Source organism: Marmota marmota, unplaced genomic scaffold, assembly GCF_001458135.2.
Source record: "Marmota marmota marmota unplaced genomic scaffold, marMar, whole genome shotgun sequence".
Taxonomy (NCBI): domain Eukaryota; kingdom Metazoa; phylum Chordata; class Mammalia; order Rodentia; family Sciuridae; genus Marmota; species Marmota marmota.
In genome coordinates, this window is record NW_025999969.1 from 1,113,529 (window position 1) to 1,185,617 (window position 72,089).

Below are 72,089 nucleotides of genomic sequence, written 5' to 3' on the forward strand. Positions count from 1 at the left end.
TGGTCCTAGGGTCAGGGGACAGGAATTTGAATGCAGTCTCTTCCACTCACATGTGTGGGTGTAGGATCTATCCACATGCCTCCCGGGCCTCCTCTTATTTGACATTTTTGAAGCATTTAACAATTAGATGGCCCCCCTTCCTGACCTCGCTCCTTCCTCCAGTCTCTGTGATCACATCCTCTAGATTAGCACTCCTCCTATATTTCACCTTTTCTTTTTAGTTTCCAGGACTGGAACCTTTTCTTGCAGCACTTGGATGTTGGTATTCATTCCCCAGGGCTCTCTCCTTGGCGCCTCCTTTCCTGTCTTTCCACCTCTTCACGCTCCGTTTGTTCCCTTTGGATGACCCCTCTAGCTCCATACATCTGATGGCCAAACTCTCTCTGGCCCACCTTTCTTTCCTGAAATCTAGAGCCACAAGTTCAATAGCCCAAAGAGCGTCTGCATCAGAAACTCAGTGTTTCCACATCTGAGCTCATTTTCCCTTCCCCTGACTGTAATCCACAATTCCTCCTGGGGTCGCTGTCTCTGTGGCTGGTACCAATCATTCAACCAGCAACTGGAAGTCATGTGGAGTCTCCTTTCCCTCCCCCACCCCAAATCCAATCCCTGAAAGAGCTTCTTTTTGGATTATCCCAGCGCTTTCCTCCAGCCCCTTCTCCCTCCATGCCCACCCAGCCTCCCTTCAACCTTGGGCTCTTCTTCCTAGATCCTGCCTTTCGCCTTTGCAATGTTTCTACCTTTTTCTCACACAATCTGCCCACCACAATACTTCCGTAAAAATTTAGGTATAATTTGCATACAATAAAATGCACATATTTTAAATGTACAATTTGATGAATTTTAATAAATACACTATATCTACATGACCACCACTCCCGAGAAGATACAGAAAATTTCCATCATGCTTAGCATTCTCCATGACCCTTTTCGATCAGGACCCCTTTCCCATGGGCAATCTTTCCTCCAGTTTTTTCCATACGTTAGTTTTTGCCTTTTCTATAGAACTTTTCATAAACAAAATCGTACAGTTTGCATTCTTTTGCTCGGCAAAATGTTCTTGAGATTCCTCGATGTTGTCAGCAGAATTATTTAAAAGTGAGTATGTATTTAAGCCAGTCTCCTGCGAAAACTTTTCATTGCACCCCCTCCGCCCACCCAATCATCGAAATTCCAGGCCTCTGAGTGATTTGGCCTCATTTCAAATACTGTCTGTGTTAGTTAGTTTTCTGTCCCTGTGACAAAATACCTGAGAAAATTTCAACTTAAGGGAGAAAAGGTTTATTTTGGCTCATCGTTTCAGAGGTTTCAGACCATGGTCAGCTGGCTCCCTCGCTTTGGGCCCAAGGAGGAAAGGTATGGCAGGGGGAAGCTGCTTATCTCATGGCATCGAGGAAGCAGAGGTGGGGGTGGGGGCAGGTGAAAGGGCCAGGGACAAGATATAGTCCCCAAGGACATGTCCCCAAGGACTTATTCTCTTCAACTAGGTCCCACCTCCTGCATTTTCTACTTCCTCCCAATAGTCCATTCAAATTATGAACTTATCAATGGATGAATCCATTGATGAGGTCAGAGTCCTCTTGACCCAACCATGAGTGACCACACCTTCTACTCATGAGCCTTTGGGGGACATTCCAGATCCAAACCATAACACCGCCCACATGTCAGCTTTAACCTTTAGGAATACTGAAGCGTTTGTTCACCTGTGCAAACAGAGCCTCTCATAGGTTGAGTCCTGTGGCTGCACCCTCTCCTCTCCAGGTGGGTTTGCCTGGTGAACTCCTACTCATCTGGCAATACTCTACTCAGACACAGATTCTGTGAGTCTGCCTCTGACCTCTTCCCACCCCCAGGACAAAGAGTCTATCAGCTTTACTATAAAAGACTGTATCCACAATTCTAGTCACCCCTGAATCCTGCCCTTTATAGATGGCATGGGTTCCTTTCTCAGGATGCCTCCCACATCTTGCACATTAGTTATCATTGCAGCCTATGTGCTACGTACTGCTGTAACCCCTTAGCTATGCTCAGAGGGAGCCAAACATTTGTTCTGTTTCCAGAAATTCTTCCTGGGGAAGCCATTCCTTGTCATCTTCTTTGTTCAAGCAGCCGTGTGCTTGCAGATATCTTTGCTAGTGATTGGTTGAGGAGTGGTCTAGTACTGCCTAAGAAGACAGAAGGAGAGCATTTGAAAGGAGCTTCTTTTATCCCTGAAAAGAAGAAATGAATGGCAAGTGCTTCCTCTCATGTCTTCCCCTTTCCTCTTGTTTGGGACACTGTTGTGTGAGGATGTAATGTTTGAAGTTGTAGCAGCCACTTGTAACTGTGAGACAAAGGCAAAGAAAAGTACAGAGATTGCGATCCAGTGTGCTGATACTAGTGAGAATACCACCTTCCAACTTCCTCTTATACGAGGCAATTAAATGACTTTGCTTAAGGAACAATTGGTTGGATTTTCTGACATTGGCTGCTGAAGTTTTTTTTTGGAACTGGGGATTGAACCCAGAGGGGCTTAACCATTGAGCCACATCCCCAGCCCCCCTTTTATTTTTTTAGAGATAGGGTCTTGCTGAGTTGCTTAGGGGCCTCCCTAAGTTGCTGAGGCTGGCTTTGAACTTGCAATCCTCCTGCATCAGCCTCCAGAGCTGCTGGGATTACAGGTGTGCACCTGTAATTGCCGTGCCTAGCCCTAAGGCATTCTTAACTGATAAATTTTGTGAGTAAGCTTTTTATTTTGAGGTAATTATGTAATCTGTGCATTTTTATGAGATTGCAAGTCACAGAATATCCAGACGATGGTGCGCAGAGCAATCTGCAGTTTTCCTTCTAGAGACCTTACCATGCCCATCTCCAGTGGGCCTCAGGGAGCTTCCCCTTCCATCCTTACCCCTCAGTCCTCTGACCTCTTGACCTTCTCTTATCAAAGAGGGAAGGTCTTCCTCCTCCGTGCTTCTGCTTCAGGCTCTTGGTCCTCAGGTCCATCTGCTGTCTCACTCATTGGAGCTAGGGAGAGGAAGATTCAGATCCTAGACTATCTTCTTAGCAACCCACAGAAAAGGTATTGTAGAAAAATTTTGTAGAAAAATTGAAAGTCGGTTTAGTAACAACCCTGGTCAAGACCACACAGTTAATAACAGAAGAGCCCTTAGCCAGGTCTTCCCAAATTCACCATCTTTACACTTCAACACCTGGCCTCCCTGGGGCTTTAATAATGCCATTTGAAGCAGGTGGCAGTGCCCTATTGCTTTGGGTGGCAGCTGTGAACATGCACTCTTGGGTCTCCTCCTGCGGGGAGTAACCAATGAGGTCCAGCTGCTGTGGCCTCGCTTCCTACGGCTGCATCTCACCACGCATTGAGCACAGCAGGGACACTGAGGCAGGACCCTGCTGGTGAGATCAGTCTCCTCCTCCTGCAACTGTAGCTGCAGGACTCCCTATTGGCTGAGTCTGAGGCTCTGACCACCCAACACTTCTTCCTTCCCTCTTCCTCCCAGCGGTCAGACTCACACTGAGGTCCAACAGTTCCCTCCTCCTCTGGCTCCCTTCCCTTTTCCCTTCACAGATGTTTTCCCCAATAAATCTCTTGCAAATCTAATCCTGTCTTGGGGGCTGGCTTCTTAGAGGACCTGAACTAATGTGCTTTGGTTTTTTAAATCCCCAAGTCAACCTGGTAACCTGTATATAAAGCACCTGGCATGGACTGGGTGGTTTCTCCTCTACCTCTGGTGTGGGAGTAACAATGTCCATGCTTTGAGACTGTTCCTATCACCAGTGGGAGCCAGACAGACCACCCTCTGACTGAGGGAATATGTGCACACCTGGAAACCTATATATCCTGAGGTTCAGAGAGGCTGAGGAACATACCTGTGGGCACAGCGCTCAGGCCCAAGTGCCGACAAACATGGATGCACCGAATGGGGAGACAGAGGCAGGGTGGAGAGACACAGGGTCAGGATGCGGTATGGGGCAGGCAAAGGGCATAGGAAAGCAGCCCCTTCCTGCCCCTTCCTGTTGACTTCCCACAGTTGGTCTGTGTGTTTTGGTGTCTTGGCAACCGGCTGCAAGGGCTGGAAAGTGAAGCTAAACCTTAGGATACTGTGGGCAGCTAGGCAGGCCTAGACAATCCCAGGTTCATGACCTCTCAGCCTCCTAGCCTCACTCCAGCCTGCAAGACAGCAGTCAATCCAGCCAAGCCCTCAGCCATTGGGAAATGCCTTTCTTGGCTCCATCTCACCGTCTGTGAAGCCCATTGGGCTCACCCTTGCCCATATTAGCGCTGATTCTGGAATGCTCTCTTCTCTGCTTCTATTTGTCTCAATTCTCTCCAACTCTCAGGCCAAATTCCAGTCTCACCTACTCATGGAAGTCTTCCCTGATCTCTCCAGTCCACAGAGGCCCTTTCTTCCTTTGGACTCGTCTAGCAATCACTGCATTGTCTGGAGCATTTGGACTTAGGCCCCACTCAGTGCAACAAGCTTCTAATACGTGTTAGACACTGTGCTCAGAGCCACATGCTTATCCAGGTACTTGGGCTGAGGCTCCGTAGACTCAGGGGAGCAGTGGATGGTTCAGCAGCTGGGGCTTCTTCATCGGGAGAGATTCTCATCCACTTCCACGCTAGGCAGGATGGAGGTTGTGAGTGGCAGCTTCTGGGAGACTTGGACCGAGTCCAGGCAGGTCACTGGGTCTCATTTTTCTCAGCTATAAAATGAAGATGATGATAGTGTCTACCTCACAGGCTTGTTCTGAGGACAAGCACATGTAAGGTAATGCATGTGAGGTAACTAACACAGTGACTGGTGGGGTAGTTCCTGACCTTTCTCCCCGCACCTACCCTTGAGTCTCTCTATAAAAGCACTATGTTCCCACACTGCTCAAAGCACTCACTGTCTTGAATCTACAGTTAAAGGAGGTCTTCTGGAAGCTCACTCTCCGGTGCTTTCTGCACTTGTTCCATTTCATCTGATATCAGAGATGATGGCGCCAAGGTTCAGAGAAGTCGAGGCCCACCCAGGTCCCAGAGCTAGTGAGTACTGGAGCTGGCTCAGCTTTAAGCTGAGATGTAAGTCAGACCCGAGTGTTCAGGGAGCTCTTGAGTGAGAGCCCCTGAGACTGTGAAGAGTCAGTTTTGTCCAACGAATCCTACAAACAGTGTAACGCGAACCCAGTCACAACATGGGCTTGTTTTGGGGTGAAATTTAATAAGCCACTTCTAAAACTAATCAGGAAAAATAAACTGTCAGCTGGGCGCAGTGGTGCACGCCTGTAATCCCAGAGGCGCAGGAGGTTGAGACAGGAGGATGGCGAGTTCAAAGCCAGCCTCAGCAATGACAAGGTGCTAAGCAGCTCAGTGAGACCCTGTCTCTAAATAAAATACAAAATAGGGCTGGGGATGTGGCTCAGTGGCTGAGTGCCCCTGGGTTCAATCCTTGGTACTGCCCTCCCCCCCCAAAAAAAAATAAAATAAAAAAGGAAAAACAACTGTCAGAATAGCCAAGAAATATTTAAAAAGTACAATCAGGACAGATGTGCCCTATCAGACATCAAAACAGTACCAGGCAGTATTAATAGAAATTAGTACTAATGAAAATCAGTGCTGGAGAATGAATGGCACAGACTTGAATGTTATAAAAAGGGCTCTCTCCTGGGCACCACAGAGCACACCTGCAATCCCAGCTATTGGGGAGGGAACACCCAAGACAGGAGGATGGCAAGTTTGAGACTAACCGGGGAAACAAAGTGAGATGCTGACTCAAAATAAGAGATAAAAAGGGCTGGGATGTAACTCAGCGGCTCAGTGCTAGAGTTTCTGGGTCCAATCCCCAGTACTGGGGAACAAGAAGTTTTCTTGTATATAAAGGAATTCAGTATATGATAAACTAGCATCTAAAGGTAATAGGACAAAATTTCAATTATAAGATGAATAGATTCTGGAGATTTACAGCGTGGTGGCTATAATTAACAATACTGGATATATATTTGCCATTTGCTAACAGAGTAGAATTTTTTTTCTGGTACTGGGGATTGAATGCACGGGTGCTTTACAACTGAGCTACATCCCACAGTTCTTTATTTTTTTTTTTTTATTATGAGATAGGATCTTACTAAGTTGATTAGGGCCTCACTAAGTAGCTGAGGCTGGTCTTTAATTTGCGATCCTCATGCCTCAGCCTCCCCAGTCACTGGGATTACAAGTGTGTGCCTCTGCACCCAGTGAGAGAGTGGACTTTAGGTGTTCTCAACACACACACACACACACACACAGAGGTAACTATGTGAGATGATGAATGTACTAATTAACTTGATTGTAGTAATCATTTTACAATGTAATGTATATCAAATCATCACATTGTGTACCTTAAATATATAGAATTTTAATTTGTCAATTATACCTCAATAAAGCTGGGGGGAAAGCAGTAGGGAAAGATGACCTTTCAATAAATACTGTAGCCACAATTGGCTATCTTTGTGGAAAAAGACATAAAGTTAGATTCCTGCTTCACACCATTCACTAAAATAAATTCCAGATGGATTAGAGAGCAAAATGTAAAAAACAAAGCTATAAAACTATTAAAAGAAAATATAGGAGAATTTGTTTGTAACCTTGGGGTAGGAAAGACTTTCTTTAGCAAGACATAAAACACAGAAACCATACAGGAAAAGATTTGATTATGTCTAAATTTAATACTGCTATATGACAAAAGACACCATAAATACTATTAAAAGACGAGTGACAGACTGAAATAAGGTCTCTACAACGTAGGCAACAGAAAAGGATTAATGTTCAGGATCTATAATGAATTCCTACAAATAACAAATAAGATATAAAAAATCTAAAAGAAAAAAATGAGGGATAGGAACTGATGGTTCACCTAGGAGGAATAGCAAATAACCAATAAGCACATGAAAACATGCCCAGCCTCACTAGTAATCAAAGAAATGAAGCCAGGCATGGTGGTGCACACCTCTAATCCCAAAAGCTCAAGAGGCTGAGGCAGGAGGATCCTGAGTTGAAAGTCAGCCTCAGCAACTTAAGGAGGCCCTGAGCAACTCATTGAGATCCTGCTCTAAATAAAACAAAAAAAGGGCTGGGAATGTTGCTCAGTGGTTAAGCACCCCTGGGTTCAATCCCCAGATCCCCAAAAAATAAAAAGTAAATTCAAACAACACTGAGTTAACATTTTATACCTATCAGATGTGCAAAATTTAAAAAAAAAGATTTATTATAGCCAGTGTTGGGAAGAATCTAAGGATAATGAACACCTTCATTGCTGGTGGTAAGACTGGAAATCCTTGCGGTATTTGTAGAGCACAATCTGGCAATGCTTATTAAAATATAAAATGCCCAAACCCTTCACGGGAGCAATTCCAAGTCCCTGCCTGGAGAAATGCTCCAAATGTATGGGGGTGGGGGCAGGGGGGCATGCTGGTGGTGGAAATGGGAACAATTAGAAACAGTGAAAATGCTCATTGGTAGAGAAAGGGCTAAAACATCTTTGAGTGTGTATCCTGGTAATGGTTTTCTGGGATCTAAACAAATGAGGCAGCCCTCTACATCCTGGAATGAAAAGGTCTCTTTACAAGACAAAAGCAAGTCCTAAAACAATATGGCTCTGTGTATATAAACATGAATGCACGCTTCAGAACTGTGTTTACATAAACATAGATGCACACTTCAAAAATATTCTGGAAGTGTATATACTAAACTGACAATCCCAAGGGAGGGGAGGGGAATCGTGTGGGAGCTGGGGGGTCTTTATCTGAATTATTTAATTTTTTTGCATGAGAATGTATACATGCATTACTTAGGTGAGAATACAATTAAAATTTCTAGAAAAACCAACTGTGACTCATTGTCCAGAGACTTATGGCCCTAGTTTCCAAGCCCTGCTCATTGCCACTGCCCTGGGCCAGTTGTTTAGATTCCATGCCTGTTTCCTGACGGCACATGTCCCTGACCCCCGGCCATCTCCACTATATTAAGCTCTTAGTCTGAGTTCTTGACCTGTGCCATTTACCATCTTGAATTCTGGTGCTTATCATGGGCCAGGAAAAAATGGGAACCAAGCATGGTCATAGCCCCAGGAGAACACATGATTCAGTAAAATACGAGCTTCACAAAAGATTTGGTTGGAAAAAGCAAGGAGGTCTTCCTAGAGGTGGTGGCATTTAATCTGGAGTTGAAAGATGGATCATTATTATTCTAACTCATCTTCCTGTTTATGTTAAAAACCACCATTTTTGAATAACAAAGAAAATAACATCATCCATAATTCCATTAGCCTAACCCAACAATTTCTGTGAATTTCCTTCAATTCTTTGTCTACAATGCCCATGTCATTTAAGTATGTAATGCAAATAATGCGTTTGAACATTTAAAAAAAAATAATGTTATATCATGATCCTTTTTGACATTACTAAGTGTCATAATGGCTGATTTTCATGTTGAACGCAGTGGTGCATGCCTGTAATCATAGCTTCTCGGGAGGCTGAGGCAGGAGGATCTTGAGTTTGAGGCCAGCCTGGGTGACTTAGTATGACTTGGTTTCAAAATAAATACTACAAAGGGCTGGGGATGTAGCTCACTGGTAGAGACCCTGGGCTCAATCTCTGGTACTGAAAAATACTACTACTAATAATGATAGTCAACTTTTAATGGTTGTGCATTATGTCATCCAGTGAATGGAAGACTATATGACCTATGACATAAGCAACCATTTCCCTGTTGTTTGTTGTTTGGGTTGTTTCTTATTACTAATGCTGCAACGAACATCTTTGAGCCTGTAGGGGTTTTTTTAATTAATTTATTTTTTCATCCTCCTTTTGGGTTATTTCCTTGGAACAAATAAATTCTCAGAAGTGGAAATACTGGGTTAAAATTTATTTACACTTTTATGGCCCTTGAATCATGTTGCCAAATTGCTTCTTAAAGTGTAGTTCTAGAATACACTGAGGGCTTTGTTAGACAAATATGAGAGGCTAGGAATTGGATGGGGGGTCCCAAGTCCAGGAAAAAGCGTGCATAAAGGTGCATTGACCAGGACAGATTTCTGCAGTTTATCCCATCAATGCCGTGATGTGACCAGGATGTAGAATTGTATGGCAGTTTCTATTGGTTGACAAACTAAGAATCTCAATTTCCTTTGTTGTTATTCTCCCACTGCAGAAGGTAAAAGACAGATAATCTCTTTCTCAGCTTCTTTTGCATCTAAAAGAATCAATGTGATTCCATTCTGGGATCTAGAAGGAATTCCCTTCCTTCCATCCATTCCTCCTTCCTTCCTTCCTTCCTTTTTAACAAATTTATTAAATTTTTCACCTGGGAAGTTGAAGGTTTTTGGTTTCTTGATTAAAGGGGAAAATGTCTTCTCTCCTTCCTGCCCTGAATATAGATATAATGCCTGGAGCTGCAGCAGCCACATTAAGTCTATAAAGTTGGATGAATAGAAGGATAAAAAGCCAACACACACATAAGGAGGACAGGAAGAAAAGACAGAAGGAAACTGAGTCCTTGATGGCATCCCTGGAGTAGCTGAATCAACACCACTAACCACATACCTCTATCTTCTTATATGGGAAAAATAAACCCTTATTTGATTAAACCATTGTTATATTTTTCTATTATTTCCTGTCAAAAGTGTCCTAACAGATACAGGACTCACCACCATACCTGGTCTCTCTCATGTAGCACCCGGTATTCAGAATCCTGTTCTGTTAAACATGAGTTCAATCCTGTCTCTTGGGCCTGGAGACATGGACCTCTGCAGCCGGGGCTTTCAGTCACTGGCTCACTTACCCTCTGGGTAGAATCCTCTTCCTGGCTCTGCATGCTCCCAACAGATCTCAAAGTCTGAGATTTGCTCCTGTAGTCCCTGAGCCCCATCTGTTTTCTCAAGAGCAGCCACCAGGCCATGACCTTGTGGTCAGGATACGCAGGTCACTGGCTGTCTTTGCGCGTAAGAGAATCTTGAGCCAAAAGTTCCAGATTCATTTCTGGCTCGTTCCTTTACCAGTTATTAACCGTGGTCAAATCATGTCACCTCTCTGAGCAATAGTTGCCTCATTTGTAAAATAGGGACAATTGGGGTTGTTTGCAACTCTGGTAACATGGTAAGTGTCTGTTATGGTTTGGATGTGAGGAGTCCCCCAAAAGCTCACGTGTGAGACAATGCAAGAAGGTTCAGAGGAGAAAAGATGGGCTACAGCCTTAACCTAATCAGCAAATTAATCCCTGGTGGGATTAACTGAGTGGTAACTGGAGGCAGGTGAGGTGTGGCTGGAGGAAGTGACTCACTGGGGGCGTGGCTTTGGGGTATATATTCTGTATCTGAGGGGTGGAGACTCTCTGTTTCCTGATCACTATGTGAGCTGCTTCCCTCCACCACACTCTCCTACCATGATGTTCAGCCTCACCTTGAGCCCAGAGGAATGGAGCCAGCCTTCTATAGACTAAGATCCCTGAAACTGTGAGCCCTTCAATAAACTTTCCTCTTCTACAGTTGTTTTGGTCGGGTCCTTCAGTCGCAGCAGCGAAAAGCTGACTGAAACAGTGTCCCACAAATGTCTTCCATCTGAAGACTCAGAGAGGGGCATCATGGAGCCGATCTGGGGGGCGCTATAGTATGTTGAGTCTCCTTCAAGGTGCATTCCAGCAGCCACATGGCCTCTGTGGAGACCTGAAGCCAGGAGTGACAAGGTTCTTCTCCAGTCACTTGGAATAGAAATGACAGCCAAGGATTGTCCTGGGGCAGGTGACTCTCTGGGTCTGGGATTGGTCTGTTTACCACAGTCTGCTCTATAGGTCCCAGTGGAAAGAAGGAACCTCTGTTTCTTGGCCATGGGGCCTGCAGGGCCTGCTGAGACCTCTGGAGCTGGCAGTGCTGTCCCCATGCTCCCAGGGTAGAAATGGAGCTCCCTTGCTACCCCTTTGACGGACCAGAGTAAAGGTCAGCCTGCTCACTTTCCTCCCACGCAGTGTGCAGTTCAGGAAGGGAGCAGGCCCCAGGTCTCTCCTGCACATTCCCTGCTGAGAATTTGAGGACCAAATTCATAAGGCCAAAATGAGAGTGTGGCTCAGTCAGAGGAGTTTTTCTTTGGCTGGCCACGCTTCTTTGAAAGCCCTTATCAAGGAATAAAGATGAAATCCACCAGAGGCTTAATGAATCATCTTACTTGGAAGGAACACAAACGTGAGCAACAGGGCCACCCTGGACACACGGAACAGAGCCAGGAGAGCTTTCCCAACAGCTGAGAGGTGGCCACTGTCTTGGGCCCTAGGGCAGAAATGGAGAGGGGAAAGGAGTGGCCACGGGCGAAGTTACCTGCCTTGAACAAATTCTCCCAAGCCAGCAACCCTTCAACCATTTTAAAATTGAGTATAGCTGCACGCCAATTAGTGAAATCAGAAAGAAAAGATGGAAACAGATGCAGGGTGAAAATAAATCCGGGACCTCTGAGAACAGTGATCAGAGGGCAGCTTGCTATGTTACTCACCATCCCCTGCCCACAGTCCACCAGCAGCACAGGCCCTTCTCCCCCCCCCCCCACACACACCATTTCCCCAGATTTCCTCATGTCATCACCCACCCCTTGCAGAACTCCCTTTAATAGTCGCCTGTGGCTTACGGGAGTATGGGGGGTCACAACTCACTCCCCCCAACCTTCCCCATTCGACACCCGCTGAGAGAGCCCTGTGCTTCTTTGCATGCTAGTGCTCACTTTGCTCCTGTGTCCCTATCAAGGAGGGCCCCATCAGGGGCCACTTTGTCACTTGAGGCCGGCAGAAGACAAGGGGGTTAGTTCAAACCCTTGTTCTGCCCATCTTACTCTGTGATCTCAGTCAAGGTATTTAATCCCCCTGAGCACATATTTCCTCACCTATAATATGAGTCTAGTGCTCTCTACCTCTTAGGCCTGATCAGAGATGCAGAACACCTATTTCCTTGTCTGGCACACAGTAGGCCATTGATAAATAGTGTCTATTAGCATATAAAAACCATTAAGACACATAAAAGCATAAGGGACAACAATATTAACAATGATTGGAGTAATTACCCCCCTCCTCCTTCCCCCAGGCAGAAGGAAGCCAGGGAGTGAGGACCATGAGATCCCTCCAGCCCCAGGACCTGACTTCTGGTAGAGCCTTTCCTGTTGCTCTCTGGCAGATGGTCTCTGGCTCATTTCCACAAGGCGATTCAAACCCCTGGAGATGGCTCAGCCCTGTTTTCAGATAGGGAGCTACTCTTGCTTACCCCATAATAATCAGGGCTATAAGACCACTTCTTGGGGCTGCCACAGGAGCTACTCCCAGACACCTCAACCCTAGCAGCCCCATGAGTGACCCCTCCTCTGCTCTGCTTGGCTAAAGGAGAACTGAGCTTCTGTGGCTCCAGGGATGGTGCCTGTAGGCACTGCACCTCAGCAACCATGGCCACACCATGCACGCGTACAGAAAGCCCCTTTTCTTTCTGCTCAGTGTCTGCCCTGTCTCCATGGGCCCCAGGCTGGGCAGGCTTAGCCTCTCAGCTGGATCTCCTTTTCCTCCCCCACCTCCTCCAGACTGTTGGGCATGGGGGACCACAGGGGACCTTAATTTCTCCAGCTTCTAATCAGCACAGCTGGGAGAACCAGCAGGCAAGGGCAGGAAGAGGTGAAAGGCCACGGGCCTAATCTACAAGCCACCCAGTCACCAGAGCCTGGCTTCCCTTCTAACAAGCCATGGAGCAAACAAATTATCTTTGTTGTTCCTGGGAAATCTGCAAGTACTTACCCGTGTAATTAGCATCTGTGCCTCGTGCCGGCAGTTCAGGTGAACAGGCCATGGCTGCACAGTGCCAGGCCGGCTGTAATCAAAACCAAAGCGGCGGCCAGGGTGCTCTCTGGTGAGGACGATGTCAAACTCAATTGGGGCCTCACCTGGGAAGGCTTCCCTGGGAGCTCTGCGCACACGGAGGCGGCTTCGTAGCCAGAGGAAGAGGATGGGAGGAGGGGTAGCCCAGTCTTTTCTACAAACTGCCCTGGCTGTCCAAATCTGGGGCAGATGGAGGGCCTGAGGTGGGCCCCAGGGTCTGCATTTTAGGAAGCATTTTAAGTGACCCATGCACATCCAGAGTTTGGAAAACCCTGACACTCTAGGATCATCCCTAAGAGGGGTAATGTTGGTAAGGGCCTTGGACTGGTTGCCTATTAGGTCCTGCATCTACTAATGTTATTCTATTTAATGTTCACCATGTGTCTTTGAGAAAGGTGTTGACTATAGACCCTTTGATGGGTGAGGAGACTCAGACTCAAAGACAGTAAACGCCTTGGCCAAAGTCACATGAGTCAAACCATCTCCAAATCCTGTACTGGACCCTTCTCCAGTTATGTCCCACTTGAAGCCATTTGTCCCATGCAATGTTAAGTGGAGTCTCTCTGACATTGAACACGGAGTGGCAGTTCTCTCTGTCACAAGGGAGCAGGAGGGGTGTCTTCTTCCTGCTCAAGCTGTTCTCAGCTTCCTGCTGAAAACGCAGAATCATACACTGCTCCCTTTATTCCACTGAGCAGAACGCGGCACCCTACATGGAACAGGAAGAACAGGCTAGAAATGGGCAAACCATGCCCTAGGCCCTAGGACTGAGAGCAGAGGCTCAGCATGGGACCCAGGGAGGGAGGCACTCCTTGGTGACAGCAGGCGGCTGGCTGGCATTTGAAGAGAGAACAACTGGCTGAAGCAACCCTCCTTCATATAAGCAGCAGAGGTTGTTCTTAAATGAACCCTGAGCCAGTGCACACTTGGCGGCCAAGGGTCAAGGGAAAACTCTGGAGCAGCCAGCGTGGAGGGGGTGGGGTGCGGGAGGGAGAGGCAGCAGTTTGGACAGGCAATGTAAGATGCTGATTCTAGCCCGGACAGCACCAAGAGACTGGGTTTTCATCAGTTCCTCAGCAAAGAGGAAATTGGAAATTAATATCAAAATCCCACTGAGTAGCGTCCATAGTTTCCATATGTAATCATGCTTGGCTTAGCTAGGTAGTAAAATGTTTATGATTTTCTTTCCAAGGTTGAGTTTAGTCATTCTCAATGAACCATTTAGTTGGCTTCATAAAGTCCTGAATTAAAGAAGCCCTATAGGTGATGCTAGAGATGGATGGGTACCTGGGCTGGGGCCTCACTGGCTGTTGAAGTCAAGGCCATGGCCCAGGGAACAAGCCATCCTTCCAGACAGCTGCTCTGACAAGACAAGGGTGCTGCACACCCCCATGGACCACTGGCTAGACAAAGAATCCTTGCAGGTATCTTATAAGGACCCCTCTTGTCGTTTGGAACCGCATACAGAAACCCAAGTCGTCTGCTCCTCCCCAAATACACTTTTAGCACACTGAGGTTCACTGCACCTCCAGCCAATGACTGGAGCCAGGGTGGGTTCACTGTGACTTGCTGTTCCTGAGCCATACAAGAAGGGGCAATAATGCTGCAGCCTCTTGCTCTCTGCCCCAAACTTTAGCTTACTCTACACTGGAAACTTAGAGTCAGGTTTAAAGACCAACCTGCAGGGGGCTGGGGAGCGCGCTCGCCTGGCATGTGTGCGGCCCGGGTTCGATCCTCAGCACCACATACAAACAAAGATGTTGTGTCTGCCGAAAACTAAAAATAACATATTAAAAAAAAAGACCAACCTGTAATCCTCTCCCCATCTGCTGGAGCCAGGGGCCAGTGAGGCAGTGGGCAGGCTGAGGGCCCTGAGGGTCCCCACACGTGTCACACTCCTACACACATAGTCACTTGCACATAGTGATATCCTACACATACACATAAACAGATGCACATATGCATACACACCTTCATATAGATATACATTCATAATCACATACATAATCTCACATACATGTGGATTACACAGTAGTATATACACAAACAGGTTCTCAGCAGCAGACCATGCACATATACACACTCAGAAACAGACATGTGAACCAAGAGACACAGGGTCTAACATACTTGTAACACACAGTTACAGAGACACACACTCATATAAAACATGCCCAGATATGTAACACACACAAACACACACACACACACTTGTTCTCAGACTCCACATCCTTAGGTACACCCATATGCACATCCTTCCTCCCTCAGCACACAAGAGAAGGCAGCACTTGAGTGCTCTCTGCCTCTCCCTGCACTGCCATGCACAGAGGGAGGCCTCATAGACCCCCACCAGAGTCAGGCGTACCTCTGTCACTCACAAATGTGGCCCTGATGACCACACATTTGACCCCAGTGGTGCCCACCTGTGCTTGTCTGACCTATGGGGGCATCTCTCCCAGTGGCATGGCCCTGCATCCCCGCCAAGCCACTGACACCCCACCCAGCTCACACACACTCAAGCATGTGGCCTGCCCTCTCTCCCTCACCAGCTCAATGTCACACAGGGGCTGCTCCATCTCCAGCCTCTCCCAGTTGCAACCACATCACTGGCCTGTCACCTCGCACCCACCCCCAGCTTGGGTCTTCATCTCATGCAGAGACACGCGGTCCCACACAGACACCTTGTATCTGTCTGTCTGTCTCCTGCACACACAGAACAACTTGAGCCATGGCAAGTGGAAGAGGGTGTGAGGCCTGATGGAAACTGTTATTCTTAGCCCTGTCACTGAGCACTTCCCCCCCGCCCAGCTCAGTCCCTGCCCTGCCCATCACCCTCCCTTCGAGACACAGTGAACCTGAGGCCAGTCTAATCCCCCATCTGTGGGGTGGGGGGGGGGAGGCAGTGGGAGTTTGCAGCCCAGCACTGAAAAGGAGCAGAAAATGGGATTTATTTTTTCTCCACCCCCGCCGCCCCCCCTACCCCACTCTGCCTCCAGCTGCTCAGAAAGCAGTTGTGTGGGGACTGGGTTAGGGTGGAAGGGAAAGAATTAGCATTTGAAAATACTTGTTGGTTGGTCTGAGGCATTTGATACCACTGCGTGCGTGTGTGTGTGTGTGTGTGTGTGTGTGTGTGTGTGTGTGTAGGATGTGGAGCATGTCAGGGTGTGATAAGAGGACACCACACCAAGGAAACACTCGGGGCACCAGGCAGTGTCTTTCCTAAACCATTTCTTACCCTCTTCTTGCTTGGAAGCTGGAACCAACCGTAAATAGATGACACTCAAGCTCAGTTTCCGCCTGTCTCAGGAAATGCCAGCTCCCAGACCTCTCTGTCCCCTTGGGCTTTCCTAAGACCTCCTTCCAGGGGAAGGGAGGGAGCTCTGCGCCAGCAAGCCCGACAGATGCCCCAATCCCGATGTGATTGGGCTAGAAGCTTCGGACACCCCCAACTTCTTCCTTGCCCCAGATTTCTGGTTGAGTGTTAACTCTTCTTTCTCAGAAGATGTCCTCCAAATGTCCTCTAGTCCCCAATCCCACAAGCACTGCCCTGGCCTGCTCCTGTTGGGTTCTCATCAGGAGCAGTGTGGTAGCTGTTGGCTGGTCTCCTCACCCTGTTTTCCTTCCTGCCAGTCCCTCCTCCAAACAGCTGGCAGTGTGTCCAGACCCTATAGCGGTGGCCCACCATTGCTGTCTCCACCTCTCCCTCCCTTCCCGAGCACCTCTGTGCCTCTCTGCAGTGGCTCATGCTGCTTCCACAGCCTGAAATGTCTCCTCCCTCTCCTTTACCTTGTGTGAGTTCAGGTTCAACTCAGATGTCATCCTCACTTGTGAAAACTTCCACCTTCCCCCACCTACCACCCTGTGGATCTCTTTTAATCTTGGTGCACTCAAGTGCTTGCACAAACTCTATTCCTGCCCTGAGACTGCTGCCCCACAGGGGTCCCTCATGATTCTCCCAGTCATGCTTTGGCCAGCTCAGTCCCTCCCATCTGAATGCCTGCTCTTGTCTTCGCCACTTGATATCGTCCAGTCTGGCTTGAGCTGAACCTCTCTGCCATGCACTCTGGTGCCCTTCCTTTGGGATTCTCAGTCTAGGCCACTCTGGGCCCCAGATTCTTTTGCCCTGTGCCACCCACACCATGTTCTAAGGAAGGGTGAGCTCCCAAGAATGTTGGAGGTGGACTTCCTGCTGCAGTGTTCCTTGGAGCTCTGAGCTCACAGCCAGGGCTCAGGACTTGGTGGGGTGAGGTGGAGCCCTGAGTTTAAGTCTGAGAAGAGGATGGGAGGGAAGAAAAGAGCCCCAGCAGGTGCTGAGTGATGCCTGCCTGTATCCCTCTAGGTCTGTGGCTCTGGAGCAGGAGGGCTAGAGGACACAGGGCCTGCCCTCACCTGGCAGCTGTTTGGAAGGCCAGTCCCCACAGTGATGCCAGAGGTGGGGGCCACTGGGGGCATGGCCTGGTGTCTGGGCAGACTCTGACTGTCATTGGTCTGTTGAGTATCTGGAGGAATGAGAGAGACTCAGAGAGAACCAGGGACAGAGGCTGAGAAGCAAGACAGGACAAAGCAGAGACACAGTGCCCCAGTGACACAGACAGAGAGATCAGGAAATTCCATCCCCAAATGTGCCACATTGGTATGCTGATGGTTGCAAACTGAGGGCCCTAGGGGAACAGCAGATTCAGGGGGGCTGTCTCTGAGCTCTCTTCGTGGTCTCATGGCCCATCTTCCCAAAGGAACTCCCAGCCATGAATCCCTCTCAGGATCTCCTCAACCGGAAAAGATTAAATTCACATCACAGGAGAAGAGCCCAGGTCGATGCCATGCCCAGAAAGACGGTCACAGGCTGTCCTCTAGTCCTCAGAGGGCCTGTTGCTTTTTCCCAGGAATCATTTACTGTCCCACAAGTTGCCTGCTCCCCTCCCCGTCCCCATGAGGAGGGCCCAGGCCTCCACCCAGGCACTCTGTTCTTCCAGGCAGTGCCCTGGGCATGAAGAAAGGAGGTTACCTTGTCTCCTTCTAATCTGTCCAATGTCCCTTTATTCCATAGAGGCAACGTTTGAACGCTCTGAGGGTAGACTCAATGACTTCCCTCCCTACATCACCAAGAGAGAGACTGGCAGGCTCAGAGACAGGCTGAGACAGAGACACTGAGCTACACAGACAAAGATAGAAACAGGGTCACAGGAACAGAAAGTCAGAGACACGTGGAGAAGGAGGCAAGAAGAAGGCGGGAGAGAGGACAGAAAGAGGCAGAGTGAAGAGCGAGGCAGATGTCAGGAGAGAGACAGAGGGAGCGAGGCACAGACAGACGTGTGGGCCGGACCTGAGAGCGGGTCGAGAGGCACATGCGCGCACACGCATGGAGGAACGCAGGCAACCGCCCAGCGAGATGGGTGGGGGCGTCAAGGGGAGCAGGAGCTGCAGCCTGGTGCTGGGGCGGGTGGCAGGAGGCCAGAGCCTGCCAGCGAGGATCCTCTTCTTGGCCGGGAGCTAGGGGCAGGCTTGAAAGTGGGGCTGGAGGGAGGGCTCTGGGGGGCTCAGTGAGGGGCTGGGTCCAGACTTGACCCCCTCCAGGCTCCCAGGATGCCCCAACAGGAGCCCCAGGAGAGGAAGCTTGAACCAGAGAATGGCACACAGCAAGAAGCCCAGGCCAAGTCTTAAAGCCAGCAGCTACTGGCTTCAGAAAAGGGGCCTGAACATGGAGCCCCTCACTCCAGCAGGGAGGGGAGCTGCTGGGGAACCACAGGGCTGGGCGTTGTAAGTCCCCCCACAGAGACAGCCACCCTGCATCTGAGCCTCAGGCAGACTCCCCAGGGCCTTGCCAACACATTCCATTGTGCTGCCACCCAATGTAGAGAGCCCACTGGAAGTCCTTCCTGCTGTCTAGTTTAAATACCTCCCATTTGTAAGTGTAGCCCACTGAACACTTCAGGAGGTTTAGAACACACATGCGCGCGCGCACACACACATACACCCAACGCAGCTGAATCTGAAATGCCACACAGTGCTCAGACAAAGACCCCTTTCTATAGAGTTCCACCCCCTCCTACACCTCTTTTTCTCCTCCCCACCCCCCTTCCTTACTGCAGGCTAAATTGGCAGTGGTGAGGTTTTGAGTCAACAAATGCAGTAGGTTGGGGAAGGGAGCCCTGAAGGGGATTCCTGTCTGGGAAACATTTGCTGACAGCAGTTACTATGACAAGGCCTACAACAGACCCACAAGCAGCCCCTGCCTCCTGCCCCCGCCCCCTCCCAATCTAACTCTCCTGGACCCACCCTCCCACCCGTTCTCTCACTCCCTCATTCATCCATTCCATCATTGACTCAACCTCTGGATACCCACTAAGTGTCCAGCACCTACCTGGCATTTTTCTATTTACTCTTTCATTCAGTTCTCACAACAACCAGATATGTTATCTTTTATTTTCCCTCTTAACAAAGTAGCCAACTGAAACCAAGTCAACCGGGGCGGGTGGCAGGAGGCCAGAGCCTGTGTGACTTTCCCAAAGTCACACAGAGCTGGGGTTTGCACCCAGGTCCAACTGTCTTTTCAAATCAGTGAGTGGATCTCTGGCTGATGTTAGGAAACCAGGGGCCTGGTGCTGAGTACCTAAAGGCAGAGTCCACTGTCTCAGGCTCTACATGGCTAGAATTGTGCCCAGGGCCTGCACACAGTAGGAGCTTATATACTTTGATGCCTTGAACATTAGAAGGGAGGGCTGGAGTGAGTCAGCAAGGAGGGGAGTCTTGAGAAGACAAGACCTCTCTGTCTGTACCAAGATTCTGCAATTCAGGCACTCAAGGGCATTAATTGAATGCCTACTGTGTGCCAGGCACTTTTTGAAGACCTCTGAATGCAAAGATTTAAAATACGCACTTGGGCTTTGCCCTGAAGGAGGTCTTTGTTTAGTCAAGGAGGCAGGCCATGTAAAGAGATGGGTGGGGTTGGTGGCCCTAGAAGTGGTACCAAGTGCTGCAGGGTTCCAGGTGGGCCATGGACTTACATGTGAGAAGCAAAACAGTAAAGCTATTATAAGACAATGTAGAAAAATATCTCCATGACCTCAGGGTAGGGAAAGATTTCTTAAACCATAAGAACATTAACCATAAAGGAAAAGATTGATAGATTTGAGTACATTAAAATCAAAAAGTTGTGTTCTTTAAAAGACATTAAGAAAGTAAAAGGAGGCAGGCTTGGTGGTGCACTCCTGTAATCCCTGTGGCTGGGGAAGCTGAAGCAGGAGGATCAAGAGTTCAAAGCCAACCTCAGCAACTTAGTGAGGCCCTAAGCAACTTAGAGACCCTGTCTCAAAATATAGAAAGGACTGGGATGTGGCTCATGGTTAAGCACCCCAGGGTTCAATCTCTAGTACCAAAAAAAAAAAAAAAAAAGCAAAAGGGAAGTCACAAGGTGCCGCAGCCCGGCTGGCTGGGCAAAATAACCTGGGGGGTGACGAATAACTTGTGTACGTTGATACAGCAGGAGTGGGAGCCGTTTATTGCAGGACAGGAGCAGTATTTATACATTCCACACAGCTTATCTAATTAGCATAAACTAGATACATCAGTCAACCAATAAGGAATCTCTGCACCTAATGGCTCGGTTTTGTTACTTCTCAAACCACTCCCTCTGACATTTTGCCAGGCACCATCCAGACTTGTTTACGAACTCTAACATTCCCCTGGCAAAATGCCAGGTGTTATTTTGACTTGTTTACAGACTCTAACATTTCCCCCTTTTGTTTAATTTAAATAACGAGCATAGTGGTTTTTACAAAAACACCATAAATAATCTGCTACAAGCAGAAAGGGAGGATACAAAATGCCACAATACCAAGCCAATTGATGGCTCCATGCAAGAAGCCCTTGGAAAAATTAGACCAGCAATGACACCGTTAGCAAAGATATAGATTACAGTTTGTTGTCTCAGTCCAGGTAAAGCAGTGTCTCAATAGATTAACTCACAGTCCAGGTAAATCACAGTCCAGGTAAGTTCTGCAGGCAGCTAGCTTAAATCACAGTCCAGGTAAGTTCTGCAGGCAGCTAGCTTGATNTTGACTTGTTTACAGACTCTAACAACAAGGTGAGAGGGATCCTGTGATATGTCCAACCAACAAAGGGTTCATCTTTGGAATGTGTCAAGACGTTTTATAGCAGGGCACATTGGCACATGCCAGGAATCCCAGCAACTTGGGAGGTAGAGGCAGGAGGATTACAAGTTCCAGGCCAGCCTGGGCAACTCAGTGAGATCCTGTCTCTAAACAAAACATAAAAAGGACTGGGGGATATAGTACGGTGTTGGGGCAACCTGGGTTCCATCTCCAGTGCCACAAAAATAAATAACAAGCAACAACAACAAAACTCCAAATGAGAAGGAGGAAAATGGACAATTCATTGGAAAAACTGGACCAAAACAAAGAATATAGAGAAAGATGTGTGACCTTATAGGAACAAGAAATGCCAATTAAAATTCCAAAGAGATGCTTGTATGTACTATTGCAAAAAGTGACAAGGACTGGAAAAAGAGTACAGTGTGTTGAGAGGGATAAGTGGCTTGGGAACCATTTCTGAGAGAGTTGAGAGGATGCTGTGTTTGGGGGAAGTGAAGAGGGCTGGAAGGAGCTGAGGCTACTCCAGGGTCTCCGCTTGGGGAGCTGGGTAGATTCAACACTGCAAGGACCATGCAGATGGCAGAAGGTGGGAGGAAGAGTTTGGAGGAAGGTGCTAAGAGGCCTACTTGGGGACCTGCTATTTGATGGTGCCTACAGGACAGACAGATAAATATCCAAGACATCAGGACATAGCACTTTAGACATGGAGCCACAGATGTTGGCTACCAGAGTGAGAAGCTATAGGTATAGATTCAAGGTACAGATGCTGGGCAAGACCAGAAGTCATAGATAGAACCCCAACATAGAGGCAGTGGGCAGAGGAAGAAGAGCAGGGATGATCAGAGAGTAAAAAGACCTGCAAGAGCAGGTGTCGCAGTAGTTAGGGGAAGAGCAAGGCCCACCAGAGCTGGGTGGTCTGCAAATAAAAATAGGTAGGGTTGGGCTTGTGCTGAGCACGGAGGAGAAGAGGAGGGAGTGGAGGGAGCCCTGGCATGAGATCTCTATTTTCTCTGCTAATTATAGGGGAGGAAGGGGCAGGCCAGAAGCCTGAAAGGGTGGTAAAGGTTTAGAACAGGAGCTGACCACCAGGGGCTCAGCGGCTTGGAGGCTGGGCTGAATTCAGGGACCATAAATCTGGAGTGGCACCGATTTGCACGGTTGGGCGATTTCCCTATGCCTTCCAGTAGCCTGGGAAGCCTGATGGGGAAAGCAGATGACCGGGAATCCTCCAGGGCTAGGAAAGGCAGGCCAAGGAGGTGTGGGAATCGAGGGTGGCAGGGAGAATGAATGATGTAGCCCATCAGGGGCAGGTCCATAGAGGAGGAAGAAGCAGGAAGGAGCTGACAGTTTGGCACAACGCCCCATCCAAAGCCAGCACTCCTGTTCTAGTCCTCAAAAGTGATTGGGCGGCCTCTGGGTGGAGAGGTGATGTCGGCCAGCTTGGGTGAGGGGCATTATAGCTGGATGGTGAGAACCTGGAGGTCTGATTGAGTGGGAGAGGAAGTATAATGGACTGAGGTGGCTGAGGGAGGCCAAGAATGTGGACACTCCAGCCCAGCCAGGTGCCACCTCCTGCAGACTCTGGTCACTCTTTTCTTGACTTTCATTGTTCCTTATGCCTGAAAGACACCCCTTAGCCCTGGAGTGTACACAGCCCTGACATTTACTTCTTTCTCCTCCAGATCACAGGCAGATTTGACCTCATGGTTGGATCGTGATGCTGAGAAATGGGCCATGGACACAGGACCAAGAGGCCTTGACTTCAGCTTGGGTTGGTGAAAATGTGGGACCATCTGGGCCTCCTCTGCCCTTTCCCCTTCTCCCTGGAACACACAGAGCTCTTCTACCCTCCAACTTGCATATGGAGAATTAAGCCAATACAAAGAGGAGTTGAATGCTAAGACAGGAGCTAAGGGTCATGGTATCAGATACCAGGGCAGCTCGTCTGTCTCAGATGCCTGGTTTCCTTTACTGCTGTCAAACTTCTGCTTGAACTTCGAGGCCCAACCAAGGGACAGCACCTCCTTCCCGTTCTCCCCTTTTCCATACCAATTCCTTTGCTGGCAAGATTCTTGGTCCTTCCATTTGGCATTCATTTCCCCCAGTCTTAGAGGCGATTGCTAAGAGCCTATTTTCTGTAAGACTTCATTCTTGGAGACAGGGCCTTGGAAGGGACCCTGAAGACAAAAAGAGAAGATCCTAGGGAGGAGGAGCTCATATGCTGGTCGCAGGGTCAATGACTCCTGATGGATTTCTGGATTTCCAGGGCTAGGACTTGCAAACTGAAGACCAGTGATCCCAGGTGGGGGCGGGCTGTGGGAGTGAGAATGCCCTGAAGCCCTCTGGGAAACTTTCAAAGATTCCAGAGGCCACACCCAGGGATTCTGATATAATAGGTTGTGGGTGGCAGGAGGGTCAGGACCTCTGAATTTTTAGAAACCTCAGGTGGTTCTGAATCTTACTTCTGACTGAGAACCAGGCTTTGGGGACACATAATGGAGTGCATTGTGAGCTTAACAAAGCAATAAGAGAAAAGCCTGCCATATGATGGTCACATAAATGACCCCAAACGAATCACTGGGAGGCACAGTAACAATTGGGCATGCCATTAAAAGGTGTCAGATCATCTTTTTTTTTTTTTTTGTAGGCAACACTGAATTATTCCCCTAAACTTCTCAGGACTGTCTTGGCCCCTGTTCAAGGCACTGAGTACTGATCATAGGAAACTTGATGTGCTCTGGGTCTCTGTCCATCCCTCTGTCTTTGAATCTTCTGAATTCCAGAGCTAGAAAGAAGAAAACTAATGCATATTGAGCACGTATTATGTGCCAAGAGCTTGCAGTATTTATTTCACTTATTTTCTATAGTTATTCTCTGGTGGGGAGTATGATGGGCCTCTGGGACCCAGGTCCAAGTCCCAGCCCCCAGTTTATTGCTGCAATTTAATCTGCACTAAGGGAAATGCTGTGGGGGCAGTCTAACCTCAGAGTCATGTCTGTAAAATGGAGCTAAGGCAATTTACCTGGTCTGGGCAGGTAAACGTATTGTAGCTCTTTGTGTCCATTTCATAGATGAATAAACTGAAGCCTGGTTGTAAACAGCTGTAGTTATTTGCAGGGTCCATCACTTTCTTCCACCACTCTACCTCTGGGCAGCCTGGCATTGGCCAGGAAGTGTGTGCCATGGGGCCCTGGCAGAGGCTGTGACTATGCCCAGGAAGGTAGCTGTCCCCTGGGGCATAGGGAGTGGGGGAGCACCTGTGGCCATTAGGAAGACTTTTATGAGCCTGTTACACCAATGGGCTCCCTCCCCCAGGTCTGCAGCATGTTGAAGCGCTTCCTGTTTGCTCCCAAGCAGATGGTGCTGGAATCTCTCTGCACCAACTCCCATTCATAAATCACAGCCCATTCCCGGGTGCTGGAGCAACCATTCTAATTACAGTAGGGGAAATGTGTGTGCACGTGTGTGTGTGCGCTCGCGCACACACACACGTGCACACATAGAGGCAGCCTGCTTGTGGGGAGACATGGCGAAGACCTACTAGCCAGGAGCAGCCACCTCTTCTCCATCAGGGAAACCACCTTCTCCTCCCCAGACCTCTGAGCCTGCCCTGCCTTACAGAGAGAAGACTGAGTCCTAGGCCTGAGGAGGGAGGCCCTGGCCAGGGCGTTTCTGGCTTCATCTGGTACCCTCAGCCCTGTCAAGGGGCCCTGGGACTAGGCTGCCCTTCTCAGCCCCACCCTTTCTGGCCCTTGGCTGGCTGCACAGTGGGGCAGCATGGGGTAAATATCACCTGGCGCTTTGGTGAGCGCCAGGGCTCTGATGGGTTCTTGAGGGAATGTCAGGGGCATGGGGATTTGGAGATAGGTTGGGAACCTGCTGGAGTTGAGAGGCCATGGTGGGACAGTGAGGAGAAAGACAAGCTTGGGAGAAGCAGGCTGGGGACCCATGCTGAGCAATTACCTGGGCGCCCAGCTTCTGAGCTCTCTGGTGCTCCCTTAGTTTGGCCCCTGGGCTGAGGGTGTGAACACTGTTCTGTGCATGTTCACACGTCCAGGTGTGCACAGCAGTTTGGATTTGGCTGTGGTCTGCTGACAGTGTGCTTGTAAATCACCTCACACTGTTCACACTTCTGTGCAAGTATGAATGGGCTTGGAAGGAATGAGCCAAGGGATTTGATTGTGTGGGTTTGGGTGTGTATAGGAGGTCTCTGGGGGGCTGTGTCTGCCCGGGGTGGGAGAGCGGAGCTATCACACTGTGTGTGTGTATTTTAGAACCTGGGGGAACAGGGGTAAGACTCCATTGCTCTTGCTGAGATCTGCACACACACGTTGGGGACAGTGTGAAGCTGCATGACTGAGTATAGTTGCATGTGTGGTCCCTGTCCCCTCTGCTCCTCCATTCTGAGCATCTGATTATAGAGGAGTACCTGGGGTGCAGATTTTCTCCCTGGTCTCTGCAGCTTGGCTTAAAATGAAGGATGGAAAAGTGGGAAGGGCAAGGGTTCCTCCCCTCCGGTGGCATGGAGGTGTTCAGTCCCCCAGTGCCCCGTCTCCCCCTCCGGTCAGTGGCTGCCCTCTGGGCTCAGGGCTGACCTCAGTCTCTTTCCTCCCCAATCTCTTCTCCTTCCAATTCTGCAGTCCCTCTCATTTGCTAAGAGGCCCCTGTCAGTGAGATTCTACCTAGAACACTCTTCACCAGGTGAGTCCACCTTCAGTGGTTCCTCTCCTTCCCTGTCCATGCCCCTTCACCTTCCCCAGTACTGGGTGGCATGCTGAGGAAAGTGGGGTGCGCCCACCACAGATGCTGCTGAAAGACATCCCTTTTATTTCCCTTGCTCCTCTCTATTGCTGCTCTCCTTCACCCTCACCAATTCCCCAGGGATTCCAAGCTGGGGCACGTGGCAGCAGAAAGAATATTTGCTACTGGCTGTGTCTTCAGCCATAACTCAGTGCTCTTCTCTGAGACTCAGTTTCTTCAACTGTCCAAGGGGAATTAAGCCCTCTTGCCTACCTTCCAGGATTAGCATAAGGATGGAGGGAGAGAATGCACTTGAGCAAAGCTAAAAAGTGTGAAAAAACTATATCCCTGTGCCTTCTGGTTTTCCTTCTAACTAATCAACACTGTCTCCATTTTACTGCCGGCAAGACTGAGTCCTGGAGACATTCGATCTTGTGTTGCTCCTGGGGCTTCTGGTTCCAACCCTTAGTAAAGGAGAGGGAGGCCCTCCACCCGCCCCACCTAGTCTTCTTTAAAACTCTTAAGCATCCTCCTGGGGGGACCTCGGCGGGGAAGGCACCCCTGACCCCAGCGGTGCTGGAGCCTGCTCCTTGGGTCGGCAGGCTTCCTGAATGCACCTCGCAGTAGCTCTTATCAGCTGCCTGGTAATTGTTTGTTTTCTCAACACTGTTTCACAATTACCCAACAGTTTACAAACACTGGCAGCGAGGTGGCTTGCAGCTCCTCTCTCAGTCGCCTGCCTGGGGCGGTCCCTGCGGGGCAGGGCCGCCCTTCCCAGGAATCCAGCCCCGCCCCCAGCTCTCACCTACCCCTGACCTGGCCAAGGCTTCCTGGCAGGAGGCGCAGGGAGGGGAGACTGGAAGAAGACAGAGGGGAAGAGATGCTTCTCGTTAACATCTCTTCATAAAAGCCTGCGAGTTCCTACATCCATCTGGTGTCTGAATTGGGGCTGATCATAAAACCAGGAGGCCCCTGAGGCTGAGGGCAGCTGGCTGGCCAGTGGGCTTTATAAGGCGGTTTTATGGACTCAGCTGAGATGTGGTGATGAGAAGCCAAACTTTAAACATCCTCTTAAAGTTCACTTTCACTCCCATGGGGCTTCTAGCTGAACAGAATTGAGGAGAAGGTCTGTGGAGGCGCCAGTGGAGGGATGATTAGGATGGCACCATCTCGCATGCACCCAACAGAAGTAGGCCGCAATCACACAGCAAGAGGGGTATAAGTCAGATATGAGGAAGGACTTCCTTCTGGGCTGAGGCATAAGAGTGGGTAATGCGGGGAGGGAAGAGGATGGACTGACTTGCTCTCCTATCGCTCGGCCATCTAAGGGGTTGTGTTTTCTTCCTGAGGTCTCCATGGGTCATTGTTTCAGGGATACATACCCCCTCTGCTCACCAGTTCAGCTTCACTTTTCCCCACTCTGGGCCAGAGAGAAGCTCCAGGAGGAGGAAAAAGAAGTAGAGGATGATTGAAAGTCAGTACCAAAATCTGCCCAGGAGCAAGAAGCCCAAGTGTAAGCAAGGCCTGAGTACAATCTGCCTGGTTTGAGATGTGGACATTTTTCTCCAGCCTCCCACTTCTGCTGTGTGTGATAGAAGGAACTAAGAAAGTGCTGAGAAAAGATATAGCTGGGAAGGAAAAAAAAAGAGAGAGAGAGAGAGACAAAGAAAGAAAAACATCCAATAGAGGAAAAGTAGAGAGAGAAGCAAGCATGGTGGAGCCCAGTCCTGGGCTTGGAAGGAGTGGCTCAGCCATCCTGGGTCCTCCCTGGCTGGAGGGGCTGCCTGGCTTTCTTTGTGCTCCCCAGTGGGGTCTGGACCATCTGATTCAAGGCCAGGGAAGTTCTAGGCCCTGGAGAAATAGCTCTCAGACACAGAGCCTGGCTGAGTCCCATCCCCTGTGAGCCCTACTAGCCCAGGATGCTCCAAGCCCAGGATCCTACTGGTCACCAGTACCTGCTCTCCAAGGCTGGGCTGGTGGCTGGCTTGCCTGCGGGAGGATTCTCAACTATGCTCTCAGGAAACAAGAAAGGCTTTTCCACACCTCACTTGCAGAGAGGGTGCCCTTCACCTTACAGCCTTTAGTTCAAGCAGGATTCATAGCTTCTGCCATGGAGCACAGTCAAGGTCACAGGAGGATTCACTGCTTTGCAGTCCACATCTCCCCCTGTGGCCTGCACCCAGCAGGACTGCCAGCTACAAAGTGGAACCCCATCCACACCCACCTTATGTTCTGGGGGGTGCTGTCCTCTCTGGCTAGGCCTCTGGGGTGAGCATGGTCCAGCCCCTTCTTGGTTCTTGGGAGGGGAAGGGAAAAGAGAAGGACAGAGAAAGAACATCTAGCACCTATCATGAGCCAAGAGCTTGACATACGTAAGCATATTTAATCCTCGGAAGGGGATTATCTTCACTTTCTAAGGGACAGAGATGGAGTTCAGAGAGGTTAACTATCTCACCCAGAGCCAAACAGCCAGTAGACAGTGACTCTGGGATTCAAACTCAGCCCTGCCAATCTCCCAGGCCTGTGCTTGTGCTCTGGGAGATTGGGTTTACCCACTCCCTCCCAGCACTTCCAAGCCTGGGTATTCCTAAGCACACTCCAAGTGTCCATGTGGCCTCTGGGAACCCAGGCCTCCGGACTCCAGTGAATGCCCTTTAGACATTTCCGGACACTTCCCACCCAGCGCCAGGGTCCTTGGGAAAACCGGTTGCCTTTGAAGGCCGCCCCCCCCCCCCAGGCCCATCAGCATCTCTACTATTTCACACTTTCCCTTCAGGATCATCGGATGAGGAACAGCTGGGCCTGCAGATTTATTAGGGTTTTGCAAGTGATTCCATCCGGCTCTTCATTGTCCCAGCTCAGTCCTGCCCTGCCCCCACTAGCAGCCTCTGGAAGGCTAAGGGAGTCCTTTTGTCAATGCCCCAAACCCACTTGGCTGGTGTGACTTTTGCCTCGCCCACTCCTTAGGACAAGGTCAGTCACACGTCACCCCCAAGACAAAGAAAAAAGGCAGTTGGAAGAAAGTTAGCTTTACCTCTTCTTTTCAGAAAACAAAATATAGAAGACCTCTGACGAGGGGGACAGAAGACCTAGATTCTCCCTGGTTCCCTCAGCTGTGTGACCAGAGGAAGGAAGGTCACCCCTGTAGGCCTAGTTCCTCACAGAGAGGGTGTGATGATCAAAGCCAAGTGCTTTGTAATCTCTGGAGGCCTGGGCCGTCCTCCTGCCTCACTGTCCTGCACACAGAAACCTCAGGGAATAACTCATGGGGGTACACCTGGGCGCCCGCCCCCCCCACACTCTGCAAACAGAGCTGTCCCAGCTAAGTCCAGTGTCTGAAACATTGAGCCTTTTTTCTCCTTTGTTCTTTAGGCATCGCCCATTGACCTACACCTGTGTGACGTGCATGTGTGGGAGCCTGCCGTGGTCATGGACATGAAGAGGAGGCACAGGAAATGGAGGGGGCTAGGACACAATATGAACATTCAGTGCCAAACAAGAAACGAAGGGCTCCTGGCCACCCAGGGGCCAGAGTTCCACTGTGTGGCTATTTGTCACAGGTGCCATTTACAAAGTCCACGCAAAGCCGTCAGGGAGTCCAGTGGAGGCACACACTGATGTCAAGTTCATAATGAATCATTATTAATCATTGAGATTATTAAGCAAAATATGTTAATATTTGGTTAACTGTTAAACTACTAATGGTGACACTCAAAACTAAAGGCTCAGGACAGTCTTTTTTGAGGGGGCGGGTACTGGGGGTTGAACTCAGGGACACTCAACCACTGAGCCATATCCCCAGCCCTATTTTGTATTTTATTTAGGGGCAGGGTCTCACTGAGTTGCTTAGCACTTCACTTTTGCTGAGGCTGGCTTTGAACTCGTGATCCTACTGCCTCGGCTTCTGAGCTGCTGGGATTACAGGCATGCACCACTGCACTTGGTAAGATACAGATTTTTTAGAAAACCCAAATGGGTTCATCCCACACATACTAATTTTCCACTTGACCAATAAGCTAAGTATATCTGTGCGGGATGCAGGGCTCCTTATACCCCCCGAGGGTGGCCACAGAGAGGCTGGGGGCAGGAGCTCAGGGGAGTGAGACCAGCAGAACACAAGCCCACAGAGGGTGATGTGATGAGAGATGGGGGCAAGAAGCATGCTGGAAATTGGCAGCAGAAAAGCTCTCACGAGCCGTGTGCCAATCATGCAGCCAAGCATTACAATATAACCACCAGGTAGTGAGAAAATAGAAACAGGGTCTCCAGGTCCCTGGCAACTTGGACAGATGAAGGAAACAGAAACTGACAACATGGAGAGACCGCAGAGGGCCAGGGGCAGCCTGCAGGCTCACCAGCCCCTGCCTGGAGGAGCAGGGATGGGCCACTTGAACCAGAAAGACAACCGTGGCACATCCCTGTAATTAGGCAGAATGCTTACTTTAGTTGTTTGATAAAGTTGTAGCTGACTCTTCCTGTGCTTTAGCTCTTCACCGAGAAGAGTTCAGTAATTCCTTTGTTTTAAAGTCCCCACTTAAGGACTTCCAGCAGAATGGACCTGCCTATACTTCCAAGTAGAAAGATTCATGTTGCAGAGTCCAGAAAGGGACATCCTACTCAACTGATCTTGATAGGGCCCTTGCTGCATCTAGAATGCCCCACAGGGGTGAGCAACACACTTTAAAAAAAAGACCTGTGATAAGCCCTGCTGTGTTCTGCATGTAGCAGAGATGCGAGGCCACCTTACAGAATTGGATCAGTGGCTTCAGCCAACAAAGAGCTCAGACGTTTTTCAAGGAGCTGAGACCCCATCATAGAAGAGGAAGGTCTGAGGCTGTGGCCTCTATACTTACCCCTTGGAGAAGCCTTCCTGAAGGAGGCTAGCCTTCAAGAATTCTTAAATCTTCTTTGAATTTTGCAAAGTTCAAGTTTGTCTAGGCCCTTCATCAACTAGAAATGACAGTCACCTTGGATGTAGGTAAGGGAAGCTGCAGTCAATTGAATGGGAAGTAGAAGTGCATTCTCCAGTACTGTGGCATTTCTTTCTGGGAAGGGATTCACACTCTTCTTGGCTCAAATCCCCAGAAACCAAGTGGAAGACCTAGCACTCTTTTTGCAATCATTGCTGACCACATAGTGTTTGAAAAAAGTTCAAAACACGAAGAAGTCTGCTATTCTGTGTAGTAAAATAGGAAAAGTTCAGCAACCTAAAAAAACTCCCAAACGCCCTGAGTTTTGGTGCCCACAAAGCCTCCACTAGTGGTCAGCTTGCCATAGAGATATGCACACAGTAGGTCTCATAAACCGCTGTGTCTTCCCCTGGTGCAGGCTCCAAATACTTACGGCTATTTTCACAGGTCTCCTCACTTGCAGATTTATTCACCTCCCACCATGTTGGGTATAAATTCCTCATTCTAAATAACGGTCACTCATGTTTCCCTTGCTTTGAAACAGGCGCTTCCTTTGCACCAGCTGGTAGAGCCTGGCAGACCAGCTAACTAGCTCTTATGGGCTGAAACTTGCTGTGGCTTGTTCCTTCTCCGTCTCTCCTCCTTCTCAGCTTTTCTACAAGCCATATGCAAAAATCTGCCCCATTACTTGATTATCACATTTCATATGAAGTTAGGTATTGCAGGTCTCATGATATTCAATTAGCTTGGCACAGGCTGAGGGCGTGACTCAGAGACACACCCAGTTTCACCTCCTTCCACGAGTGGCCTCCTCCTTCGTCCTGACCCCTGGGAGACCCTGTCTTGCTAGGACACCTTCCTCATGAGGCTTAAACTACACTCGCAGGCCCTTTCATTCCAGGGCAAAGGGCCTTTTCTGATCAGCCTCAGTTCCACACCCTTGAACCCTGGCTCCTAGGGGTCTCCTAGAAGTACCCAGATGAACTACCTCCCTTCACCTCCCTTAGGGGGAGGCCTGCAGCCCAGCGCTTACCCTGGCCCTGACGGCTTTTTCATTCCTTTCCCTGTCAGTAGCCTAATGGTTTCTCTAAAAAGCTTCAGCCCTCCAGGCTGCAGTGTCAGCAGCTCTGGGTGGCCGGGCACACACTTCCTCCAGGTACACGTGAGCATGCTAAAAATCCTGGTTCCACCCACACATCCTGGCTTGGTAGCCTCCCCTATTCCACTCTGCAGCCTTCCCAGTCTCAACTCCCACGTTTACATTTCATCAGAGTCAAACCCAGGCTCTCGGCGATCCCCCCATCAATCCGCAGTGATGTTTTTGGCTATACCTCCTGCCCCTGGAAACCATTTCCCGCCACTCCAGAGGCAGATACACGTGCACCTCCTCTTCCCAGAACTTTCCTTTCTGTGCCCCACTGCCCTCCCAGGGGCCAGGAAATGCATCTGGGGTTCATGTGCTCATTCAGCAAAGATGTCTGAGCACAGTACCTATTATGCCCAGGAATAGTTCCTGACTTCTAGGATTTAGAACCTAGTAGGAGAGGTGAAGAAAAACACAACTAGTAAAAACATAAGAGAAAGCACCTTTTCTGAGAGAGGCAGAGGAAGACAGGACACAGGTGAGGCTTAATTTGCATATTCATCATGGATCCTCAGGTCTGAATGCCAAGGACTATGGGAAAGAGTGGAAAGGACTTTAGGTCTGATGATCAGGTCCCAGTAGACTTGATGACGACTCAGAAACAAAGGCAGGATTAGAGGAGTTAGGATGAATCAGCTGTGGTCTGTCCAGTGGCCCCAGAACTCACCTTTACCTGGAAGGGAGCAAGCAGATTGACAGATCCAGGTTCCCTTTTCTAACCACCAGCTGAATCAGATTCCTGAGAAAGGCCTCCCTAATTTTGAGGTTCCCTTTGGCAATAAGCCCTCTTAATTGCTCTGAAATTCTCATGGCTGTTTAAAGCAAAAATTATAACATTGTCTTGTGGGTTTTATAATGTATGTAGATGTAATACATATGATAACAATAGCATAAAGGATGGGGGTGGGGTAATGGACCTCTGTGGTTGCAAAATTTTTACATTTTACAGAAATAGTAACTTTAAGTGGACTGTGAAAAGTTAAGGATGGATTGTAATCCCCGGGGCAATCATTAAAGAATTAATGCAAAGAAGTATAGCTACAAATCCAATAGATAAATTTCAATGGGATTCTAAATTTCCAACAGAAGGCAGGGAAGGAGAAACAGAGAAATAAAAAACAGAGGGGGTAAATAAAACTAAATTCAACCAGATCAATAATTACATTAAATGTTAATGGCCCAAACATTCCAATTAAAAGGCAGAGATTGTCAGACTAGATTTTTAAAAAGAAGACCTAATTATTTGCAGTCTACAAGAGATGTACTTTAATTGTAAAGATGTGAATAAGTTGAAAATAAATGGATGAAAAATGATACATATTCAAAAGCTGGAGAGGCTATAATAATATCAGAAAAACTCGATGTTAAGATAAAAGGTATTACTAGAGAAACAGATATTTTATAATGCCAGAAGTCTGAATTCATTAGCAAGAGAAAATAGTCATAATCATGTATGCAACTAGTAATAGTGCTTCGAATACATGAAACAGAAATATATAGACTTAAAGGAAGAAATAGACAATACCATAATCATATTTGGAGATCTCATCAGTAAGGGTGGAGTTGTCTGACTTCACCTTCAGAGTGAAGGGGCTTTCTGGGCCTAGGTTGGGCTATGGGCTGTGAGCTGCTAAGACACCTCAGGAAGGAGGCTGGGAGAGAGCCAAGTGGACAATTTAGTGACAAACCCTAGAGAAAAGCTCTGGTGATTTTTATAGAGAACTACAGCTTAGGCCCCATCTTAGGTGGGGAGACGGTGACTGAGGGCATTTAGGCTGGTCCAAATGGAGCAGTGTTGATGGCCATGTGGCAGTGGTCACAATTTTGTTTGCTGTTCCTGGACAGGATGCTGAATGGAAAGCAGCAGCAGAGACTAGAAACAGCTTCCCCCACTTCCGTATTAGCCACTCAGGATTCCTCTATAAGATACCCGTTGAGGGGGACCCAAGTGTCAAAGCCCACAGCAGGAGCTGAACTTACCCTTAATTGTCACCCAAATTTTTGAGGATCTGGAGAAGTCAGAGGTAGCCCAGTGATTCTCAAACTTGTCATGCATCAGAATCTCCTGGAATCTCCTGGCTTGTTAAAACAGATTGTTGGGCCCTGTGCCCAGAGATTCTGATGTAGCAGGTCTGAGGTGGGATCTAATGCTAGTGCTGTTGAACTGGGGACACGTTTTAGGAAGAACTAATACAAATAAAATGCCACGGGCCCAGAAGAATCAGGGTAGATTGTCAAAATTGGAGGCGAGGCTGAGGGGACAGTCCAGAACACTGGAGAGCAGAGCTGAACTATAATGTCCATATAATAAGGAGAGCAGTGAAGACAGGTAAGGTGGGCATGGTCTAGTTTAGAAATGAAGAGCACAGGCTCAGAAATAAGAGACATGGGTTCAAATTCTTATTGCCACTTTTAGCTGTGTGACCTAAAAAGAGATTTCCTAAACTCTCAGGGCCTTGGTTTCCCAATCTGTGGAATGGGGCTAAAGTTAGGATCCACTCCAAGGGCCTTTAGAGAGGGAAATCAGGCAAGCACTTGGCATGGTTCCAGTTCAGTCAGCTGACTTGAGGTTGTCATTGAGCACCAGGCAGAGTGAGCGTGGCCCACAGCTCCAGTGGTGTTCTGTGGGCGGATAAAGCACATGAGGCCTGGGCTGGGACCGCATCTTCTGAAACTGCCTGAGGACACCTGAGCTTTTGACTCAGAATTCCAGGCCTCCTTTCAAGCCTTTGCTTTCCTCTAAGGCACTGGTCCATCCTGAGCCCCCTGGCAAACTCGAAGGGTGGCTATGGCAGTTCCACTGGCACAAGGCAGAGTTGCTGCGAGGAACCTGGCTCTGGATTTATTCGCCTGGCTTTCAGAGTTATCAGCCGGCATCCAACAGAGCAAATGGCAGCAGCTTTTGGATTTCTTTTTCTATAGCAAGAAAGCAAAAGGGGATTTAGTCCATCTGCATTAAGGAAAGGGAATTCATTTTTTCCCCCTGTGTTCTGAGATAAAATGGTTCATTTCCATGAAAATTGAAACTCAGAGATGAATTCTTGCTGCAGTGCCTTTTGGACTGGGAGCTAGATGGGGGCAGAGCGATGTGCGCAGACTTGGGAACAGTGACTTTCCGTCACTGTTGCTGGACCCCAGGAAAGGGCACTGGCTCCGGTGGCCCTGTGTGGTTTAGAGTCTCTGTGCTGGTGGGCTCGACAGAGCAATGGGTGCTGGCTTCCATGAGACGGAGATTTCCATAACCTCTTAGAAATGAAAATCAGACTGCAATGTCCCACCTTTTTTGGGGGACCCAGCCTTTCACCTGGACCATCCTATATAAGTTAGGCTTACTCCCCTTCTTCCTATCAAAGCCTTAGCATGACTTGGGGCCATGTCTGCAAAGTAAACTGGAACAGACCCTGTCAGGGCTGGGGGAGGAACCTTGCTTGGTAGTTTCTTTACCCTGGAGCATGTTCACCCTGGAGCTAATCTGACCCCTAATCAAAGTGTCTTGCCCCAATCCTGTCTCAGTCACCCCCCTGCCACCACGCCCTGCTTTCTGTCTGTGTGGTTTGAACGGCGCTCAGTATAAAGCCAAGCCTGGTCATCTTGGAGAAGCATTGCTCGTGGTTGGAAATCATGAGTAAATTTTGAAAAATAGTCAAAGAAAATCCTGCTTAGGGAAGCAAGTTTCCCAGCAGAGAGGGGGGAAAAAAAGCCAATTGGCAAAGTCCAACAGGAATAATCAGACATAGTCTCTGGATTATTCACCTTTGGTATCATCCACCCCCTCCTCGATCTTCCCCAAAGAATGGGTAACCAAGATATACCCATGTCAAGGTGATTGTCTAGGTAGCATCCACAGAGACAGGAAGCCAAATTCCTGAGCAATTTCCACTGCCATCCAGATTCCCTCACGCTGCCTTCTCCAACTCCTTCTTTATCCAAATGCAGTTCACATTATGTATCTGCTCCCCGGGGGCTGTTGGCCCTGGCAGATGTTTGCGGCAGAACCCTGGGACTTATCCAAGGGTTAGACCTTGTGGGTTCTGCGTGGGGAGGCGCAGCTTAAAGGTGTAGGTGGATTTATCTCATCAGCCAAGTATCGCCTGAGTGAGTGTCTACACCAACAAAAGGACAGTGAACTCCCCTCACATAGCCTTGCAATTCAGTCCCCCAATCTTCCTAGTTCCATGTGACAGGGCTCTTTTGCTCCCTTGAGACTGAGGAAAATAAAGGAGGCATCAGCCCCAGGTAGCTGAAGGAAACTGGTTCAGGGCCCAGCTGAGTCATCCTCCGGCCCTCCTACTTCTGTCCACACCTCCACCATAGCTTTCATTTAGCCTCCATTTTCCTTGATCGGAGTAGACATTGACCTCCCTGCCTCTGCTTTTGTGCCTCCAAGATTCTCCACAGGGCAGCCTTTTTAAAAAGCAAACACGAGCATGTGGCTTGCTTAGAATTTACACACACAACAACCAGATGTGGGGCTCTGCAGAGGCCTGGAAGGGAGATTGCCAGTGAAGGCTGTGTCTGGGTTAGGCCTCTTCCTAAGCCCAAAGGGGCCAGGCCAATCTTTAATCATTCCTCTCTGAACCCCTTAAAGTGCCCACTCAGCTCAGCAAGGTATGGGCTTCCCTGGATGCTTGTGGAATGACTCTGAGGCATCTGGGAACGTACAGGGTTGAGGCAGCTTGGTAGTGGGGATAAGAAGGTATCACATCTCTCCCAAACTCTCCCTGACTCCATGGGACACAGGAGTAGTCCAAGCTGCCTCAGAGTTGACAGATTTATTTTTAGTTTAGATTCTAGCTCACAAGTCCGATTGTTTTTTCAGTTTTGCCTAATTTGGGCCAGGTTCTGGAGGTATCTCCTAGGACCCTGTTTGGGATGTTAAAGGTCTTTAGGACACGAGCCATTGGGATAGGGAAGTCCCACCAGCTTCCTGTCCCAGGGCATGAGCTGCCCTGGGGCCTGGACCAGCTACCCCAATTGGAAGAGGAAGGAACCCGGGCCTCCCAGTGCTGAGCCTTTGGTGATTTGGGGCGGGAGGGGTGTAGATTTAACATCCTGTTTAAATTTGGCACTAGTTGAATTTTTTAACAGGGGTTACGACCCTCTCTCCTCCCTGTCCCAGGCCTTCCTTACATATTCCTCTAATCAATTTTTAACTTTGGCTCTCATTCTGCTCTTCACCTTGGAGCTCTGGGTCTGACCCAGCTGAGGGAGGAGCACCATGATTTCTTAGATGCTGCCTTGGAACGCATTGACCTTAGGGAGACTGCTGCAAAGCCCAAGCAGCAACTGGGGACCGGAGGTGGGAAGAGAGAAGAGAAAAAGAACAGGGAGGAGGACAATAAAGAAGAGAGGAAAGAAGGCGGAGGGGTGTGTGTGTGTGTGTGTGTGTGTGTGTGTGTGTGTTGTGTTGCATGCACATGAATGTTTTGGGGCAGGAGGTCCACAGGAAAGGCCACAGAGAAGGGAAAATGCCTAATTACACCCAGGCACAACTGCCACGGAGCCCAATCCCCAGCCGGCCATCTGAGCAGAGGCTCTGCCGAGCAAACACCCAGCCCCTCTGTGACTCCCGGGCGGAGGAGCCCGCATTCCTGCCCGGCAAAGGCCGCTTTAATCAAGGCTCCAGATCCTTCCTGCAGCCGCCCGGGGGGGACTGTAACGCTAAACACATTAGTGTGTGAGATTGAAAGGTAACACATTCTCATGGAAGTCCTCGGAACAATGGGCCTCAGGTCTGGGTTTCATTTGGAGGAACTGTGCGGTGGGAATTTCTCTAATCAAATAAAAGGAAAATGAAAAACTCTATCGTTTGCAAACTTTAATGCTCTTAATTGCATTAATTTGAAAAACATACAAGGTTTTTCTGAATATGGTGTTAGAGCCTGATAGGAGAGGAAGCTCAGGGCCTGCCTGGGTCTGGTGGCAGTGAAGGATACCCGGGTGAGGCACCAGCATGGCCGGGACTTGAAGGATGGACTGGCAGAGCCACCAAGTGATAGGAGGTTAGGCCTTTGTCTCTACATGGCCCCTCCCAGTCCTGGTATTTCCGGGGCCTCCATGGTGGCTGAAGAGGCCTGAGAGCCCCATCAGGCCACTTGGCTTGGACCTGCTGCTGTCACTCACTCCTCATCTGCCCAAACCCGAGGGGGAAGGGTAGCGCCTCTCTACTCTGTCAGCACCCACAGCCCAGGGCCAGCTGCTCATCTAGAGACACGCCCCACCCTGGATGCCTCCAGAAGCCCAGACCCCAGACTGTCCCTTCGCCGTCATTGCACCATGCTGGAACAGCTAGCACGCCCCAACCTCTTCCGGCCCAGAGTTATATCTCCACAAGGGGCACAGGAGACAGAAACAACCACACAAGGGCTGGAGTCTACCAAGGTGGGTCGGGAGCACCCAGGAGCCTGACCAGTTGTAGTCGTCCTTCCCTGAGCCTCTGCTGCAGGGCCTGGAGCCAGTGGGTACCCACACCCCATTTCTTACCTGGAGTTCAAGGGGTACAGGGCCCTGTTCACAGTGTCAGGGTCAAGGGACAAGAACCAGGCCCTGAAGAGGGTTGTAGGGCTGGTGGCATCTAACCTTTTAGGGCTCAACCCTCCTGGAAAACCGGATGACAGCTGGAAGCCACTCCTCAGCAAAGTTCATGTGCACCCCACCCCCCTCCACACACACATGGCTTGCAACTGATTTCAGATATTTCCCAAATATCTGTCGTCTGTGTCCAGGAGCCAGGTTAGGCTTTGCTCCTGAGTCCTGGCTGGGGCTCTAACTTGTTGGAAGTCCTTCCAGGAGAGTGAGATTGTGGGCTGGGTACAAGATGGTGTGAGGATAACTTTTGGGAGCTGGGAGAATCTGAACCACTAAAGTTGAGACCTGTGACAGGGAGATGGCAGCAGACTAGGGACCCACATTTTGAGGGGTTTAACCTCAGCCCCTCCACTCCTTGTCCAAGAACCTTCTACCATAGGAATAATAGAAACCCTGCCAGGACTGTGGGGAGGGTTAAACAAGTACACTGCACTCAGGCAAGCAATAGGGGCTGGATAAATGTTGTTTCCCGAGGGGACCCCATCATTAGGTGATAATCGAGGAAGCAAGGGTTGGCAGTATGCACATAGGAGTTTCAGGGCTTTGTTTTTAGTGGCCCCCTGCAAGGGATCTCCTTTATCCAACCCATAGCTTCCAGAATTACCATTGTCTTGTGGTTCCCTTAACCTTGAATTTCCACCTTGCCCTTGAACTTGAAGAAAGCTCATTTCATCTCTCAAGTGTCTCGGAAGCCCAGTGAAGTCCCTGCAAGAACTGACTCCCCTGGAGGGAGATGGGGATATGTTGTTCTTCCTGTTTTCCAGATAACTGAGACTGTGAGACATTGATTGACTTGCTCAAGGTCACACAGCAGCAGAATCAGAACTAACGTTCTAGATAATGGGCTTTACTTTCTAGCACCTGCCATATGCTAGGCACTGCCCCGGGTACTTTGTAGATGTGAGCTCCTTGCATCCCACCAGAACCCAAGCCGCTTGGCCCCAGGTCGGCATTCTTTCCCGGCACCACACTGCCTCCCCAAGACAAGGAAAGCCAGGAGCTTCCAGAGCTCCTTTTGAATCTCCTCTATGAAGAATGCTGTCAGCCGTCAGCCAACACCACTTACTCAGAGCTCTGGGCGTGGACTAATGAGGGACACAGTCTTTGCCTGGGCGGAATGCAGGCTTTCAGGGCCGCCAGCCCTCCAGTCCTGGGGGGGGGGGACAGGGAATGGGAGGGAGGACGATCCACATCTTACCGGAGCCTCACTCATTGTGCTGGCTCTGCTGCTAACTGGCCCGGTGACCGTGAGTAAGTGATGCCTCTCCCAGCCTCAGTTTCCCCCATTGCAGCACAGGGAGTTGGAGGCACAGGGCTCTCTAAGAACCCTCCCAGACCTAGGATTCTAGGATCTGTGACTTCTGAGAGTGCCGTGGGCCAGCTGTGCCTGGGTGCAGGGAGGTATAATCCCTGGGGATCCTTGCAAAGGTGCCTTGGTCGCCTCTAATCTTTCAGCTCATTGTCTGCTAGAGCTCAGAACATGGGAGGGGGAGCTCATCTAGGATAAGGGGAACCCTGGTTGAAGATGATTTACCAAAGCAGGATGTGCACAGGTTTGCGGGGCCTAATGATGTGCTGGGAATGGGCAGATGTGCTCCCTAAGCTAGCAGATGTTAATTTTTAAGAACTCCTGAAGGCACAGTTCTAGGGAGAGGGAATCCCTTAGACTATCTCCCCTGTGACCTGATTTAATGCTCCCACCTGATTTATTGGGGAAGAATAGTTCTGTCCTCACCCCACACCATATCTCCCCTACCTTCCCTCTGACTCAGCAGTCCATAGGTAGTAAGTAAGGTCACCGGATGGAAGGAGAAATGCAGAGATCCTGCCCAGGTGCTGTTCACTCACCATACTACCCCACACCTCACCTCCATCAGGAGGAGTGCCCATGAATTCCAATACCAAGGAAATTCTGAGAAGGAAACCTCAAATGAAAGGGTTGCAAACTGAATACTGGTGTGCCTCAGTTTAAACAAATCCAGTATACCCAAATCTAAAAATAGCTCCTTCTATTGGAACTCTTTCCCATATGAATTCATTCCCATATGAAAAAGAATCACTGGTTCTTTTCTTCAAGAAGCCAACTCCATTAGTGCATTAAAAATACGACTGGAGTTGCCAAATGTGATTTCATATGCAATCCCTCTCCCCACCCCCAACATACTTCTCACTCCTGATCCCAAAGGAATACTCCGCCTTGCATAAAGAGAGGTTCGCCTGCAGTGAGCGGGGGCTGGTAATCAACATGGCTAACACATGTCCTGGATTTTCTAAGACCGGATCACTTTCTAATATTAGGTTTCCATTGTCCCATGAGAATGCTTGGAACTACTAGGCCGTGGGGACTGATGCTTTGGTTCCTATGATATGGTCACCAGGGAGAGGAGGACACTGTCCTGTCAAATCCATTTTCTAGCCTGGCAGAGCCAAAGGGCAGGCCTGGTCAGAGATTAAGGTGACATTGGGGAGTGAAGCCTGTGAGGTGGTAGAGCCATGTGGGCCAGGAAGTGTTGGGAGAGGGGTGAGTTAACCCAGAAACGCAGGCCCCTGGGTTCCTGGGATCCATTAGAAGCGTGCCATGCAAAACAGGCGGGCCGCAAAGATTCAGGGCCCTCCACGGGTGCTGCTCTTCGTGGGAAGTGGGCAGGCGGGGCCCTGGAAGGTGGCCAGGGAAGAGCAGTTCCATGATTAAAGGGTTGGAGACCAGGACTTCTGAAGCCAGGCGAGGATGGCTAGTTATTTATGCATTCATCTCTGGGCCGTGCCTCCACCCCACCCCACCCCACCACCCAGCAACTCACATCCATAGCCCAGCCCTGGACCCCACATTGGTCTCAGGCGGGTGAGAGAGAAGGCTGGGATTTTGTGGAATGCATTGATGGAGCACCTGGGGTGTGTCAGCAGGGGCCTTAACACATGTGCATCCTGAATCCTCCCAAAAATGCTACAGGGTAAGAGTTACTAGCCCCATTTTATAGGAGACACTGAGTTGAAATTCTTTGCTCTAAGTCACATGGCCAAGAAGAATAAGGATGCAGGTCTTCTGATTCTACTCCATCACCGCCAAAACAGCAGTGATAGTGGAGAGACTAGGGGTCAGAAGCTGAGGGTAGAGAAATCTCACTGATCTCCAATGACTGGTCTATTTCCCCAGGATATTTATGTGTGAAAAGGTAATTCCAAAACAGTACTAATAATGAGGCTAGTGCTATTTATTGAGCATTTATGGAGCAGCTACTGCATGCATGGTATTCTAATCCTGACAATGATTTCCCAAGGTAGGGATTATGATTCCCATTTCATGGATGAGGACATTGAGACTCAGAGACAGTACCTTACTTGCCCACAGTCACAGAACAAATAAGGCACAGAACCAGGATTTACATCTTTGTTCTGTCTTCAAAGCCCACCGTGCTTGTATCACCCCTGCCCTATTGCAGCATCCACATATGGTGGCTGGAGTTGTTTGTTTATGGGAGGGAAGTGTGGGTTCTCTGGAGTCATTCTGAGAGTGTTCTTAAAACAGAGCGGCCTTACTCCAGAAGGCTGTGGATGGATTAGCTGTTTTCCAGAGCTGTGGACTCATATCCAAGCTTTGTCTCCTGCTGTTTCCTTCTTGCATTTTTTTCCCCATGTGAATTTCCACTCATCTTTTCTTCCATTAGTCTCCCTTATCTCCTTTTCATAGTCACATCCGCTCTCTCTGAGCTCTCCGATGGTCTTTGTGTAGCAGGTAGGACTCTGCAACTCTTCTATTTATCAGGCTCAAGTGTCTGAAAGAGAGAGCTTGAGTTGTGTTTAAGAAGGGCTTCCTATGGCCAGGCATGGTGGTTTGTGCCTGTAATCCCAGCGGCTCAGGAGCATGAGGCAGGAGGAGTGCAAGTTCAAGGCCAGCCTCAGCAACTTAGTGAGGCCCTAAACAACTTAGTGAGACCTTGTCTCAAAATAAAAAACAGAAAGGGATAGAGATGTGGCTCAGTGGTTAAGCACCTCTGGGTTCAATCCCCAGTACCCTCTCCCTCCAAAAAAGAGGGGCTACCTGGATGAAATTTCAGAGCAGGAACTCTCCCAATCTGGGAAGCCAGAGTGAGTCTCAGGGAGCTATTTCCCTTGATGAATTGAGTGACGGCACAGCAAGGCCTGTCTGCTCACAGCACCAGGCTCAGATGCAGCTGAGCCACACCCCTGCTTTTCCTTGCCTTCCTTTCCAGTCCTTCGTTGCTCCTTTGTGTTTGGGGGTCTGGAGGTTCCTGGTGGACCATAACCCTTCCTCTTAATGCAGCATGATTGTGGTCCTGCTGTGGTGGTCTGGAAAGAACATAGAACAAGTCCTTCAGGACCTGAAGGACTGAAGTCTTTCAGGATGGGGGTTTGGTGGCTTTTCAGTCTGTGTGGGAGTGGGTGACCTTGACAGGTCAGCTCTTCTCTCTGGGCCTCAGAGATGGCCATTGGGTTTTCTAATGAGACCAGGAAGGAAAGGATCAAGAATAGAAGGTCCCTGCCCTTAAGTGGCTGACATTGAAGAGGGGGACAAGCAGGTGGGTCATTTTTTGTGAGTCCAGGTAGCGACGTGTACACTCAAAAAATGAAGAGTGGGGCTGGGATTGTGGCTCGGGTAGAAATCTCGCCTAGCATGTGCGGGGCCCTGGGTTCGATCCTCAGCACTACATAAAAATAAATGAATGGAATAAAGGTATTGTGTCCACCTACAACTAAAAAAAAATTTAAAAATGAAGAGCACATTGGAAGGAAATGGGGAGAAACAAAGAATTCAGTGACTAGCCCTGCCAAGGGGTCAGAGAAGACCCGTGGAAGAGGTGCCTTCTGAATGAGGATGGAAGATGGAGGGAGTTTTGGGGTAGACCACTTCTGCTTATTTTGAGTTTTGCTATTTAAGTTGTTTATCTGAGCTCCAGTCCTGACTTCTAATAATGGTTACTACTTGGCTCTCAGGGAGGGTCCTGGCACTCCCATGGAAACCCAACTCAAGCCCCATCCAAATCCTGCTGAGACTCAGAGAGCAACTTGCAAAGGAAATGGGCAGTGGGGTGGGAGCAGAAACCAAAGAAGGAGAAGCTCCAGAGGAAAGGGTTTCAAATAGAAGCAAATATTCCATAGCTATGAGGTGCTGCGGAGATCAGGAAAGATGAGGAGGGTGAAAAATGAGACAAGTTTGGAATAAAGAAAAAAGACTGGAAGGAAATATATAGAAATGCTAATGGTGGTTGACTCTGGGTGGTGTGGTTATAAACGCATGGCCCATTTTCTGCTCCTATACCGCTCTGTACTTGCCCACTTAACAATGAGCATCTATTTTGATAATCAAGAAACAGCAATTGAAACTTGTTTAAAAAAGAAGTCACTGGTGACCTTGGCAAGAGCAGATGCAGCCGAGTTGTTCCGACAAGCCAGATTGCAGGGCATTAAGAAAGTGGCAGGGGGTGAGGAAGCCGGAGAGTGTGCGGCTCTCAGAGAGGCTGGCAGGAAATAGAAGGGCAGAGACAGCACCTGGAGGCCGCAGGGCCTTGCAAAGATGTTTGCTCTTGATTGAAGGTGGGAGGGGCTTTGAAAAGGAATGATAGTTTCTGAATTAAAAACCAGGCTCTTATAAAGTATTTTTTGTGTCTTTTTTGAATGTAAGAAACAGAAGGAGAAATTTTATTGGCATTTCTGGGACTTTTCTATGGCTTGTGAGGCCCACAGAGGGAAAAAATTATGAAACTGGGATTGTTTGAGAAAATTCGGGCCTTTTGGATGTCGGATATTGTTTGGGCTCCTAATCAGAGGGGAAGAAGCAAGTAATGCTAATAAGTAGGAGCCACGTGGGGTGGCCTCGTAGTCCCAGCTATTCAGGAGGCTGAGACAGGAAGGTCACAGGTCACAGGTAGACCCTGAGACTCCACTATTTATCTGGCTCAAACGTCTGGAGGAGCCATCTGGAGTTATATTTGACGCAGGGCTTAAACACAGGCTTAGCCCAGGAGTTTGGGTTCAGCTTAGGCAACAGAGTGAGACCCTGTCTAAAAAAGCAAAAATCCCCAACCAACCAACCAACAGCAAAAAAGAAGCAGGAGACATCCTTGTTCATAGCAGTATCATTCATAACAGACAAAAGACAAAGGGTGGAAGTGACCAGCGTCCATCAGAGGATGAATGGATAAACAGCACATAGTTTAATACCATGAAATATTATTCACCCATGAAAGAGATGAAATTTTGACATACGAGATATGGAAGAACCTTGAGCATGTTATGCTAAGTGAAATAAGCCAGTCACAAAAGGACAAATATTGCATGATTCCACTTAGTTGAGGCAACTGAGTTATCAAATCCAGGGAGACAGAGAGTAGAACGGTGTTTGTTTGTTTTTTTTTTTTAAAGAGAGAGTGAGAGAGGGAGAGAGAGAGAGAGAGAGAAAGAATTTTAATATTTATTTTTTAGTTATCGGCGGACACAACATCTTTGTATGTGGTGCTGAGGATCGAACCCGGGCCGCACGCATGCCAGGCAAGCTCGCTACCGCTTGAGCCACATCCCAGCCCTAGAACGGTGGTTTTGAGGGATGGGGGTGGGAGAATTTGAATTAAGAGTTTAATGGGTACAGTTTCAGTTTTGGAAAACAAGCAAAGTTCTGGAGCTGGATTGTGGTGATGATTGCAAGACAATTTAAATGTACCTTTTGCCACTAAACCATGCACTTTAAAATGGTTAAAACCAATCACTGTTACATTATATGTATTTTATTTTAATTTAAATAAATTAAAAATAAGTTGCTGGTCACAGCGGTGCACACCTATAATTCCAGCAACTTCGGAGACTGAGGCAGGAGGATCTCAAATTTGAGGTCAGCCTCAGCAACTTAGCGAGACCCTGTCTCTAAAGAAAAACTAAAAAGGGCTAGAAATGTGGTTCAGTAGTAGAGACCCCTAGGTTCAATTCCTCAGTACCACATACATACATACAAACATACACACATAATACATCTATCTATCTATCTATCTATCTATATATATATATATATATATACATTCATAAATAGAATTATCTCAATAAAAAAATAAGGAAAAAGAGGGGACAGGAGAGAACAAGGACTCAAGGACTCCTGGGGGGCAGAACACTTTGGAGGGTCCCATGGGGGTGGCTTTGGAAAATGGAAAGAACACTTTCTGTTGGGAGTAGGTGAAAGTAGAAAGGGTGGACAGAAACAGAAGTGGGAGGGAGAAGGTGGTGGGAGTCAGGTCAAGCACGCAGGAGGAGAGTCTGCCCTACCTGCTATGGTAAGACCAGAGAACAGGTTGGAATTATCCACTCATTGCTTTGTTCAATGAGGTGTGGTGTTTCAGCCCTGGTAGGACCATCAGCACACACACAGCCTCTTTGTGTTAATTAGGGAACAAGCTCACCCATCCCCTTCCAAGGGCAGATACAGCCTCAGGGGTGCAGGGCTTAGTCCATGGACAAGATGGGAGTGGGGATTTTGACCCATACCCAGCCACTCAGCAAGTGCCTCTATATTGTAAGGAATTTACACAAATGTACCCAGGTGCCCTGCATGCCAGGCACTGTAGTTTTCTAAACTGTAGGAGATCCAGCCTCTTCCCTGAAATGATCCAATGTTTCCAGGGCTTGAGGGAACAGAGGGAAGAGATGAGAAGTAAGCCATTGGACAGTGTGACCCTGACCCCATGCATTTTGCTTCTGTAGGGCTTTGAGGCCATGAAGAAGGGATGAAAGAAGATGTCAGGATTGGTCGGTACTGGGAGTTGGCATTGCAGAACCCAGGTCAAGGAGACAGGGTCACGGGGCATGTGGCTATGAAGCAGCTAACCCAGGTTCTAGACTTGGGAGGAAGACTGGTTCAGCTGGGGAGGAAGGAACTGAGGACAGCATCCTGTATGAGCTGCTTAGAAAGTCTGCTTACCTAGAGTACCTGGCTGGTGCCCCAAGGCAGGTGAAGACATGTACTAAGCCTGATACATACATAAATATGGTCACTTTGACTATCTTTGCATTATCCCTATGTCTATAACCAAGTTTTAAAAATTATTTCTATAAATTTTAATCGACACCCAATAGCTACATATTTATGGGATGCAGTGTGACATTTCAATACTTGCATACAATTTGTAATGATCAGATCAGGGTAACCAGCATATCCATCCCCTCACACATTTAGCATTCAAAATCCTCTCTACCAGCTCCTTGTAAATATACAATTAATTGTTGTCCACCAGAGGCTGTACCCAATATTAATCAGAGGCCATCTGAGCTGCCCAGTGCATCTGTTACATGCTACTTTCCCCACTATCAGCAAAAGATAATGATCTTTGTGCTAATAATGTATTAGGAGGTTGAGGAGACAAGGGTTCAAATTCAAGTTCTAGGGCTGGGGTTGTGGCTTAATGGTAAAGAGCTTGCCTAGCTTGCTTGAGGCACTGCATAAAAATAAACAAGTAAAAAAATTCAAGTTCTACGGTTTATAAGATATATGACTCAAATAAGTCTTTAGTGTCCTTATCAGTAAAATGAGTTCAATTACACCATTGCCCTTGGAGTTGATGAAGAGTGAATGTGTCAATATATTCAAAGCACAGGATGATGATGGCTTTGCAGACTAATGACTGCTTAGTAGTTGTCACTTCACACAAAAACCACACTGTTTGGAATCATGATGTCAGTAAGGTATGACCTCTGGCCCATGACGTGGGGCTGCTACAAGGTGGTAGGGCTTGTTCCGGCTCCTACCTGCAGGCTCACAGAGACCTGTTCTTCTGGTTGGTGCCAGGTCCCTCCCGATCCTCTCACACACCCACTGATCTGGAAGGCAGGTCACCTCTGCTGGCAGCGGCAGGGCCTCACAGGGCTTCCAAACATCAGACACTGCATTTCTATGAGACTTATGATGAAGCATGATGTGACATTCTGTGGGGAGGTGAGGTAACCGTGATTTAGTCAAGTTCCATGTGTGGCACCCTGTGATCATATGGGGCACCCCGTGGGAGTTGGGGTGCCAGTGATGAGGTGGCATGTGGTGGCAAAGTGGGGCTCCTTGTGGTGAGGAGAAACACTCTGGTGAGGGACAGTGCTGCGCTCTAGTTCATAGTCTTGTCTTGCCATCCCCAATCTGCTGCTCTACTTTCAAATCAGACTTCACTAGTCAGGTTCTTGTCCATTAAAATGGATGTAAAATACCCCCTGTGTCAGATGCTACCCTGAGCAGGGCCAGTGACGTCCTCCCTGGGCTCCTCACTCCCAGCACTGCTCACTGCTGGGCAACAGTTCCCTTTGTGCAGAGCCACTGACCATGTGCTACACTGGGCCGCCCACGAGCCCCTCATGGGGGATCCTATAATGACGGGGTGAGTGGAACACAGGCATCAAATCTGCACCCATTTCCTGAGGCCTCCCAGATGCTATACACTGCGTTAGCCTCTAGGGATGGGAACAGAATCTGGTCCCTGCTCTCAAAGAGCTTAGTGTGGCAGGGGATGGAGACCTGTAGTCTCCCCTGGACTAAGAGCACTCCCAGAGGCATGGACCACATACTGGTTCAGAGGAGAAAGCAGGCTACTTGCTCTACTAGGCTAGTCTGGTAAGGCTTCTCAGAGTGGGTAACTTTGGAGGAGGGTTTTGAAGATGGAGTAGGAGTGTGGAGACATGAACAGGACATTTCAGGCTGGTATTCAGCGGCTCCAGGAGGTTCTGACCCAGCAGAGATGTACTTGTAAAGATTCTCCAGGTACCTACAGTGCCATCTTGATCTTCTGATACCCAGGGGACCTGTGCAGGGTAACAGAGCCTGTGAATGAGCTACAGCTGTTTCTATTTAGAGGCAGCAGGAGAGAGAACATGGCTGTACCCATCTCTCCCAGTCATAACCTATCATTTCCAGCTAAGGTGGGAAGGAGGTACTAAGGAAGGGGCTTTCCCCTCTCTGATGCAGTAATGGTGCTGGCGGGGGGAGCTGGGTGGGCTGGGCTGGGCTGGGCTGGACGGGCCAGGCCCTGGAGGGACCGGTTGGGCGGGAGGATGCTGTTTATTTGACTACCATGTATATTTAAAGGTCTCAGTTACAATGGGCCCCGGGCTCTCTTTAACAAGCTGCAGCTGTCTGGTCGCTCATTAGCTTTCCTGACATCTTCTCTGGGCTGGTCCTGGGGGAGCAGCCCCCAAGCCCCTCCCCGTGGGCCAGGGCCCTGAAAGGCTGACTTCTTGCCCCCAGCCCTGAAGCCACCATGATGAATGGTGCTGCTGCCCCATGCAGACAAACGTCTTCCTGGAACAAGCCCTGTTTGTTTAAGACAAACAATCACAGTCCACTCTGACGGAAGTCCCTCGTTGAAGGAAGGCCCTGGCCTCACCTGCCATCCTCCTGACTCTCTGCTTCTGGACACCAGGAAAGGACACTTCAAGGGGCCTGGTAGCTGCAGGCATTGTTCTCAGAATGGGGACAGAGCTGGACCTCCAGGGACAGCAGGCCCTAAATGTTTTTGGAAATGAGTTGAACTCGCCCTCTATGAACACATGGAGAAGCAGCAGGCATCGTGGGAAAGCAAGGGTTCTGGCTACTGGGTATCTGTTCTCTGCCACTTCTGTGTGGGTCTCTGTTAAGTCCAGCCTCTCCTGGCCTCAGATCCCTCAAACACAGAATAGGCTGATTTGTTAGACCAATGACTCTCAACCTGACTGCATAAATAGGACCTTTGAAGACACATTATCCAGGTGTCGTGGCACACTTCTGAAATCCCAGCAGTGGTTTGGGAGGCTGAGGCAGGAGGATTGCAAGTTCAAAGTCAGCCTCAGCAACTTAGTGAAGCCCTAAGCAACTCAGTGAGACCCTGTCTCAAAATAAAAAGTAAAAAGGGCTGGGGATATAGCTCAGTGGGTAAGTGCCCTGGGCTCAATCTCTGGTATCCCTATTGCCGCCCTCCCCCCCTCAAAAAAAAGACACACTGATTCAACTGGGCTCCAGACTCTGCCAACCCCCATCCCCCAAAGCCCTCAAGTAATTGTAGTGTGCAGCCAGGACTGGGTGCCATTGGTTTGGGTGGTTCCCAAGGCCACTCTCAATCTATGGCTCATTGAATTCTCCTTGAACATTTCTGGTTCCTTAGCAAACACCTCCAAGAAGCCATCAATTTGTAGGCCCCAGAAGTTCCTGTACTAGGAATTCCTCCTAAGCAGAAGGACTTTGCAGACTAATGACTGCTTCCTGGGGGAATTTTTGTAAAGTATTCTAACAAAAAGCCATTTTGTTTCCATCCTCCAACTTTAGCTGCATCTCCTTTTCTGAGGTCCAACTTGGTGTTAGAGATGACAAACTGGGGTGTACTTGTTTTTGGAGGAAATCCAGCTCATGCTGGAAATACTTTGTAATATAAAGCACTGGCAATGTGGAAATGATTCTTATTATAGGTGGGATAGTTGAGGATGAGGAACAAGTTTGGGGGCAGAATTATTACTACTCTTTGTGTCCATGATTAGATTGTAAGCCTCTTATGGGCAAGGACCAGATCTCTCTCTCTCTCTCTCTCTCTCTCTCTCTCTCTCTCTCTCTCTTCTCTCTCTGGAATCTGCCTGACTTAAATAAATGACCGTGTGGATAGATGGATGGATGGGGTCTCCTACCAGGTAAGTTTTCCTTCTTTATTTTGGGTACTCATCACTAGATTTGGCTGTGGGTCACCTAGGCTGTCATCACCTCTGTCACTATGGTGAATAATGGAGGGGCAGGGGCTGAGGGAGGCAGCTGGGTATTGAGAGAACCTGTTAACCTTGGAACTCAGGGGAGGGTCATTAATGAGTAAGCGTCCCAAGCTGCTCCTGACAGACTTGCTGTGAATGGTGAGGCCAGATTCCATGCCTATTGTCCTGTGCTGAGAATTCACAGTTCCCTAAGCCCTAGCACACAGGGTAGCTGAGAATGTCATCCTCAAAGGTCTTTTGGCCGAAAAGGCTATTTCTGTCCAAGAAAGAATGTGGTCCTACAGCTCAGTATAGGGTAAGAACGGGAGTCGGTGCCCCAGACTGGGTCTCTGCAACTCAAACAAATTCTTTGTTCCTCAAAATCTTGCCTGGCTTCCACGTGGGCAGACTCTCTGCATGACTGAGGGTACAGAGGGAAAAGATAAAGACTTTGCCCTTCAGGAACTCTCAGTCCAGGAGAAAGACCCAAGGGCTGATGAACTGCAGAGGAGGACATGTCTAACAGGGGTAGGGACAAAGGAGGAAGTGGTGCAAGTGTGTGCCTAACATGGTAGGGACCTCAGGGGTGGCTCCTGAAAGGGGCTGATGTTTAAGCTCAGCGGGAGTTCTTCAAACAGGTCTTAGATATCTTCTCAGATGCATGGAGGTGGGGGATTCTGTTATGCAGAGAGGCTTCAGAGTCCTTTGTGTAGCGACTGGTGGTGAAGGAAACCTGTAGCACAGGGGGCTACAGTGCAAAGGAAGGGGGGGTGATCCAAGGGCACACAGTCCCATGTGTGTAGAAACCAGCTTATTTGCGGGGAAGGAGATGCAGCTAAAGTTGGAGGATGGAATCAAAATGGCTTTTTGTTAGAATCCTTTACAATAATTCCCCCAGGAAGCAGTAATCCATTTCAGTCTTCCTCATTCGGTGCTGATCTGCCCAAGTCGCAGAGAGATCTGGTGCCGATTACCAGGTTTCGGTGCATTAGGTAATGCAACAATAAAATCTGGGTCATTGCAGCACAAAGTCCCCTTTATTTTGACAAGTGTAGTTTTTACTCTGAAGTGTTATCATAAATAATTAAATTAAACCAGTAAATGGCTTGTAGTATGCTTTGCTGAGTAACAAAGTCTCTGTAACCCCAGACACTGAGCCATTCCTTTGGGGGATTCTTGGCTCAGAAACATTTGGGAATTTTTCAGAATTCAAGAATATTTGAACTAGTAGAGGAAGCGAGGTATGGCGGAAGCCTCATTCCACTCCATCCTGCCGTCCCCCGTTTCCTGCTGGGGTTCCCCCATTCTGCTGCACCCCATCCCACCTTTTGTCCTGCTACAGTAAAAACCGGTGAAGGGGATTGCTCTTCAGCCCTGGGATGACCTGGGGTGAGAAGTGGTGGAGGTCCTGGTGCACATTCTGGGTGGTCTTTTCTCATCATGCCTACTCAGCATCAGGATGTCCTGAAGTAGGCGCTTCCAGTCTTAGGATGGAAGGGCTTGCAGGGCTTCTCAAGACCGTCAGGCCACCTGCTGCCTCCACTGTTTTTTTAGACAAGAAAACTGAGGCCCAGGGAAGGGAAAGGACTTGACCTATTTCTTGTTGGCCAACGGATAGGGAGGACCTAGAGACCCAAAGGAAGCCCGTGCCAGAGAGACAGGGGCTGCAGCTCAGAGAAAGGAAAAGTTGTGGGAAGGGGAGAAGGAAAGAGAAAATGATAAGAAGCAGAGAAACCACTTTGTCGGAGGAAAGGAAACTGAATCAAGTTCTTAGGAGGAGACCCTGAAACCTAATCACCAAGGTCTCTACCAAGACTCTGCCACTGCATCTGGACAGTTCTGAAACTGAAGAAGAAGTGAGATCTTTGCTGGGGAGGAGAGGAGAAAAATAAATAAATAAAAGGTTCTGGAGACAGAATGAAGAGGCAGAAGATGCTGATCAAAAGCAAGAACTTTCAGTCCTTCCTCCAGGTGAGTGGGACTATGCCTTCAGCCACCTCTGCCATCCATGTCCTCCCCTGCTTGGGACTGCTAGTCACCACATATCTGCTGTCCTCATCCTCTCAAGGGCCTCAGATAAAGTGGCAGCTGTTGGATTGCAGAGAGGTGACACCCTGCACCTGTAGGACTCCATTTAGGGCCGATCCCTCTTAGGGACATATTTGCCAGTAAAAATTCCAGCTCTGGGGAGGGGCAGGGGCAGATATCCAGAACCCAGAGGCCTCTCGAGAGCGGATGAGCCCCTTGCAGTGAGGTTGCTGACTGCACATGTGGCCTTCCCCAGCCCCTCCTCAGGCTGCCTGTTTTTCATAGCACCTTTAGTGGAAAGGAAAGCATGTTTTTCTAACTCTATACAACTCCGAGCTATGTAAACAATAGAGAGGGAGCTTGGAACAAAATTCACCTACAGGGCAGACAGAGCTGGACCAGAAATCCCTAAGGGGGAGGAGGCCAAGGCTCCAAGGGCCAGGGTAGCTTTTAAGGAACAAACTGCACACACTCAGATGCTGGTAAGATGTTGGGGGGGGTGGCATTTGCCCCGGGCTGTGAGTCTTCCTTTGGAGGATGGAGAAAGGGAAGGCCGGCCCCTGGGGAGCTGCCCTCCTTCTCTCCATAGCATCCTTCATAAGGAATGTGGACCAGGGAGGAGGCAGTGAGCTCAGCTCCCTGGAAACCCCCAAGGAGACCATGAGGGGCCTCACCAGCAGGTGCCTCCAGGCACTACCCTCCACCAGACCTATGAGGGTCTAGGCCATCTCTTAGCTGGTGGGAGCAGGGTAGGCATGCAGAGGGAGAGGTGATCTGCCTACCAGATGGCAACTGTCCCCCAAACCACTGCTAGACTGGGTCCTGAAGAACCTCACCTCCCTCTTGGCCTCTCCCTCCTCTAAGGTGCCATCTACTCCAGGAAGCTCTCTCTAAATCCTGAGGCTGCACCCTGGGGGCCCAGCCCCTCGGTACCCTGCTGCACCCTGTTGCACTCAAATCTTGTCTCTCCTTAAGGGCATTCTGTTTCCATACTCATTCTCACCCACCTCCACACAGAGCAGGTGCTCTCTGAATGCTTGTTGAACAAAACAAGCATCTCTACAGCAGGCCTGATGTCCCTGTCAGGACAGCTTTGGTGACAGGCCCAGTTCTTTGGCCCTGGCTAGACTTGGCCTAGAGGGAATTGTAGGGAAAGGACCAGGGAGGTCAGAGCCACCTACAAAGCCCTTCAACCCAGCCACATGTTTTTTCTGTGTCACAGCCGGATCCCATCTCCTTTGCACCAAGCAGGTCTATGGCTACTGCACTCCCTCCCTGTCAGGCACTGCGGGGATGTGTGTGGCCAGGTTGGGGGGAGGGGACTTTAAACAAACAGCCATGGCCCCAGTCAGTGCCAAGGTTCCCCCACTCACCGCCTGCCGCCCACCCCCACACAGAGGCAGCTCGCTGGACCGTGTGACAAGGAGCCAGCAGAATTCATTTAGCGAAAAACTGATTTGGTACTCTGGCTCACAGTCCCCCAGCAGGGCCAGATAGCGCCTGAGCACCCCTCCTGCTCTCCCTCCTTCTTGGGCCTTTCACCCCCTAATCCACCAAATGGGGAGCGGTCACGTGGGCCCCCAGCTCTCGACAGGAAGCTGTCGGCACCACTGGCTCGCAGGGCCAGCTCCCTCACCGCCGGGAAGGCAGGCTGCCTCCCCCTAGTCCGGCCTGGTGAAACCCAACCCCTCTTTCCAGCTGCAGCTCGAAAGAGCCCCGGGCCTGGCCCTCCCCGGGGACCCTGCAGCCTGCAGATCTCACGGTCAGGGAATTTTCCCTGTGCAGTGTTCCAAGCCAGCAGAGCCTCCAGAACAAAGGGCAGGGGGAGACAGCGACAATCTTCCCTCTTCTCATTGTACCCCACCCCCATGGAGGTAAGGGAGACCCAGTGAACAGAGGCTGCTCCCCGGATCTGGGGACAGAGGAGACCCAGAGAACAAAGACCAGCTTTCCTGAAAAGCACTCCCTGGAGGAACCAAGCCAAGATCAGTGTGGAGCTGTCCCCATCTCTCCCAGCTCTTCCCTTCACCACCAGCCCAGAAAAAACTAACCTACCCTGGCCCTGACAACCCAAGGGCCATGTGTGGTGAGAGGCCAGGGTCAGAGTCAAATGCTGCAGAGGACACTGTAGCCAGGCAGTGGGGAGATACAAGCTCCAGAATTCGCTGCTTCCCTTACCTGGGAAAAGGCAATTTACAAAGGAGAGATTGGGCTTCTCTTGTTGCTGCTCCTAAGGACAAACTGTTCCTCCAACACTGATTCACTATCGCCCAGTAACAGTATCACGGTGTGGAGAGATCCTGTAAGCCACCACTCATTCAAATCCTGATCTCACCATGAACTGGCTTAGGGACACCCCAAAGTCCTTTTGTCCCTGACCTGATGTGTTATAAGCAGCACTTCTAAACCTCCTTTTTTTTTTTTAAAGATGTTGATGGACCTTTATTTTATTCATTTATTTATATGTGGTGCTGAGAATCGAACCCAGGGCCTCACACATGCTAAGCAAATGCTCTACCACTGAGCCACCACTCCAGCCCCCTAAGCTTCCTTTTTGTCATCTGTAGTATGGGACTAATATTTGCCACACTCACCTTCATTCATTCAGCAAATATTAAGTACCTACTATGTGACAGGCACTGAAGTCACTTGCTAGAGACCAAAAAAAAAAAAAAAAAAAAAAAAGAACAGGATTCTCACTCAAGGGTCCTACCAACTCATGGGTATGAAGGCACTTGGAAAACCGAAATGTTGACATAAATAGATAAGGACCAGCTGTAATGATCTCATTAACTTTCTGGGAATGGGGCTGCTAAAGTGATTTTTAAAGTTCTTAAAAACAGTTAAGCAAGCCAGACCTGTCTCTGTAATCTGGCCTGCACTATTTATTTGCTTAGCAAACTGTTTCTTCATAGATAGTGCAAAAGGAAAGGCTTCAGACCAGCCCGAGGCAGAATTTCTTCCAAATTCAGAGTGAGTGGGGTCTGAATTAATTAGGTCTTTCTGTAGCTTAATGTATAAACCTGGGCTCAGGAAATTTGGCTTTTAAAGCAGGTGCCCTTGCAAATGAGTGGGTTTCATGTGACTATTTTAACTTCGGCTTCATTACCCTTTATGGGCTGCAGGAGTGGTGGGAGCCGGAGGGAGGGATCTGGTGTGAGTCTGCAGTGAGTAAAGAGCAAGAGGACCCGTGAAATTGCCCCTGGGTCTCCGAAGGCCTTCTCTAGCCAGGCCCGGCTGGGATGACCTGCCCACCTCCCAAAAGAGGTAAATTCACACTTGCATTTGCAGACTTTTCCAGTCTCTGGTGAACCAAGGCTCCCAGTCCCACTGAGCTGGGACTTCCTTTCTTGACCTCTCATTGTTCTTGAACTTATTGGTTTTGCCTGTGGCAGCCTCCAAACTCCTCATCCATGAATGACCCTCTCAGATGTCAGGTCACAGGACACTCTCTTTCTGAAGAACCTGTGGTCACTCCCTACTGCTTCTTGGCTAACCTGAAACTCCTCAGCCTTCACCATCTGTTCCCACCCATGGATCTTTCCCACCTAACCCTCATTATCTGCCCAGCCATATTCCTGGTCAACTGTCCCTTTAGACTGACTAATATAGTAGCCACCAGCCACCTGTGGCTATTGAACACCTGTGGTCAGTTCCAAATAAGATTTTGAAGGATCAGTATGAAAAAAATCAATGTAAAATACCTTGTTAATAATTTTTTATATTGATTACATGTGGAAATGATAATATTCTGGATATTGGGTTACATAAAATATAATATTAATATCAATTTCACTTTTCTTTTCTTTCTTTCTTTCTTTTTTTAAAATACAGTGCTGGGGATCCAAACCAGGGCCTTAGACATGCTTGGCAAGTGCTTTTCCACTGAACTACAGCCCTAGCCATTCTTATTTTTTATTGAGACAGGATCTCACTAAGTTGTTTAGGGCCTTGTTAAGTTGCTGAGGCTAGCTTTGAACTTGAGATCCTCCTGCCTCAGCCTCTTGTGTTGCTGGGATTACAGGTGTGTGCCACCATGCCCAGATATCTTTTTAATTTTTTAGTGTGGCTACTATAAAATGTGAGATTACACACTTGGCTTTTATATATTTCTATTGGGTGATCTGCTCTGGAGCATGATATAGTAAAAAGTGTCTGGGCAGGGTGGTGGGCAGATCTCTCTTTCAACACTATTTTGTGCATGACTTATCTAAACCTCAGGATTTTGTTATTGTTGTTGTTTCAAGTAGAACTAAAAGTATCTATTTCAAGTGATTGTTAGGAGAACCAGATGAGCTCATAACTACAAAAGCAGCTAGAATAAACTAGGTAACATATACATATATGTGTATTTTAGTTGAGGTTGGACACAATACCTTTATTTATTGATTTTTATGTGGTGCTGAGGATTGAACCTAGTGCCTCACACATGCCAGGCAAGCGCTGTACCACTGAGCCACAATCCCAGCCCCTAAACTAGTTAACTTAATGTCATTTGGTTTCCTTCCCTTTTCTTTCCAAATTAAAAATTAAAACATCTCCTACATTAGTGGCTCTCAAACCTGAGTGCACCCAGACTCTCCTGGGCAGTTTCTAAGAATCATGCCCATGTCTGGGCCTTGATCTGCTGTAAGTGGTGGGGGTGAGGCCTGCACATCAGAATAATTGGACGCTCTCCAGGTGATTCTAAAGCATAGCCAGGGATGAGAATCCCTGCCCTAGAACAGTTTGCCCCGCCCCCTTCAGTGCTCTGACCATGCTTCATGTGGTGGCCCTTTAGCATTTTACATGTGCTTTGTGATGCTTTAATGACAGCCAGCTTTTCTGAATGCCTTCCAAATGTCTGGCACTTTACATATATTATCTCTAATCCTTACCACAACTCTGCAAGGTAAATTAGATTAACCCCATTCTACAGATGAAGAAGCTGAGGTTAGAAAGGTGAAAGACATTTACTTGGTAAATAAGTGGAGGGGAGCCAAGGGAAGTACTCAACCCCAGGTAAGTCTGAATCCAGACAGAGAGTCATTTATCACCGAACTAGATGGTTCTTGCTTTAAATCCTGTATTAAGTAGAATATAAACCTCCAGGACAGCGACAGTTTCTTCTTGTTTGCCCAGATCTCAAACAATGCATTCAGTAGCCCTTTGGTAAATGCAGAACAAACCTCAGAGTATTAGGCCGGGGTGTGGCTCAGTGGTAGAGTGCTTGCCTAGCATGTGTGAGGCCCTGGGTTCAATCTTCAGCACCACATAAAAGTAAACAAATAAAATAAAGTTATCTGGGGGACAGGATCCCTGAGCAGGCTGACAGGCAGGAGAGCCATGGGAATGGGAAGGATGGGGCTCCATGCTGAGCTCCAAGCACTGAGCCAGGACAGTTTCAGGGTGCCTCCCCCAGCAGGCCTTCAGCAAGTGTAGAAAGGTTCTGGAAAGGATAGCAGTCAAGTGACAGAGGCTCCTTTGTTTCCAACTCAACATTCTCCCACAATCTATCTATCCTGGCAAATGACTGGTCCAGGAGCTCTGTTGAGAACCCAGGCCCTGCAGGGTACACAGGGGGGCCGGATTCCACCTTAGCTGTGCTCCCCCACCCACAAGCCCCTTCCCCAGTCTGCCAAAGCCTAGGGCTGCTGGATTTCCTGGACCAGGCCTGAGTCCATATAATTTTAGTCCTTTCAAAATAGGTGGTTTATTAAAGTCTTTACCAAATGTGATCCAGTGTTCTACATTTGTAAGACTTGAATACAAACATTCTTAAATTGGTGATGAAGGTCTTTGCCTGCTCCCTCAGGATGGACTCACCTGCAGGATTCAGGAGCACAGGCAAGCTGCACAGTGGCCTGGGAGGACAATGACCAAGTCAAGACAAGTGGTGGGAGTCTGACATTCTAGAAGCAGCATCGTGACAATTATTAAATTATAAAATAATAATAAGAATTAAAAGAGGTGGGAGACCAGGAGAGGAAATACATTTAACGTTACCAGTGGCTGTGTTATGAAACTACAGAGATTTCTTTTTTTGTCAAATTTTCTGTCATGTGTCTATGTGACTTTTGCAATAAATGAAAAGAAAAATACCTTTGGGGTGATCCATCCTAACAAAACCACAGCATTTGATGTGTACTCTTTCATCTTTGTCTCGGTCCAGGCCCCCTCAACCTCTGTCCCTTCCTAGGAGGTGACAATAACAGAGATGGCAGGCCCAGCAGGTCACCCTGGGGAGCCTGCCAGGCCTTGCCCAGGGTGATGACTGAGGCATTTTTTTCCACAGCCAATCCAGCATTGGAAGACTGAGGAGCTGTGTCCTCCTCATCCCAAAGCCTTCTCCAGGATGAGATCCTGTGGGCTCCATAATTAGACCTCTGTTGTCCTCTGCCTGTAGCAGGAAGGGAAGAGGGAGACCCACCGCAGGGGCCGCCAACTCCCATTTCAGGGTTCCCGGGTGCCTCCCTTGGGTTTGGAGCAAAATTCTGGAGCAAGCTGACTCTGACATTTCTCCTGGCTGGGCCCAGGGGCAGGACAGCCCTGTGGTCTTCTCTGAGGTTTGCAGGCTGGCAGGAGTCCAGAACTGCAGTTGCTGAGAGTGAACAACTTCCTTTTTCCTCTGTGGCACTCTCTTCTTTCACAGGGTGGTTAGAGACCCCACCTAGAAGCTACCCCATCCCACTCAGGCATTTTGGGCCAATCTGCAAATAAAGTAGGCAGTGGGTAGTTACAAGCTCACAGCCAATCAGACTCTGGCTCAAATCTGGTCTAGTTTTGCTCCTTGCCATTTACTAAGTTGTAACCTCAGGAAAATTGCACACAGTCAGAGTCTCATCTGAAAAATGGCTTAAGAACCCCTGACTCAGAAGACTGAGATGAGTGTCAAATCTATACCTTGCACAGGCTCAACAGAAAGCTGCTGCCCCTCCTGAGTCAGGCTCTGGGGCTGGGAGAGGACCCTGGACTTGACTTTCAGGGTTCGCCTCTTAGTGCAGCCTTCTTATGGCTGTGCTTGTGGGGCTGCTTTGGGAAAGCCATGGGACTTTGGGCTGGCTCCTCACCGATTCCTAACTTCTCAGTTAGGTTCTGGAGGAGTGCAGCAGTCTCTCCAAAGCGTCCTCCTGGAGAGAAACTCTCTTTAAAAAAAAAAAAAAAAAAAAAAAACTCNTATAAGAGACAGTATATATATATATATATATATATATATATATAATTTGTACACAATACTTTTATTTTGTTTATTTATTTTTATGTGGTGCTGAGGATTGACCCAGGACCTTGCACATGCTAGGTGAGCGCTGTACCGCTGAGCCACAACCCCAGCCCTGAGAAACTCTCTTTTTTGAGGTGGGGGTTATAATCACTGTCCTTGCTGGAGGCTGGTGAGGGGCTGGCCTCCCTTTGGCCCACCTCCCCTGGCCAAGCTTCCATGCAGGATCGCAGAGCCGGGAGGAGGACTCCAGGTTAGAAGGCTTGGTGATGTTTCCTTGAAAAACATACACATGCTGGAGGGCTACTTCCTGGGACAGTGGCTGCTTTTAGGACAGTACAGCAATGATGGTGATGGTGTGGCCCTCTCCAGTTTGGAAAGCACTTTCTCACACCTTATCTTACTTCCTGGGCTCAACAATGACCTTGTGGGTGTTATTGTTATCATCTCTACTTCACTAAGGAAGCCACGGAGGCTTCAAACAGTAAATACTGTTTCCTGACTACAAATTCTGAGATCAAACATGAGAGGGTTGAGGATGTAGCTCACTGGTAGAGCCCTTGCCAGGCAGGGGTGAGGCCAGGGTTGCATCTACAGCACTGTCCACCACCCCACTCCCCCCCCCCAAATCATAAGAAAATATAGTAAACTTGAGCTGCATAGGGCCTCTCCCTTTGTGTGATACCTCGCTCACACCAAAAGGAGGTCCTTTCGGTTCTCTTTTCAGTGGAGAAAGTGAAGCATTTGATGGAAATGGAGGTGGGGCAATGGGAAGTAGGTAACATTCGACAGGCGTTGGGAGTGAGGTCACCAAGCTGAGAGGTAGAGGCCTCAGGGCCAGGGTGGTGTTGCAAGAATATGGAGGTTTGTAGGCTCTGCACCTGGAGCCCATTAGTGGCCCCCAGCAGGACATGACCTAGTTCTTCCCATAATCAAGCCACGGCCCTTGGGGAAGAAACCTGGTGAAGCCTGGGCCATTGGGGGGAGAGAAATCTCTAGAAAGGCTTTCCAGGCAACAAGCCTCCCCTGCCCCCACACCCCTTCCAGTACTCAGAGGGGGCATGAAGTGAACTCACTTTCCTATCTTATCTTTTTTTTTGGGGGGGGGGGATGTATAGGGAGGCCTCACACATGCTAGACAATGCTTTACTACTGAGCTACCCCCCAGCCTTTTATTTTATTTTATTGTTTAATTTTTGAGACAGGGTCTTGCTGACAGGGAGGACTTGAACTTGTGATCCTCCTACCTCTGCCTCCTGAGTTAGCTAGGATTACAGACATGTGCCACCACCACCGCGCCCAGCCCCTCTTATCTCGAGTCTGGGTCAAGTGTCCGTGTCACCTACCTGTTAGAAGAGAAGTGATGGGGGCAGGTTTGCTAAGATCAGGAGAGTGTCTCTGGCAGCCAGCCCAGTCTCCATTTGCCTGCCTTGGAGAGTGTAGTGGCCCAGGACCCCACTGGGTGGAGGGGGGGTGTCCAAACCCAGTGACAAAAACAGGTTTCAAGAGCTTTTTGACTTTCAAATTACCGTGGGGAGTGAGGAGGAGGGCGGGAGGAAGGAAAGGTGGTCCTAGACTGGGTGTCCTGAGCCACCCTCAGTTCAGTTCTGCCGCTCTGTCCCTCTGCCTTCGAGGCCAGTCGTGAGTGGTGCTATTTTCAGCAGGAGCACAAAAGTCCTTTGGCGCAGCCAGCCGACTTCCTGACGTGAAATCCTAGCCCGAGGTCTCCCTGGGCCCCCCTGAGCGTGGGCAGGCAGACCCTCAGACCAGTTCCTGGAAACTGTATAGTTTCCCAGCCTGCTCAGCCCCTCTCTCCAGGATTGCTCAAGTAATAAAACAAAACACTATCCTAACAGTGAGCGTTTATGCGTCGCCCACTAGAAGCCTGGCACTGTGTGGGCATCTCGTTATCTCGATAGCTCCCACCTTGCCCAGCTTGTTGCATACCCTTCTTTGGAAAGACCTACACCACTGGGCACAGTGGCGTACGCCTGTAATCCCAGCAACGGCTGAGCCAGGAAGACCGCAAGTTCAAGGCCAGCCTCGGTAACTTAGTGAAACCCCGTTTCCAAATAAAAATAAAAAGGACTTGGATGCAGCTCAGTGGTAAAGTGCCCCTGGCTTCAATCCCTGATACCAAAACACAAAAGTGAAAACAAAACAAAACAAAAAACCTACTATCTAGAGAACAGGAATATTATTTCATTAAATCTGCTACTGGTAAACCATTTTCATGGAAAGAAAAAAAAAAAGAGAGTTTATTATACTGTTTTGCAAGGAAATTTCCAGAAGCCTGCGTCTGAGCCGGGGGGCTGTGGCTGCCCTTGTGCACAATAGGCATGACCTTTTCAGATGGGGCACCTATAATTCCTAAGCATCTTTCTGGTCCCAGCTGTTCCTCCCATCAAGGAAGCTGTCTTTTAAACCTCTTTCCCTGGCTTGTCTCCCTCTTGCTCAACAGAGCTTTCTTGCCAGGATTGGAGGGGCAGAGATTCTGGGACCAGCCATGGACTGGCAGGCCAGGGGAGGCCTTGGCAAGCCTCCCCTGCCAGCCGCTGGGGCCCCAGGCCACTGGCCCCACAAGAGCTGCCAGGAGAGCGCAGGGTTGGGGCAGGGCTGTTGGTGTAGGGTGGGAAAGAGAATGTTCCTCCAGCTGGTGGCCGGAGCTGGCTGGCCCAGGGGCCTTTTTCACGGCCCAATGCAGGGCAGCTCTTATGTTTATGAGCTTTGTGAGATTCAGATCACTCTGTATTAGCCACAGGTTTTGGGGGGTCACATCAAAGGTTAGAGAGCTGTGGAAAGAGTTCTTTCCCCATGAATCACACTTCCCCCAAAATGTAAATATCTGAGAGGAGTGGGCTTGCTTTATAGAGCTGGCAGCAGAATGGGGACAACAAGAACTCCTGGGGTATTTTCCTCAAGAAACCTCAGGAAGGCTGGACAAAGGAATTCTCAGAGAAGAGCTAGAGGAGAAAGACCCTCTGGGACCAGTTAGATGGATCAGAGTTGGGGGTTGAAGGAAGGCAGCAACAGGGCTTCAGCTGCTGCTAGCCTTGAAGGACTGGGCTCCTGCATTGGCCAACTCCATAGGCACTCTGTTTGTGCAGTGTCCAAACTGGACAACCACACAGAGCAACCCTGTGTCTCCTTGTTACTTCTTTGATAAATAACTTTGGTGTCTCTTTTGTGAAATCCTCCAGATAGATAGTCAGGTTATACTTACCGATGTGCTTATTATTCCCTGTTCCTGGACACTTCACAGTTACATCTTTGAGGACAGAGGCCATGTATTTTTAGCTTTTGCTTTCCAACCTGGCACATTGTATGTGCTCGACAAATGTTTGTGGAATGAATGGATGAATAAAAGTTGTGGAGAGAGTTGGTCTAACATTGGAGACAATGGATAAGGATGAGCATTAGGAACTAGGAAGAGCTTTGATTTTTTTTTTTTTTGATGAAAAAGTACAATCTAAATGCATCATTCCTTTAAGATCAAGATCAACCACCATTTCTGTAGGAGGACCCCTGGATGGGCTTTTATTTGTTTAATCCCTCCTTCTTTTCTCACCAGCACCATGACAGGGAGACTCTGAGAAGCCCACAGTCCTGATGCATGACAGACAGTCCTGATGCATGACAGACAGTCCTGCTGGGCGTTTTAGAAGGAAGTGTCAGAAAGGCGTGGGGAGGCACAGTGGGGGCTAGAGCCCTGGGGAGGGAGTCACTTCACTGACTGTCAGAGAGCAGGAGGCGGTGACTTGGTGACTTTGCAGAGGTGACAGACACCTTTTGCTCTGCTCCCGTCTAGGTTTGGCTCTCTTGAGCTCCAAGAGCTTGTGTACCCTGAGGTCACATAGCTAGTGACATTACAACTCCCGTGCTTGAGCCTTGAAAAGCCTCTTCAGCCTCAGGGAACAGCTGGGTGAAGCAAGGGGCCTCAGCAATGGCTACAGATTTCCTTCCTATGCCAGCCTGGTGACCTGCCAGGACCTATCTTGGGCTACCGCATTAACAACCCAGCTCCTCACCTGTCTCAACAGCTGGATGCCCTGCTGGTCCCTCCTCTCCTCCTTTCCCCCTGCTCTGTTCCCCAGGCTCCGCCTGGCCATTCCTGGCCATCTCCGCCATGCTGGATTACAGCGCTTTATGCCCTTAGGCACCCGGATGCTGCCATCTGACTGGCCACCCTGGCTGGCATGCTGGCCCCCGCCATGTCAAGGGGTACTGGGGTACTGGGGTTCTTCAGTTGCTGCAGATCTGGGCACACCTCGTCCCACCAAGCCTCTTGCTCTGGCCTGGGCACAAGCAGAGTTCCTGTCACATTCTGCCAGCTTCCTCAGCCAGTCTTCTCTGCTACGACTTCTGCTGTCACCTCTTGCCTGGGCTCACCAACAGTGACTCTGCCCATCCCTGCCCAGCTTACCTTGCCCTATAGCTACACGGCAGCAGAGAGAGGCCCGGGCCTCATATCGAGAGACACCTGGCTCAACTCCTGCATGGATCCATCCTCAGGGTTTCTTAATTCCTCTGAGTCTTACTGTCTGTGAAATGGGTTAATAATACCTGCCTCACAGGAAAATATACACCAGTATGTGGAAATGCTCAGTTCTGCATGGGACACGGGTCATAAGGGAGGTGGGAGCTGAGCAGAGATTATTTACCAAAGCTTTTCAAAGTCACTTCCATTCCTGTTTGACCCTGAAGTGCACAGATAAAGCTGAACTGTACCTGTTTTACAGAGAGGAGATTTGGGCTCCGTAAGAATGAATGATTCTGCTTAGATCTTTCCCATCTCTTTCCCTCCACTGTCCCAGCTTCTCAACCCCATTCTAAGAAAGCGCCCCTCTCCCCATGCTCAGAACACCATTGAGTAGGGGCATCATTCTGGCTCATTCCATAGTCCCCGGCAGACCCTTAAGTGGAGAATGGTAAGAACCCTCCAGACAGTGGGGGTGGTTGGGGCTCCAATGCCAACCTTTGAGACCCCATTCCAACTCTGTGGCCTTCTGAGGGCTTCAGAATACACTGCCTGAGCCCCGGGGCTGAGGGGCACGCCCCCCTGCCAGTGGGCCCAGGCGCTGCGCTTCCCACAGCCCAGTCCCGGCTGGAGCAGCCCTGTGGCCGGTTGGCGGCCACCCACCCCCGCCTGGGGTTGCCAAGGCTGGCAGCGTCAGGGCCACGCTGCACAACTCCGCGCCTATCCTCCTCAGTTTATTCCTTCCAGATACACAGTTGCTGCTTTTTATTTGGATCACTTTTCCGTGTTATGGTATTTGAGTTGTTTTTCCACCCTTCCCCCAAACCCTGCCTTCCTCCGTGGCAGGATTCCTAAGAAGACTAGTTTTTGGAGCGAGCTGCAAGCACATCTGCTCCCTGGCTGTAGCATTCCAGAAGGGCCCTGTCAGGGGGCTCAGATCTCAGGGAGCCTAGACACGAAGGGCAGAGGCGACCGTGGGGAGGGTCCAGGCCCCTGGCCTGTAGTAGACAAGCTCACTGTAGCAGGCAAGGTTGGGCCTCAGGGGCCCGAGGGTGCTGCCAAAGTTCTGCAGCTACAGCTCAAAATCCCTGGTCTGGCTCCTGTGGCTGCTGGCTCTCAGCTCAGATACGTGTAGGCCAGATTTGGGGTGAGAGAGGAGCCAAGAGCCTTTCCAAACACTCTGGCCTTCAGTTTCTTCTTTGGTGAGCTCTGAGAGATGGGGGTGTTGTGTGTGGTAGGTGTTAGAATCTGGGTGGTTGTGTACTCATGTGTACTAGAGAAAGTGTGGCAGTCGTGGGTAGGCTCAAAAGTCACAGGCCTGATTTCCATTCCTGATTTTCCCACCAACTGGCTGTGAACTTGGGAAAAGTTACTGTGAAGTGGGGATATTCACGTGCCTCCCTCACGGGGTCCTTGCAAGAGTTAAGTTAGTTAATATGCGAAAATACTTCCTGGGCACAAAGTAAGTGCTTAATAAATGTTTTAGCTATTGTTATTGTATGTGCATCAGAGTGTGTGGAATTTAGATCTGGGGTGGTGCTTTTTGGATTTGGAGTAGAAAAGCTGCTCCCCAGCTTGTTAAAAGTGCTGGCTTCTGGGCCTCACCCACAGAGATTCTGATTCAGCATGTCTTGGGTGGGCTCAGGAATTTACAGTTCGATCCAAAGGTCCTGGTGATGTTGACACACTGGTCCAGAGTCTGATCTGGAGTCATCTGAGGTGTCTGGATGGATAGAGCCTCGGGATTGGCTGGCATGTGTGTGTGTGTGTGAGCGTAAACGCACACACACTCACATATGTGTGTGTTCGTGACTGAGAGGGAGGTGAGGGGTATAAATCACCAGGGTTGGGAAGGGCTGGATTATTTCCTGGGCTCTGGTATATCCTTCAGAACTGCTTTGCAAATAGAGCTGGAGACCTGCCGATGGGGTGGAGTGGAATGAGACTGAGAGGTGGAGGGGCTCCTGCCTTGGGGCTCTAGGAAAGAACAAAGATTTGTTTGAGTTTTAAGCTGAGGATTGGCACAGTCTAACTGGATGGTCTGGGTTGGACCAGCCTGGTTTATAAGCCTAGGGCACAGCAGATGGCAAGAAGGATCTACATTATAGTTAGTTTCAGGCCAGAAAGGCAGGAGGGTCTGTGTCCTGAGAGCAGCAGCAGAAGCAGCAGAAGCAGGATCTGGAGGAAGTGAGAACCCCCAGATTGAGCAGATATGCCAACCTGCGCTGCCTCCAGCTGGGCATCTGAGCCACATGTAGGGCACCCAAGCCAGGGCCTGGGCATTGGGTGCCGATCACCCCACCAGCAAAGCCAGGCTGTGGCCAGATTTGAGGGGATAGCTTAGGAGAAGAATTGGTTCTGTAAACTTAGCCATGCAAGGGCTTGGAGTCTCTGGATTTGTTTTTCTCTCTCTTTTCTCTTAATAAAGATCTTTTAGAAAAATTTCTTTGTTTTGATAGAGCTAAGAAAAGGAGGTGGGCTGTGCTAAGCCTGGAGAGAGGTCTGGTCGCCTACTCAGGAAGGAGGCTGGAGAGACCACCACAGCTTCTGGTGCCCAAGTCACCCCTCTAGGAGCAGGCCAGTTGGGGCTCTGAGACCTGGGTCCACCCACCTTTCAGGAAGTGGTACCCTCTACTCCCCATTCTGGTACTGGGGGTTGAACCCAGGGATGCTTTACTATTGAGCTACATCCTCAACTTTATTATTTTCATCATCATCATTATTATTATTATTATTTGAGACAGGGTCTTGCTACATTGCCAAGGTTGCCTGGAATTGGAGATCCTCCTGCCTCAGCCTTCTGAGTAGCTGGGATCATAGGCGTGTATCACCACCTGGCTTGGGCTCTGGCTCTGTTCTGTATCTAAGTGTGTGTGAAGGTGGGAGTGGCTGTGAAAATGTGCATGTGAATGGGTATCACATGTGTGCAGTCGTTCACTGAATAATAATAGCAAGATACTTACTGAGCATGCACTCTTCTCCTGACCCTGTTTTAGGGACTTGAGACACATCTGCAAAGATCTCTGCTCTGGAGGAGCTCATATTTTATGGGGATTTTTTATCTGGCGGGGATGGCTATGTACTTGTCTGTATGAGCTCATGAACAATAAAGAATAGCTTCAATATGCATAAACTGACCCAGGTTAGGGATCATATGTTATCTTCTAAGCTTGTGATCTTAGGCAAAATACTGTCTCAGTTTTCTATAAAATGGGAAAATAATCTCTTTCACAACTGTTGTGAGACTAAATGTGAAAACAGTTGGAAGATTTCAGGCAAAGTACCTGGTATATGGTAGTAAGTTGCCAAATAACCATTTTATTCATGCTTCCTTTGAAGTTGGAAGAGATATTTCTGTGTAGGTATATGTGTGTGTGTATACATATATATATGTATGTAAATATATGTATATACATATATATATACATATATGTATACACACACATATACCTACATGTGCATGGGTGAGTGTCACATGTGTGCAGTTGTTCACTGAACAATAATAGCAAGATACTTACTGAGCATGCACTCTTCTCCTGACCCTGTATATGTATATATATATATATATATATATATATATATATATATATATATACTCACCCCCCCACACACACACACATACACACTGTGTATTTTGACTGAGCTAAGTGCCTGATGTGTTTGAAAGGTCCAAAAGTATGGGTTCTCCCCAAGTGAGAACCTCCTTCCCTCAGGACATATCTCATGCTGTAGAGATATCTCAGGTATGATTAAAGGTGCTGGAGTTGCCTGGAAAGTTTCATTCTAAGCAAGGAGGTTCACTAATAAAGATGGGAGAGAAAGCCTGCTAAGTCTGACATCCTGAGTTGGCCGATTTCGGCCGTGGCTTAGGTCTGTTGTGGGTCCTTCCAGCTGCAGTGTGACTCTGATGCTAGCAGTTCTTTTTTCGGTACATGTGAAGAATACTCGGCCACCCGCTTGCTGACACCCACCTATGACAACTTGAGCCTTTCTTTGCCCAGATCTACAATGCCCTGGCCACGCTGCTTCCTTCTCCCTACGCTCCTGATTATTTGTAGAAGTGAACCTAGAAGGTCCCCACAACAGGCAACCGAGGAAGCACTGCTAGGTGATCTGCCTGGGACCCCCAAGATTCGTGTTTTCTCCAAGAGCAATAAGGGAGCAATAAGGGCTGGTTCCTGCTCTCTTCCCTCTACTCTTTTCTGAGGAGAAGGCCCATAATTTTGGCTGTGTCCTCTTGAGAAGATGTCTCAAAGCCTCTGCCCCCAGCTTCAGTGTCCCTCCTCTGCCTCATTTCTAGGTGTCCATTAGATGTCCAACTGAACAACTGAGACTCGATGTGCCTGAAATCATATCTACCTTCCTGCCCCCAAACCAGATCCCTCTGAGCATCAGTTATGCTGATTAATGACTGCCACACAGCATCCTTCCGGTCCCATCAGCTGGAAACTGCTGAGTCACATCTCACATCTCCCTCTGTTTCATTTCCCATAGTCAATCAATCAGTAATCATTTCAAGTTATTCCTCCAACCAGTCCTTCCCTCCCCTGATTCCTGTTGCTACCATTGTCATCAACTCTCATCTGGTCTATTGCCAGGGTCTCCCACTCGGCCTCCTTGCCCCTAGCCTCCCTAGTCTGCCTGCTTCACAACCAGCAGCTGGCTTTCCCAAAGCACCGCCTGTGCTCACTGCTCCCCTCTGCACCCCGCCGCTGCCCACCCCCCACTCTCTCCATCCAAAGCACCCTCTAGGCTAAGCTGAAAGGGGACACAGTGCACATGCCTGCCATTCTACCTTTGCTAGATGAAGTTGTTTCCCCTGCCTGGAATCCCTTATCTAAATTCTGACCTGGCCTCCCCTCAACTTCCCAAGGTACTAGAGACTGGGTCCAGGAATGCTCTACACCAAGCTGTATCCTCAGCCCTTTTTATTTTCAGACAGGGTCTTGCTAAGTTGCTGAGGTTGGCCTCCAACTTGTAATCTTCCTGCTACAGCCTTCAGAGTAGCTGAAATTGCAGCTGGGCACTGTGTAATGCCATCTTTAATGCTAAATCTCTGGCTCTGACTTGCACCCTACGGTTTTAGAAAATGGTGAAGAGAAGCTGGGAAAAATTAGTAGCAGTTTGCTAGAAGTAGAAAATTGAGTTCACCCCTGGGGCAGATTTTTGTTTGGGGGAAATCAACATGAACCTGACCCTATGTAGTCACTGGGTCAGCCTGAATACAGCTGTTAACTGTTCTGCCCCGGCAAGGTAGGTAGCCAGCACTGGGACAGGGGACTACCTTCTTTTTATTTTCCTCCTGGACGTTTGAGGAGGACCTGGGGAGGGAGGAAATCTGAACCCGACCCCACTGATGTGGCTGTTTTAGCTAAAGTTGGGAGAGCACAATAGAGACAAGCTGTCTTCCTGAAGAGATTGAAGGGGCCCTAGCACTGTCACTTTGGGACCCAGGTGACATTGTGTCCATCTCCACACAAAACTCCACATCTGCTCCAAACCAGAGGCACCAGAGGAGGCTGCAGTCATGCATGGACTCTGAGGACACTACAAGGAGCATCCCCATATCCTTCCTTGGACTCCACGAACGCTGCTCACAACTGCAGTGACATCATGCGACATGCCCCATCAGGAGTGCCCAGAAGTGAAGTGCGTGGGGTGGTGTTCAGGGTCACTGCAACTCACAGTTAAGGTAGCAACAAATAATTTATACCCTAGGCAAGTGAAAACAAAATATGAGAGACAGAAAAATAGCCTGCACTGTTAACCATGGTTACCTCAGGGTGCCAGCATTGTAGAGAAGTTTATTTTCTTCTTTGTATTTTTACAAGGTCTTCCAATTTTTCTACTATAAGCATTTGTAATTAGAAAAAAACAAAGTTAGGCCGGGCATGGTGGCACATGCCTGTAATCCCAGCAACTCAGGAGGCAGAGGCAGGAGGATCTCCAATTCCAGGCAACGTTGGCAATTTAGCAAGGCCTTAAGCAATTTATCAAGACCCTTTCTCAAGGGCTAGGAATTAGGGATATGACTCAGAGGTCATGCGCCCCTGGGTTCAATACCCAGTACCAAAAAAAGAAAACTGTGAATAAAGAATATTTTTATCTTCTTTCCATTTTAAGGCTCAGTGGAAGTCTCTGGTGTGCCTAAAGCTGTGCCTCTAGTAACTCAGGGGCAGCACTAGACCTGCGTGTGGCCTATGTGCTTAGTATGTTTACTGCATGTCGCAGGTATACCTGCAGCTCTGCCAGCTTCTTCACCATAAGGAATGGCTCTCCTGTGACCAATGCACTCCCTCCACTCATCCCTCTTGCTGGATGGAGATATTTCTCAAGAGCACCTGGCCTGCTCCCACCCTAGGCCTGCATACTTTCAGTTTCCTTTGCTGGGTCCCCTTCTCCAGTCCCTCCAGACAGCTTCTCCACCTCTCCCCTCTTATAGCCTCCAATTGAGACTTGATTGTCATTTCTCAAGTTCTTTAAGACTGAACACCCTCCTAGCACTCTCTCCCCATTTCCTACTTCATTTCCTCTTGGACAGACACATTATCTGATAGGCGGTGTATCATACTTTGTTTATTATGTCTCCTCACCCTAGCCTGTAAGCTCTGAGGGCAAAGATGTTTGTCTAGTTTGTTATCTGCTATAATCTCCCACCTATGTGTATGCCTGGCATCTAGAAGATGCTCAATAAATACTTGCTAAATGAGTGAATACACGTTATAATAACCATAGTTAGCAAGTACAAGATAGTGTACTGTTAATTCCCTTTTGCAGCCTTCACAGTGTTTTGAAGTAGGTGGGATTATCTCTATTTGAAGAGGTTAGGTAACCCAGCTGAAGCCACCTTGCTATCACGGGCAGAGTGGGATTGGAATGCAGACCTGTCAGCTGCAGGGACCAGGAGCCTTGCATTTCAAGAGGCCTCCTTTATCATTATGGTTTGGGGATGTGACCTCTGGAATCTTTCTTAGGCTATGGATGCTGCTGCCATACCACATGAACACTGGGCCACTGTGGCGAGTCTGGGAGACATCTGAGGGGCATAATCCCTCAAAAAATGGACTCCCCTCCCCATTAGAGTTCTACAACTAGAGAAGCTGATTTGCCCCTATCTCTCATCGCCTCCTCCAACTTCCAATCCTGGATGCTCTGGGGTATGATGGAAATGAGAAGTGTCCATGCTTTTCTTTCCTTCCTTCTCAACCCATTTTTCCTACAGGAGGTTGGCTGCTCCCTAAGAATCCTCTGAGGACCAGTAGAGTGGAAAACCAGCACCACCTGAAATATTTGGGTTCAAGTTCTCAATCTGCTTTCCACTAGTAATGTCATGAACTTGGCCAACTTGTGCATTGACAGAATGGGAGGAATTTTTCTTCCCCGTGGTTTCCTTATAGTATTCTAACATTAGCAATGTGGAACTTGTGTCATAGGGCTGTTCTGCCGATGCAGGAGACCATGTGGAATCACATATAGCACCACACCTGGCACAAAACTTTAATTAACGCTAGCTGCCACTGTTTGGATCACACTTGGGTCACACTTGGCTGGGGAATTAGGCAAAGTCTGACATTAACTCCTAGGCTGAGGTGAGGGGTATGGACTGTGGCTCATCCTTTCTCCAATCATCCACTAAACTCTTCCCTAAATCTTCATTTTTCAAACTGATATTCCTTGTTCAAGGTCACACAGTCATCACTTTTAAAAGACCTTGATTAGGACACTTTTCAGAATACCTAACTTCCTTAGTCAATACATTTTCTGCTGGGAGGTTAATTGTTGCCATCTCTGCTGGACTGCAAGATTTGAGGAATAATTTGCACAAGTATCAGCTGCCATCATGACCAAGGCACGAAACATAATTACCTCAAGTGGAAACTGTGATTGGGCCTGAAACTGTGATTGGGACTACAAACGAGCTGCCACCTCTGGAGCCCTGTGTAACTGCTGGTGGCTGGAACTGTAACCTGCGCCTGTTTCCGAGCACTCCTTTTCCTAGTTTCAATGAGTCAAAATTCCCAACTCCAGCCAGGGATAGTGGTGCATGCCTGTAATTCCAGCGGCTCAGGAGGCTGAGGAAGGAGGATCATGAATTCAAAGCCAGCCTCAACAATTTAGCAAGGCCCTAAGTAACCCAGTGAGACCCTGTATCTAAATAAAACATTGACCTTCCCATTGTTCAAGACGTGATTTGTAGTTTTCAAGGGAATTTCCTTCATTGCTTTGCTGCCTAGTTGCACTAAATATGATTTGGATCCATCTGCCACTACTCTCTCAAGCAAATCCTTCCTACCCCAAACATACACATTGTTTTGCCCAGGAAGATCTAGTTCTATCTACTGTCTAAAGGGGAGCCAGATG